Below are 70324 nucleotides of genomic sequence, written 5' to 3' on the forward strand. Positions count from 1 at the left end.
GTCTATGTAGAGCGAGCACAAGCACGAGCAACAGGAAGCTGTCTATCGTTGACTTAACGGCCACAGGTGTCTCCAAAGTGCTCTTTGAAGTGACAAGTTCCCTTGTCAGCTCGAGGGAACGAGTTACCTAACTCGAGGGAACGGGTTACTAACTCGAGGGAATGAGTTACTTAACTCGAGGGAACGGGTTACTAACTCGAGGGAATGAGTTACTTAACTCGAGGGAACGGGTTACTAACTCGAGGGAATGAGTTACTTAACTCGAGGGAACGGGTTACTAACTCGAGGGCACGACTTAATAAAAATGTTCTCCTAGGGGTCTAGGGGGGCTCTGTAGGAAATACGTTTTTGCCCAAAAAAAAAGAAGAAAAAGTGCAAGAAAATGTGTGAAATCTCTCATCTTGGCTGCTGCTCATTATAAGCTCATTGCTCTGTGAAAACTGAGGGCAACTCAGATGATTGTATAAATACTTGTATCAACTCAGATCCTCTCTAATGTACCATGAGGCAGAGCGTGTCTCCTGAGAAAAAAAGGAAACAGCACCTGTCTTATCTGATAACGGCCTGTTCCAATCATGCAGCAGTTGTCCACCGTGCTGCCGATATGTTGGAACATCACGGCTCTGCAAAAATGGTGCAGAGGTTGAAGGATAACTCCAGGCTTCAGATCTGCTCCATTGAAAACCAATGGGAGACGTCATCACCTTGAAACATCCATCTTTATATCAGTCTGTGATTTAACCTGTTCAGCTGTCCTCTGGTTGAATCCCATCTGATGCATGATTCCTCCAGCGTTTACGTCCACTCATGTTATTATTCAAAATATAAATCACACAGTCATCAGCAGGCTTTAGACGGGCCAATGTCGTCAAGTGTCTTCAAACCAGACTTACTGTACGTTCTCTCTGATGTCATCTGTATCCGTTGTGCTGCTGATCCAGTTTGTCCACTTGTGACTGGACGTCATACTTCGTACACTGGAGAGACAATTAACAGAACTTTATTATTATAATAATAATAATAATAATAATAATAATAACAATAATATGATGGTATGATTTACACAACAAGAAGCAACAAAACGTTGCGTTTCCTTCTGACTTACATTTTGTTTTTGACACTTGTGTCTGAGTAAATATCCAGCGACTCCTCCGCCCAGGATCAGGATCAGAACCAGAACCGGGACCAGAACGATCAGATGGTGTCGACCACCTGATGTGAAAAAAAGCAGACGGAGACAAAAGCTTCAGTAACTAGAATACAACCGAGACACATGAATATCAGCACCAATCAGAGTCTTCTTAAATGCAGAGCATGCTGAAACTTCATAAAGGTCCGTTATCACATTTTGGTCAAAGCATGTTTTAGCGTCAAAATGCTGTTTTCCCTTCAAGTCCTCCCAACATGGTGACCTGACGTAGGTTCCTGCATGATGACGCTGCTACATGAACAGTATATATACATCCTTATAGTCAGTGCATTCACATTACATACAGTAACTTAGATGGCGGTCGGCGTGCTCCCAGTTTGGAGAAGCAGACAGGAGGACAGTCACACAATAACCATCCAAGAAAATGGAAAAAGAATGCAGATGGACCCGCCCTTTAATTTGAAAACTTTTTCTCTCCTCCTCACAGAGTTGGACCGTCTCCTCACCTTTAACATCCGTTCCATCACTTTTAACATCCGTTCCATCATTTGGATCTGGAGTTTGGTGATTTATTGTTGGAGCTAGCGGCGTCTCTGTTGTCCAGGATGTAACTGAAATAAAACAAAAGATTTGTAATGACTTACAACACAATATTAAAATGAAACAATTATAGGACAACTTAACAGATTTTATGAATCAAAAAACTTACCAATAACAAGCATAATAAGTGAAGCACACGCCAACTGTGGGATTTCACATCTGTATCTTCCTTGGTCAGAGAGCCTCACGTTCATGATCTTGAGGGAAATGTTTCCGTGTTTCAGGCCGTCTTTGTTCAGCGCCGTCCTCCCTTTGTACAAAGACATCTTCATGTCCTCTTCATCGTGGTTTTCATGGTATGAATGAACATACCTGTAGTTGCTTTGTGGGTCTTCAGGATCAAGCGGGATGTCAGGTTTCCACCACTGCACAGTCAGGTTCTCCACGTTGAGCTGAGGCTCCAAATGACACGGCAGGATGACGTCATCACCCAGAACGCTGACGATCCGTTGAGATGAACCAATCATCCGAGACCGACCTGGAAAATGGAAGGAAATTTGTTTTGTGTAAATTCATACCAAATTTCTAGGACCAATAACTGTCGCGGACTTTTGGAGTAATCCTGCTAACAGACAAACAAACCAACACCGGTGAAAACATAACCTCCTTCCTTCAGGTTATGAACAGTAAACAATCAATGAACAAATAATCAACATTAATAACTATTACAAACATGTTACCAACATCCGTCGCATCATAATAACGGAGCCTAGTGAAAGAGCAGTCGGATTCTCTGAACACCGCAGTTATCTTTTCCTGAGGAAAAGTGGTCAGGAAAAGACGTTAGGACGGAATTTTTTGACTTTTTGCCCGCAGCCCTGGTATGATCAGGAGCAGCTCTCTTCCGCCGGGAAACGGCACTTGGTATAGCTCAAGCCCCCAGGAAGAGCGCCAGTCGTTGTTCCCAGCTTCCGTAGTGGCCAAACGGCGGTACTACATCTTCAGTGTCCGTCACGTGATGCCATCGGGCCCAAAAAGACTTTTTCCCATAGACTTACATTGGGAAAGAGACGTCTGTAACTCAGAGGATAATTTCTTTTTGAGGTGAATCAACTCCACAGTACGAACACTCTAATAGTCCTTATTTAAAAAATTAAGTTTTTAAAGTTGTAAAACGCACTAACAGCTGAATTGAGAGTTATTTCCCTTCCTCCGTTCATGTGAGTGAGACCCAGACCGAGGCTGGAGCAACAAGCCGTGACGACGGCTTGACGTTGGGACACCGTGACCGAGTCATGTGACAGAGCGGACGCTACTCCACCAAGATCCTGGTACTTTTCCAAGTACCAGGATCGAGCCGTGAGGCTCGTTGAAGATGAGCCAGGCCGGCGCAGAATCGATCACCGGCGATCGCCGCGTAATGCATGCCGGTTAGATTTGTGTCCGAATTGATGCCGACTTGCTCTGACGTCATGCACACGTGGGCAACGATAACCTCACGAGATCGAGGCGGCCGCAGTTTTTAGAGCCAGACGCCACAGCTGCTCTCCACCGACTGCAAGACCCAGTGCATGATGGGAAACGCCTGGCTGTCGCCTGATCAAAGAGCTGATTGGCTCTTAGTTTTGACAAGAAACACCACGTGTTGTAGAAAGTCACAACTTTCTGTGTAACTGTAATATTTAACACTAGATTGTAGGATATTAGTCTCATGTTGTGCAATGAAGGTTTCATCTGTTAAACACATCTTGTGTGTTTGTTAATAATTATTATAATAATGAAGGTTATTTATAGATAACACTTATCAAAATGAGTTCTCATTACAAAGTGCTTTACAAGGTGGACATACAAATAATAAAGGATAGAATCCAATGCCACACACACGAACATTTACACATAGATTTACAAACAAATATAAATAAATCCCAACGTGGTCTGAAAACTACAAGTAGCCTACAGATCAGATCTAACAGGAAGTAACTGTTTCTGTGACTTCCTTTAAATTATGTAAAAGCTGCTGAAACAGCTGGCAACTGCCCAACTTGACAGCAGCTTTTAGTCTCCACCCCCCTGTGGGGGGTTGTACTTTCCAGGCGAGGCGAGTCCTGTTTACGCTGGGGCCACACAGCGCGCATCATGCTGGCGTGACGGCAGCGTCACGTCGTGGCCGCGTCATGCCCACCTAGGGTGTTCACACTAGACGCGAGTTACCCACGTCTCGGGAGCGTCCCGGAGCTACCTGTCAGCTGTGTTTTTGCTGTTGCTGACAGCCCTTTCTTTCTACATAGAGTTTGCCTTTTAATGGCCATTTAACTTCATAATAAATGTGATTTATATTTATTTAAGACAAAAAAGGGTAAGAACTGTGTGGTAATTTGTAAATATTATTAAAAACAAGCAAATAAATTCATACATAAATATTAATATATAGCCCATATAAATCCCTCTTTTCTGTCAGTGAAGAGGGATTTATATATATACAATGAGGAGGGATTTCTATGGGCTATATATATATATATATAAATCCCTCTTCATTGACAGTGAAGAGGGATTTCTGTGGGCTATATATTAATACAAAAAAATAAATAAATACATTAGTAGTAAGAGAGAGCCTACAGCAATCCCTCTTCACTTTGACTGGCACAGTTTTAAACAACATTTCCAGGGGGTTTCGGGTTCCTGTTCTACAGCATTCCAGGTTGCGGCTTTTATCGAAAACGACTTAATTTACATCTGGGGCGGGACAGCAATTTACATTATAAATGCTGATGTTCCGACATCTCAGGCAACTTGGAGCTTTTCACCACCTTGTTGCTGAACTGCGCCTTGATGGAGAAAAACACCTGAAGTATTTCAGAATGATAAATATAAGTAAAGTGGGTTTTTTTTATTATTATAAAACAAAGCAAAATAAACAGTTTCGTTATTTGTTAACCTTTAGAAAACGAAAATTATTATTAAATATCTTTAAAAAAATTAAATAACACCTCTAGAAGAAAGAACAATAAAGTTACGTGGTGTTTGTTGAGAGAGAGAGAGAGAGAGAGAGAGAGAGAGAGAGAGAGAGAGAGAGAGAGAGAGAGCGCATCGGAAAAATACTGCCAACTATCACCTGATGTTCTTATAACCTATTAACCCAGTCTATTATATGTATAGCATATGTAGGGTTTCTGCTATGACTACTACAGTGTTTACATAATTAAAAGCCTGTACTATATTAACTTGATGGAAACCTGCAAGCAGACAACTGCTTTATTTAGAGTATTTCAGAATAAAAGCATTGTGTTAATGAATGAATGATTCTGTGCACTAAAAACGCTAGAGGACTTTTATTTTGAAATCTAGATAGGAAGTGTAAAATATTGATGGTCAGTGACATATTCTACAGATGTCTAGACATGGAAACTGTAGTAATCTTGCTCATATACTGTCAATAGATCACCTTCACTGTCTGTTGCTGCTGGGAGACGCAGCCGAGAGGTAAGCGGCAAGCGTGAAAAATAGGCGAGCCTTCTATTCTATAAAATAGACGCACGTCTGACGTGCGTCTGACGCGCGTCTGACGTGCGTCTGACGCGCGTCTGACATGCGTCTCATGCGGGCAGTGTGTCCACTCTAACCTGTTAACATGGACGCCGAAATAAAAAACAACACGCGACGTTGCCGTCACGCGAGCATGATGCGCGCTGTGTGGCCCCGGCTTAAAGGCGCTGCCCTGGTCATTCGTTCAAGAGTTGTTCAGTGTGCGCATGAAGCCTACGCCGGGGCCACACAGTGCGCATCATGCTCGCGTGATGGCAACGTCGTGTGTTGTTTTTTATTTCGGCGTCCATGTTAACAGGTTAGAGTGGACACACTGCCCGCATGAGACGCACGTCAGACGCGCGACAGACGCACGTCAGACGTGCGTCTATTTTATAGAATAGAAGGCTCGCCTATTTTAACACTTTACTTCTATTTATCATTCTGAAATACTTCAGGTGTTTTTCTCCATCAAGGCGCAGTTCAGCAACAAGGTGGTGAAAAGCTCCAAGTTGCCTGAGATGTCGGAACATCAGCATTTATAATGTAAATTGCTGTCCCGCCCCAGATGTAAATTAAGTCGTTTTCGATAAAAGCCGCAACCTGGAATGCTGTAGAACAGGAACCCGAAACCCCCTGGAAATGTTGTTTAAAACTGTGCCAGTCAAAGTGAAGAGGGATTGCTGTAGGCTCTCTCTTACTACTAATGTATTTATTTATTTTTTTGTATTAATATATAGCCCACAGAAATCCCTCTTCACTGTCAATGAAGAGGGATTTATATATATATATATATATATATATAGCCCATAGAAATCCCTCCTCATTGTCAGTGAAGAGGGATTTATATATATATAAATCCCTCTTCACTGACAGAAAAGAGGGATTTATATGGGCTATATATTAATATTTATGTATGAATTTATTTGCTTGTTTTTAATAATATTTACAAATTACCACACAGTTCTTACCCTTTTTTGTCTTAAATAAATATAAATCACATTTATTATGAAGTTAAATGGCCATTAAAAGGCAAACTCTATGTAGAAAGAAAGGGCTGTCAGCAACAGCAAAAACACAGCTGACAGGTAGCTCCGGAACGCTCCCGAGACGTGGGTAACTCGCGTCTAGTGTGAACACCCTAGGTGGGCATGACGCGGCCACGACGTGACGCTGCCGTCACGCGAGCATGATGCGCGCTGTGTGGCCCCAGCGTAACGCTGTATCCAGTTCTTCTAATACACCCATGGTCACAGCTCTATTGCCGTCTGAGTGGAAACATCAGGGCTTCTATAGAGCCTGGTTTCTAGTCTTTACAGTGAGTTTCAGTGTGTTTCCTAGAGAGACCTGTTAGTGTGAAGCTCAGCTCAACCAACTACAGTAAAATCCTACTTTTACATTAATGCATCAGTAATAATAATGTAATGATAGAATATATAACAGTACAACAGTCACAGTTTTACTGATTATACTTTCACAGTGTGGTAGTATTAGTACTTGTACTGCAGTAAAGGATCTAAATACTTCCTCCACCACCGAGTCAGCTTATCTTTAATACGACAACAAGTTCATTATAGTGACACACATGATCTTACCTTCAACCTCCGTGCAGACCACCATACAAGAGTACAACAAGAGTCCAAAGAGAAGAAGTGGAACCAACCACCAAGTCCCCGTGAGACATGAAAATACCGGATAGAAAAACAGAGACATGTTGTCGGTGTGCTCAGCTCACATGCTGCTGGACAGCATGACATCTGCTTTTAATACTCGGGAGCCGGTCCTTCTATCCATAGGTCACTGAGAGGAGAGAGGCGTGGTCCCTATTCATGGAGAGCCAATGACTTCTCCTTTCTCTGTAACATCCTTTCAACGTTAGAACAATACAAAGACTGTGGTGTGTGTGTGTGTGTGTGTGTGTGTGTGTGTGTGTGTGTGTGTCTGCTGAACCACTCCCTGTTCCTGTGCGGACTATTTGCACGTGTTACTGGCACCAGACCAAAGAGGGGAAATCTGGACCGGCAGCATGGGTTACACAGGCCAGGAGGCACTGTGTAGCCAATATATACAAATATCGTTTCTGTGGATTTTAGAGAGGACCAAAGTTAGCATCTTGCTCAAGCCACAGCTTGTTTATTTCTGAATACAATTGCATACAATTCACAGTCACATTATCTTGCTGTCTGACTTAAAAGTGCATATGAGCTCAAATGATTTAACATACTATATTCCCCATAAACAGAAATTAGCTCAACTCAAAATACTAATATATACCAGCATAATATACTGTAACTCAAAACACACATTCACTTTACCCTAATACCTACAGACACTCACATATTAACATATACAGTTCACCTAACACTCATTCAGCATTATCACATTAGACACAAAACCTTCCTACAGCATTCTTACACATTATACTCTCACACACACTTGCACTTCACAGCAGCGTTTGCCAATATGGTACGACCACAACATGTTAGCAAGTGACCGGAGATGTGGAAATAGATTGAATATGGTATCTTGCTCAGCACTGTGTTTACTCACAGCTGGCTGGCTAATACCCTTTCAACAATTGGATTACATTTCTTACACTTACAAAACTACTGTGTAACCTGGAGTTCACGGACAGAACTAGCGTTACTCAACATGGCGAGCTATGTCGGAACAATTAGCTACGAAGTGGAGCTTGCTACGCTTCCCAAACATGTCAAAATCATGTTACAACATTACCAAACGATTCATATTACATTCACATTTGATGCTGATGCAAACTAAAGATCTAAAGATGAGTTTTGCCGTACCTGTGGATTGATAGAGAGAGGACCAAAGTTAGCGTCTTAGCTCATAGCACCTAGCACATACACATCACACATACTATCACACACACCATGGCAGGTATTGCACCCAGGTAGTGCACTGCACCGTCTACCGTCTTGCCCATATTACACAGACAATAGTCCAATATTACACATATGCAACATATTGCACTGTCCCCATTTACCATATTGCACTGTCATTGTGATAGCTTTATGTTACGAGTTGTTGAGGAGTTTAATAGACATCGGCAGGAATGAATGTTTGTAACGGTTCAATCTGCACCGTGGGACTCTATATCTCCTGCCGGAAGGTAAAAGTTGGTACTCCTGCTGTAAGATGTGAGTTGGGTCTGTGCCTGTCTGATGACAGACTGCTCATAAAGCATCTGGAGGGTAGGGTGGTTTTTGACCCCCATAATCTTCATGGCAGTCTGCACCAGGCGAGAAATCTGTGACCTCAACTGCACAGTCAGGTTACCGTACCAGGCCGAGATGCCATATCTTACAATACTTTCCAAGACAGCCCGGTAGAAAAGTAACATGATCTTCTGCTCCACTGCATAGAACCTGAGTCTGCGTAGAAAGTACATCCGCTACTGAAGTTTGGAGCAGAGGTTTCCAACATTTACCTTCCAACTGAGAGTGTTGTCGATATGGACCCCTAAATACCTGTATGAACACACCTGTGTGATAGGTGTATTTTTGATAACCACAGGCCAGGTCTATAGACTCGTGAAATGTCTCTCTGTCTTTCTGTCTCCCTCTGTCTCTGAGACAGAGACATGCTGTCAGTGTGCTCAGCTCACATGCTGCTGAAAAGCATAGTATCTGCTTTTAGACTCATTTGCAGTCTCTCTCTCTCTCTCTCTCTCAATGAGGGTGTGGAGAGTGTATATATGGTCTGTAGTTCGATGTTGTGGTGTTAATCCAATCTGACTCTTGCTCAAGACAATAGGTTTCATTGAGGAAGGAAGTCTTGCGGTCGGCTGTTGAGGATGTTGCAGAGTCTAATCATTTCCCAAGGTTGCTGACACCTGGTGCTGTGCATGTTGTTCCTCTCAGTTCTGAGTGTTCTTCTTTGTAATTTCAGTGTTTCCCGATATTGGAATTTGCAACATTGTCGAATATGTTATTAACATCCCGTACAGCCTGATTCAGGCCTCCATTACTGTGGTGGTACGAGGTGGAAAGAGGTGGAAAGAAAGTGGTCTAATTGAGATTGAATTGTTTGATGTGTGATTGCTTTCTGGTAGTCGTCGTTGCTTTTGTTTGTCCATCTATAAGGTTGTTTTGTAGAGTTCAGTTTACTGAGGGTCTGTTACTGTCTTTCTAATGTAGAGTGTAGTTTGACTATGATCAGATAAGGGTGTTAGGGGACTGACTGTGAATGCTCTCAGACAGAAGGGGTCTAGGTCTGTAATGCTATAATCTACTGTGCTATTGCCAAGAGGAGAGCTGTGTGTGTAGTGACCAAAGGAGTCTCCTCCAAGTCCACCATTGACGATGTACAGACCCAGTGTTCGACATAGCTGCAGGAGTCGCTGCCCACTTGTGTTGACAGTTTTGTCAAAGTTGTTCCTGTGGGGATGTGAAGGGAGGGGAATGCTGATTTGGTCAGGTATATGTTTGTCTCCCTGTGGGTTAATACAATCTGGTTCTATACCTGTCCTGTCATTAAGGTCACCACAGATCAGTACACTTCCCTGGGCCTGGTAGTGATTGATCTCGTCTTCTATAATGGAGAAACAGTGTTCATTATAATAAGGGGATTCTGATGGGGGGATATATGCTGCACACATGAATATGTCTTTATCTGTGGCAACAACCTAAAAACCGCATTCAGACTGCAGTAAAACCGACTTTATTATAAATAAACTCGGACTGTGACTATTGCAGGTTTCAGTTGTGAAACAGTTGTTAAGTTGTTGTGAAATCTGCAGACAGATCCTCTTCTAACTCTCAGTCTGTGTAAACAGAAGAGGAAGATAACAGGTTTTTGGGGGATTGACAAATCCAACAGTGTAACGTTGCATAACGTCGTGAGGAGATGGAGGAGGAGCCTAGCTGGTGGTGAGGCAGTTGAGCAGTTTTTTTTTTTTTTTCTTATAACAAAATAAAATAAAATGAAATATGGATAAAACAAATGAAAAATAAAAAAGGGATAAAATAAATAAATAAATGAAAAATAAATAAATAGATATAAAAAATAAAGAAATAAAAATAAAGAAAACTTTAAAAAAGCCAACCTAATAGAATAGAATGGAATAGAAAGTTTTATTGTCATTGTATTTAATACAACGAGATTCACAGTTGCCACTTCTGGTCAGTGCTTTAAAACAAATACTTGACTAAAGACTAAACGAGGGATAAAACATATAAGAGGTAAAACACACACAGTTATAAAGCAAATAAAACAGGTAAAGTAGATGTAATAAATAAATATAAACAGAAGTGTTACACTAGAAGTATAAAATATAGAAATAGATGTAATGTAAACAGAGGGAATTGCACTTGTAAAATAGGTAGGGTTGAGGTGTATATTGCATCAACTATATTGCACAGACAAAAACTGGGCAAGGATCAATATATCATGTGACTGTACAGTGTGGTGGGGGGTGGCTGGCTGTCAGTCAAATCAAATTAAGGCAAGATTAAAAAAGAATAAGATAAAATAAAGTAAAATAAATCGATAGATAGAAGTAAAAAGAATGATAAATAAAAGGATGATGTTTTAAAAGAGAATGATGGATAAAAGATGATGTGGTTGTGTGTGGTGTGTGGACTGTAACTGGAGTTAAATGTAATCATGGGTTAGTATTGGTGGTGGTGGAGGGGTTTGATAGTTATGGTGGTTTGTTTTGGAGTATTATGTAGAGGTGTGTTCTGGTGGCCCGTTGTCCTTCATGTATTAACTGTGTCATGGCAGGTTATGGATGGCTCTCTGTATAGATCTCTGGGTGAGGATGATGTTTCTTTCTTGGATGGTTTTGAGTCCGGACATGCTCTGGATGTAGTGTGTGCTGATGTATTGAGGGAGTCTGTATGCCAGTTTTATTTGAACTCGACTTTAACTCGACTAGTGTCAATCTGCAGCCTGCAAGGCGGCTTCAAGTCACGCCCCTTCTTTAAATTACACCCCTTCTTTAAGTTACACCTCCTTCTTTCTTAAAGGTGTATGACCCTGTTTGGACTATTAACTTAGGGCTGTCAGTCGATGGAAACAAATTTAATTGTGATTAATCGCATGATTGTTCATAGTTCATCACAAATTAATTGCACATTTATCTGTTCAAAATGAACCTTAAAGGGAGATTTGTCAATTATTTAATACTCTATTTAATACTCTTATCAACATATGGGAGTGCACAAATATGCTGCTTTATGCAAATATATGTATATATTTATTTATGGAAATTAGGGATGTCAATAATTAACCGTTTAACCGTTTAACAGACATTAAGCATTTTAACTGATGAACGCTACTGGTTAAAACGGTTAAAATACTGAGTATTATTTTATTATTAATATTATCACAATATGTAAAATTATTATTATTATTGTAAAGAAACAGTACAAAAAAGAAAAAAAAATAGTATTATTATTATTATTAATATTATTATTGTTATTAGACATATTGGGATTATATTAATAATATAATAAATTAAGCTCACAAATAAAAATATATATAAAAAACAATAGTACAATAGTTCTATACAAGTTTAGTTATTTAAATTTAAATTAATATGTTAATGTTTAAATTAAGATAATAGTAATAGTAAACAAAATATAGTCAAAAAAGAAAATTATTATTATTAATAATAATATTTTTTTTGACTACTTTTCTTTACAATAAAGTCTTAATTTAATTAAACTTGTATAAAACTATTGTACATTTCAGTTTGTTTTATTCTTTACCAGTTATATTTTATTTGTATATACTTTTATATGCTATAACGATGACATGTTATTTATTGTAGTTAATTGTGTAATTGTTAATAATTACTGAATCTGCTAAATTCATCAATAATAGGAAATGTGTGTTATTTAAAGAGATTTAAGTAAAATATATTATTTTTCTATTGTTTATTTCATATATATCTTTTTGTTTATTTGTCGGCTTAATTTTATTTTATTATTAATATAATCACAATATGTATTATTATTATCATTATTATTATTAATAATAATAATGATAATAATAATAATAATAATAATAATAATAATATAATTTTTTCTTTTTGTACTACTTTATTTCTTTTACTATTTCATGTTTTGATTTAACTAAACTTGAATTAAACTATTGTACATTTCAGTGTTTTTTGATACTTTAACAGTGTACACTTTGTTTTTATGTTCTATGCCGATGATATGAAATAATCTCACACATGTTCTTAATTGTCTGAATTATTCACACATAATAATAATAATAATAATAATAATAATAATAATAATAATAATAATAATATTGTGTTAAATATCTCTTACCCCCCGCAGGTCGTACGTTCCTGGGTCGTCCCAACAAGATGTACTTTGGTTTGGTAGCTCGACCCGAACACACCGAGCACACCTGCCTCCTCACCGCGTCCCCCCCGGACACCGCCGCCGTGGCAGCCACATCGATGCCGTCCTCCCCGTCCTCCAGCGGGCGGTACCAAGGCCTCGGCCACACCCTCACCCCGCACTCTATCTCCGCCCCGGCGGGGTTCACCTCCTCGTCCTGGGACGACGACAGCGACGACTCCCCTCCTCGGGCGGGTGACATCACTGCGAGCACATAGCCGGCGGCGGGAACTCCTCTCTTTCTCTCTACGTCCTTCGCCATCTTGTTTCGATGCTTTAAAGCCAAAAAAACACTCAGATAAAAGTCAGAATAAAAACATAAACTCGTCTGAACTCTCCACATGTGTGAAAAAGAAACTGGATTTCATGGAAGGACAGAAGAGAAAGAGTCTCTGTGAAGTCAAAGCCATGTTTGTTGAGTATTTTTAAAATAATAATTACCCTGTTTTAAATGTTTGAACTCTGTATTTTGATGTCTAATGATGTCATTTTGATAAATGTATCTCCGGCTGTTAGAAGGAAAACATACTGGATGTTTTCATCAGAAGGGGTAAGCAGTTTGTGTCTTTCCAAGAAGTGTCTTTGAGCTCAGTTTGACTGTTTGTTCTATGATAATAAATGAAAACGCCATATCTAATCACCACAACCTGCTGTCGTTGCTATCATTAGTGTGGTTCAAGTCCTCCAATAACAGCAAGTCTTCAACAACAGCCCTCTGAGGACGAGGCGACAGTACAAACCCAAATGTCAACCTCATGGTGGCGCTAGAGGAAGAGTCATGAGGATTCATCCTCTGGAGAACATGAATGCACGAAATTTCATGTCAATCCATCCTGAGATATTCCAGTCTGGACATAATATATTACTACTTTATTCTCGTAATATTACGACTTTTTTCCCGTAAAGTTATGACTTTATTCTGTAAATCTCAGATGTGTTTTCCCTCAATGTGGCCCTAATACTCCGTAGTACATTGTCTCTTTGGTCCTCACTGCATTAGACTTATGTACTATATACTTAGACTATAAACTGTGTTACCTTCATCACAATGATCACATGTTTTGCAGCTCCAGACAGATTTTCTTTTCTTTTGCTAGTAAAGGTTGCTGACTCCTGGTCTAGAAGGAAAACGTTGAGTCAGAGGGGGAAATAAGACAATTAAAGATGGTTGAATTCCATTTAGCTGCTTCAGTTTCAGGGTGCTGGTAGTACTGCTGCTGCTTGTTATTAGTATTTTTCTCCACTAGATGACACTAACAGTCCTTTAAAACACATCAGCATCTCCAGTTTGAACTGGACTCAATAACACAAACTTCTTTCTTCAGACCTCACGTAGAGAGAGGACTCAGATAAAGACGATTACGATACGATAATACGATAATACTTTATTGTTAAAATAGCAGCACTTATTTTTATTAGCATGCATTAGATTGTATTTAAATTCAGGTTCAATCAATCAACATGTATTTGTATAGCCCTTTACAACAGCCAAAAGGTACCCAAAGTGCTTCACGTTGACATCATGAAATAACAGGAATAAAAACGTAAAATATCATAAAAAGGTACATAAAAAGCATAAGGAAAATGACACAGCGCTACTAGGTATTACTACTAGGTACCAATCTAAATAAAAGTACTGCTGGCCACGGAGCAACTCCACTGGAGCGGTTGGGGTTAAGTGCCTTGCTCAAGGGCACCTCAGTGGTGGTAATGAGGGGCAAGCGTTTAACTTTCCCCACCCAGAATTATCCTGCCGGGGATAGAACCGGCGACTTTCCGGTCTGAAACGTGGTCTGAAAACTACAAGTGGCCTACAGATAAAGTCTAACAGGATGTCACTTTTTCTGTGACTTCCTGTAAATTCAGTGAAGGCTGCTGGAAACTGTCCGACTTGACCGCAGCTTTTAGTCTTCGCCCCTCTGCTCCTGCTGCCGCCTCATCTTGAGTCATTTTTTTGCGGCGGAGTTCAGCTGCAACGAGCCTGATTAGGCTTCATGCACACACTGACCAGGGCAGCGCCTTTAACGTGTTCCAAATAAGAGATCAGCTCGTATAAAAGCAGGAGGTTTCAGTTGAACCGTCCTCTCTGTTCTAACACCACGCCCCTCTGAAACACCACAAAGAAACGACGGACTGACTAATAAAACACGGAACAAGGAAGGGAGTTATTTTGACAAAGATGTAAGTAGTCGCTTATGATTTCAGTTAAGTTGATTTTAAACTAAACACATTGTTGTATATGTATTTACTACATGTATGTAATGAATTTAACTCCAACTCACATTAAATCTCTCTTAAACAAACTAACAGAAGCTAAACACAGATATCAAGATAAAGAAGTAAAGATATAACATAAAGAGGTAAAGAGCTGGTGCAGATTATGCAGGAATAAATGGATAATAAGTAATTAACAGAAGTGATTATTGTGCATAAATGAACCCACTTGGTTGTGACAATGAGAGGATATTATGTACATATTATTGCATTATGGTATACTCTTATAATCCAGTTAACACCTCCTCTAATGGAGTCTTCTGTTTATTTCCAAAAAGAAGTTTATTGTGTGTTAAGTGTGCTATTAGTATACTTCTTTTATGTTCTTATCAGAGATATACTTAACAAAAGTATACTTACTTGTCTTCTACTGAGAAGTATACAGAACAGTCTAAGTATATTTGGCTTGTGCTTACTTTGTGATAGAGTAGCCTGTTAGAGGGAGTGAGAGTTACGTAAACGATGGATATTAATTTACTTAAAGGGACTGTTTGTAAGAATCAGAAATGTCTTGTTAACAGCAACACCTGTGGCCGTTAAGTCAACAAAAGTCAGCCTCGGGCTCGCGCTTGTGCTCGCTCTACATAGACGTGAACGAGTATAGGTCAACACAGTGAGGAGACACACGTCAGCTAAAAGCACAATATCACTCTATATTTCAGCTGCTTGGCCTTGCTTATTACCAACAGAGCCAAATGCAATGAGGTTGCTTCAGCCTGGGCATCTGCAGTGTGGGAGGGTCAGTCTAGGTCAGGGCTCAGCAACCTTTACCATCAAAAGAGACGTTTTAGGATATAAATAAATAAAGGAACCTGTCTGGAGCCTCAAAACATGTGATCATTGTGATGAAGGTAACACAGTTTATAGTCTAAGTGTATAGTATATAAGTCTAATGCAGTGAGGGCCAAAGAGACAATGTACTACGGAGTATTAGAGCCACACTGAGGGGAAAACATCTGAGATTTACAGAATAAAGTCATAACTTTATGATAAAAAAGTTGTCAATGTATATAGTCTCCGGCGTGGCATGGAGGCGGGCAGATGTGAGGTATTTATTCAGTGAGTGTCAGGTAGTTTATAATGATTGTAGTTCAGTTTTAAAGTCAAACTGTTGAACTCCTCCTGTGATCCTGCTGCGTTTTAATGGATCTTTACCACCACCTAGTGGAGCAACCTGTTAATAACAACAACAAGTCCAGTGACTCCTACATGATGAACACACACACACACACACACACACACTATATATATATATGTATGTACACTCACCGGCCACTTTATTAGGTACACCTTGCTAGTACCGGGTGGTCTTCATCTGCTTCAAGGTTGGACGTGTTGTGCGTTCAGAGATGGTATTCTGCATACCTTGGTTGTAACGAGTGGTTATTTGAGTTACTGTTGCCTTTCTATCATCTCCAACCACTCTGCCCATTCTCCTCTGACCTCTGACATCAACAAGGCATTTCCGTCCACACAACCCCCGCTCACTGGATATGTTCTCTTGTTCAGACCATTCTCTGTAAACCCTAGAGATGGTTGTGCGTGAAAATCCCAGTAGATCAGCAGTTTAATACTCAGACCAGCCCGTCTGGCACCAACAACCATGCCACGTTCAAAGTCACTTAAATCCCCTTTCTTCCCCATTCTGATGCTCGGTTTGAACTTCAGCAAGTCGTCTTCACCACGTCTAGATGATGTAATGCATTGAGTTGCTGCCATGTGATTGGCTGATTAGCTATTTGTGTTAACAAGCAATTGAACAGGTGTGCCTAATAAAGTGGCCGGTGAGTATATATACATATATGTATATATGTATATATACATATATATATGTATATGTATATATGGTAAAGATCCATTAAAACGCAGCTGGATCACAGGAGGAGTTCAACAGTTTGACCAGTTTTAAACTGAACTACATTCATTATATAAACTACCTGACACTCACTGAATAAATACATCACATCTGCTGTTACTCATCAGGCTGTGATGATGATGATGTTGATGTGTTGGTACTTTATTTTGAAGGGGAGGGGAGTGGTGCGTCGAAATCGAAAGTAGAGTGCTGAAGTGACTTTGCTACATTTCTTTGCTGCGCAGCAACAATGTAACATGTAACGTTCTAAACGCATCAAGGAGACGCTCGATTCTATTCTGTAAAGTGAGTATCAGAGTGTGTGTGTGTTTCCTAGAGAGAGAGAGAGAGAGAGAGGGTCAGACCAGCTGTTAGTGTTGTTAGTGTGTAGTTTTTAGTCTTTAGTGCTCAGACGACATGTTGTTTCCTGTAATGGCGCAGCAGCAGAGTGAAGTTAAAACCACATTCACCTCAGAGATGAACTTCTGCAGACTGCAGCAAAAACGACTTTATTATCAATAAACTCGGACTGTGACTATATTGCAGGTTTCAGTGAGTTGTTGTGAACTCTGCAGACAGATAGTTCCTCTTCTAACTCTCGGTCTGTGTTTGTAAACATTGAGGGTTTTTTCCCCTCATGCGCAAACAGCAGATGTATAAAGGAATATAAAAGCAGGTTTTTGGGGGATTTCCAGCTTCAACAGTGAAACGTTGCATAACGTCGTGAGGAGGGAGGAGAGAGGAGGGAGGAGGAGGAGATGGAGGAGGAGCCTAGCTGGTGGTGAGGCAGTTGAGCAGGTTTTTTTTTTTTTTTCTTATAACAAAATAAAATAAAATGGATAAAACAAATGAAAAATAAAAAACTGATAAAATAAATAAATAAATGAATAAATAAATGAAAAATAAATAAAAAGATAAAAAAATAAAATAAAGAACGCTTTTGTCCATCAGTCCATCTTGTTGCTAAATAATAATTCATGTGCTGCTAAAGACATGTGAACCCAGAGGACAGACGGTCATGTTGTAATGGGTTATGTATGAATAATTGATGTGTTTTGTGTTTTTTATCTGATGGGTCTTACTTGTCTGTCTGTTTATTGTAACAGCAGTGTCTATTGGATGTGTACTTTTTCTCAAACTGAGCTGCCTATGGATGCAAAATGAATTTCAGTGCAAACTGACAATAAAGTTGTATCGTATAAAGAAAACTTTAAGAAAGCCAACATAACTGGGCAAAGATCAATATATCATGTGACTGTACAGTGTGGTGGGGGTGGCTGGCTGTCAGTCAAATCAAATTAAGGCAAGATTAAAAAAGAACAAGATAAAATAAAGTAAAATAAATATAAATATATAGATGGATAGAAGTAAAAAGAATGATGGATAAAAGATGATGTGGTTGTGTGTGGTGTGTGGACTGTAACTGGAGTTAAATGTAATCATGGGTTAATATTGGTGGTGGTGGAGGGGTTTGATAGTTATGGTGGTTTGTTTTGGAGGATTATGTAGAGGTGTGTTCTGGTGGCCCGTTGTCCTTCATGGATTAACTGTGTCATGGCAGGTTATGGATGGCTCTCTGTATAGATCTCTGGGTGAGGACGGTGTTTCTTTCTTGGATGGTTTTGAGTCCGGACATGCTGTGGATGTAGTGTGTGCTGATGTATTGCGGGAGTCTGTATGCCAGTTTTATTAAAACTTGATTAGTGTCAATCTGCAGCCTGCAAGACGGCTTCAAGTCACGCCCCTTCTTTAAATTACACCTCCTTCTTTCTTAAAGGTGTATGACCCTGTTTGGACTATTAACTTAGGGCTGTCAGTTGATGGAAACTAATTTAATTGTGATTAATCGTATGATTGTTCATAGTTCATCACAAATTAATTGCACATTTATCTGTTCAAAATGAACCTTAAAGGGAGATTTGTCAAGTATTTAATCCTCTTATCAACATATAGGAGTGGGCAAATATGCTGCTTTATGCAAATGTATGCATATACTTATTATTGTAAATCAATTAACAACACAAAACAATGACAGATATTGTCCAGAAACCCTCACAGGTACTGCATTTAGCATAAAACAATATGATCAAATCATAACATGTCATTTTGGGTTTCCTGTAGTTGTGTTTCAGGAACGACAGCAGAAATGGCTGAGAAGAGGAACTTGAGAAAGCGATCCATCTCTTTGAGCTCCTCAGTGTTGCCTGAACAGCCAATCAGCTCCAGCAGTGAGCTGATGAGGTAATGTACTAGCCTATCATTAATATATTTATTTATTTATTAATTTATTTATTTGAGTAGTGGCTCTTGTCTTATTAGTCCACAGATGAGTGAAGCTGAGTCCTCGGGTCCCGCCGGTGACTCTATGAAGAGTGACAGATCCATGTATGAACCGCTCTGGTTTAAAAGAAAACGGTAATCCTAAATTTTGTGCACTATTAATAGATAAATTGTAGGTTATAGATGTGTTCCATGCAAAAGTTACACATGAGTAAAAATATTTCTGTTTTTAGTTCACTTTCGAGTGGAAATGAGTCCTCGGGTCCCGCAGGTGACTCCATGAAGAGTGATAGATCCATGTACGAGCCACTCTGGTTTGGTCCTGAAAAGACACAAAGGTAATTTAATTAAATGTATTCTGTAAAGAAAATGTCTTTCTTGCATTTTAAGGTTAAATTAAATTCATTCTGTTAAGCACTTAGAGGGTCATAAATTACAACAACACAACATTTTTTTACACATAAGCTGCAGTCACCCAGGAATGATCTACTACCCTCGATCCATCCTGCCTCAACCACTACCGGCCATTCTCCAATCTTCCCTTCCTCTCAAAAACCCTCTAACGCCTCGTTGCCTCACAACTCCGAACCCACCAGCACTCCATTAACCTATTTAAACCACAAGGTGTTCCCCAAGGTTCCGTACTCGACCCACTCCTCTTCATCCTCCCTCTTGGTCAGATTATCCGCCATTTCAACCTAGACTTCCACTGCTATACCGATGACACCCAGATATACCTCAACGCCAAAAAAAACTCACAACCCACCCCTCTTCCACATTGACTCCTGTCTGTCTGCAATAAAAGCCTGGACGCAACTACATTTTCTCAACCAACCAGTGACAAAACTGAACAACTCCTCATCGGCTCAAGTCCACCCTCAGCAAAGTGAAAGACTCCATACTCACCATTGATGACAGCACTTTTTCGACTTCCTCCCAGTCACGCAGCCTTGGTATCATCCTCAACCCCATACTGTATTTGCCAAATTGTCAAATCCTGCTTTTATCTTCACAATATTACTAAGATCCGGCCCTCTCTTGCACGCCCTGCTGCTTCCTGTCTCCCACCAGATCAACTAAAAATAGTAGAATTATCTACTACCCTGTATAAATGAACACAAGCTCTAGTCGTCCAGGAACTGTGGCCTCAAAACCGACAACTGACAACTGATCTGGCAGGACTAATGTAGTCATTTGTTGATCACCCTACAGCCAGCCGATTGGGGAGCCATCCAGCTGTTCAGTGTGTATGGAAGGTTTGAGGGATCCAGTCAGTTTAGGCTGTGGACACTGGTCATGCAAACTCTGCGTCAGCTCAGACGACCGCTGCACCCAGTGTGGAAAGAAACCCAGAAAAGATCCAGAACACCAGAGGGATACGGAGGACGACACTGGTAAGTTTAAATACTTGACATGTACTACTATTACTGCTACTACAGCTAATGCTAGTAAGACATTAATGTGGCCTCATCAGTATTTGAATTTGGAATTTGCAAGCATGCATTTGATTGTTTCAGGGGGCAGCCATCTTTTGAAAGCAACAAAGAATCTTAAAAAAGCAATGAAGAAGAAATTTACTTCGACGTCTGAAGGTGATGATGACCAAGAGAACTCCCTGAACAGCATCTACACAACACTCTTCATCACCGTTGGAGAGAGTGAAGTGCCACATGAAGAACAATTGTTCAGACACATCAAACAACAACAATCTTCTGAACATTCAGTCGACCTCAGTGGCATCTTCAAACCTTCGCCCGGCCAAGAGAAACCCCCCAGAACAGTCCTGACGAAGGGCGTTGCAGGAATTGGAAAATCATTTTCTGTGCAGAAATTCATTCTTGATTGGGCTGAGGACAAAGCAAACAAGGACATTGATTTCGTTTTCATTCTTCCATTCAAAGAGCTGAATTTGTGTACAGATAACAAAAGCTTGCACAAGCTCCTGATTGAATTTCAGCCTGCACTTCAAAGTTTGAATGATTCAGAAGATTTCCTCAAAGCCAAGATTATTGTGATCCTGGACGGTCTGGATGAAAGCAGACTTCAACTGGACTTCAAGAACAAGCCGGTAAAATCTGTCAGTGAATTTACATCTCTGGGTAATCTCATAGCAAACCTCATCCAGGGTAACCTTCTTCCTGATGCTAACCTGTGGATAACATCCCGTCCAGCAGCAGCCAATCAGATCCCTGCGAAGTTTGTCAACATGGTGACGGAGATAAGAGGGTTCAGTGACCCACAAAAAGAAGAATACTTCAAGATGAGATTCAGTCAGGACTTGAATCTTGCTAACAGGATCATTTCGCACATTCGCTCCTCACAGAGTCTCGACATCATGTGCCAGATCCCGATCTTCTGCTGGATAGCTGCCGTCTTATTTAAGGAGATCTTTGGGGGAGATGAGAAAGCTGAAACTCCTCAAACTCTAACAGAGATGATGGCGCATTTCCTTTTTACCCAGACAAAACGCAGAAGCAGAAAATTCGACGAGAAGACTGAGGAAAACCAAAAGAGACTTCTGAAGAAACACAAGGAATTTCTTGTGAAACTCGGTAAGCTTGCATTTGTTCAGCTGCAGAAGAACAACCTCATCTTCTACGATGAAGACCTGGAAGACTGTGGCATTGACAAACAAGAGGCAGCCATCTACTCTGGATTTTGCACCACAGTTCTTAGGGAAGAAGAAGTCTTTTCCCAGAAAAAGGTCTTCTTCTTTGTGCACCTGACCATACAGGAGTTCTTTGCAGCTCTTTTTGTCTATGACTGTTTCACAAACAAGAATACAAAAGAGCTCGGCAACTTCCTCGATCTGAAGGACGAAGAACATACTTTACTCGATCTTCTCAAGATGACAGTTGACAAAGGGTTGGAGAAGAAGAATGGCCACCTGGACTTCTTCTTGCGATTCCTCCTTGGCCTCATGGTAGAACCCAACCGGAGAGTCCTTCAGGGTCTGCTGACATCGCCGGACCCAAGCCAAGATACCGACAAGAAAATCTTGACTCACCTCAAAGCCATCCGAAGAAAGGCCCTCTCTCCGGACAGTTGCATCAACCTCTTCCAGAATATGGTCGAGATGAGAGATCACAAAGTCAAAGATGAGATTCAAGAATATCTGGCAAAGTCAGATCGTTCAAGAGCAGAGCTGACTCCCCTGCACTGCTCTGCGCTGGCCTACATGCTGCAGGTATCAAAGAATGAACTGGATGTGTTGGACTTGAAGAGTTACAACACATCAGAGGAAGGCAGAAGGAGGCTGATACCAGCTGTGAGGAGCAGCAGAAAGGCCATGTAAGTTTGCCTTCCCTATAACATGTCACATAATGTGGTAGCAGTTGTTCTTTCACTCTCAAGTGATGCAGTTGCGCCTTTTTGTTTATCACATTATAACCCAATCATCCACCCCTAGACTGGCAGACTGCAAAGTGACCGAAGAGTGGGTTAAACATCTGGCCTTTGGTCTCAAGTTCCCCAACTTACCTCTGAGAGATCTGAATCTGAGCAACAATGACCTGAAAGATTCAGGAGTAAAGCTGCTCTGTGATGGGCTGTCAAGTCAATGCTGCAGACTCGAAACGCTGAGGTAGTTATTTGACGTTTACATTCAGATTCTACTTCTGTACTACCACCATCAAACTCTCATGTAATGCAAACCTCATTTTCTCATTCACTCCTGTAATATTGAAGCTGCCACAACAGCACCCCCATATATGCATTCATCCCTGCTGAAGGGTTGCTCGTCATCTACCTTCTTTACATTCATTCAGGGATGCAAGAAACTCCCTACTGATGCAGGCGCTCTATATAAATACATCACAAACCTGCATGCTTATAAACAAAACACTGTTTTCTCAGGTTGTCAGGTTGTCAGGTCACAGAGGACGGCTGTGCTTTTCTGGACTCGGCTCTCCAGTCCAACCCGTCCCATCTGATAGAGCTGGACCTGAGCTACAACCATCCAGGAGACGCAGGAAAGAAGATGCTCTCTGAGCTGAAGACCAATCCACAAAACAAGCTCAAGAAACTCAAGTAAGTATAATGCTAGAGTAGTAGATTTTTTTACTTTTTAACTGAACTGAGAGAGAAGTACTGGTAGAGTATTTCACAAATCCACTATGGTGAGATGGAGTGTACTGCCAATTGTAAAACTACTCAAGGCTGTACGCAAGGGTACTCTATGATCGGACCGAATTCTGGTAAAATGCAGTTATGTACAGTAGCACTATAGGTTGGATAGCAATAACAATAGATGCTATAGATTCATAATGGACACATATGATACTCTGATAGCAAAGGTTCTGAAAGCAACACAGTGTTAGTCAAATGGTTGTTCTTTGTCTGATCGGTTCTATCCTCATTTTTCTTCACAGTTTTGACCATGGCGGAAGTCACCGGATGATACCGGGATTCAAGAAATGTAAGTATCATGGAGCTCCTGGACATTAGCTGAATGTTGTGAACACAGTGATAATAATTGCAAATAGTAATTTCAATGAAGGTTTACGGCCAAACCACCCTGAACAGGCCCAATCGCGTCTGATCTCGGAAGCTAAGCAGGGTCGGGCCTGGTTAGTACTTTGATTGGAGACCGCCTGGGAATACCAGGTGCTGTAAGCTTTCTCACTTCTCTTTGGGGCGACACGGTGGTTAGCATTGTCGCCTCATAGCAAGAGGGTCGCAGGTTCAAACCTGGCAACCTGGCCCTTCTGTGTGGAGTTTGTCGAGTACTCCGGTTTCCTTCCACAGTCCAAAGACATGCAGGTTAGGTTCATTGTTGACTCTAAATTGCCCCCTAGGTATGAATGTGAGGTGTGTCCAGGGTGTGTTCTACTGCACTTATTGTCATTTACACCAGAAGAACAAGCATATTGACAATTCTTCCTGGAGGTAAGGCACTTTTTCTTTGTCACTTGCTCATTTGAGTGCTGCTCCTAAAACAAAGTGTTTTCTTACCTCCAGATGCCCGTGAGCTCACTTGGGACCCCAAAACAGCCCACAAGAACCTCCTCCTCTCTGAAGGGAACAGAAAGGTGACCTCGGTGGAAGACGAGCAGCAACATTCCCTTCACCTGGACAGGGTCGATCACTGCCGACAGGTGCTGGGTGAACAGGGTCTAGATAAGCGCTGTTACTGGGAGTTCGAGGTTGAGGAGCCCTTCAGGATTGGGTTGACGTACAGATCCATCGGCAGGAAAGGGGATGCGAATGATTGCAAGCTGGGATGCAACAACAAGTCTTGGTGTCTGATTTGCTCTGATGATGGTTGTTTTGTTGAGCATGACAACGACAAGGTCAGTGTAGCCTCCCTCTGCTCGCGCTCCAGTCGGGTGGGGGTGTATCTGGATCCGCCGGCTGGCACTCTGTCCTTCTACAGAGTTTCCTCCGACAGTCAGACCCGCCTCTATACCTACAAAACAAAGTTCAATGAGCTCCTCTATCCTGCTGTTGAACTTCACACTCATTCGTCTGCGTTATTTTATCAGTAAACGTAACCGAACTTTCACTGCATGCACACATGCAACCATGTGGCGCAGCATGTAGATGGTTAGGAAATGTCCAATAGAGGCTTCGCCTTTTCTTTTTTCCGTGTGCAAAAGATGACGGGCCGACAACAGCAGTAGTGCGTAGCAAACAGACAGTTGTAGTAGAGGATATCATCAAATTTAAATGAGAACTTTGCTAACATGGCAAGAGCCACACAGCTTAGCTAACAACTACTATTATGTGTAACATAAGGCAATCTACCCGCAAGCAGTGTTGTGCAGATTTACGGTGACCCTGAGAGAACTGCAACTTAAGAAACCACATGCAAATACACAACCATAGCCTGTATAAAAGAAGTGGACGTAGTCTCCGTGATGTCACCCATTGGTTTGTGGACTGCCGTTTTGAAACCTCGAGTACCGCAGTTTGGCCATCACCATCTTGTTTTTTTGCAACTAGAAGTGACGTGACTTCAATTTGGTCACGCGAACAGTAGCGACCCTCGGGGATGCGGCAGGCATAAATCAGGCTTTATACTGTCTGCGACCGGCTCTAGGTCAGCTTGGAGAGGCTCGGGGCGAAGGTGGCTCGCGGCCGCAGCTTTACAGTGCTCCCCGCCCGGACCTCGCTGCACCGTGGACAAAGAGCTCGCTGCGTCCTCCCGGGGAGGGACGGGGCCCCCTGCTCCCGGTGCGACTGTCGACCGAGCGGACTGTCCTCAGTGCACCCCAACCGCGTTGCGGGGCTCGGCCCACGTAAAAGGTGCCAGGTGTCGCACGCGCGAGTCAGAGGGGTGCAAACAAAACCCCGTGGCGCAATGAAAGTGAAGGCTGGCGCGCGCCGGCTGAGGTGGGATCACGGCCCAGTGGGGTTGGGCGCACCACCGGCCTGTTTCGCCTGCAGCGTCGGGGAGGTGGAGCGTGAGGACCCGAAAGATGGTGACGAGAGGTTAACGTCGCGCTGCCGTAAATTGGTATCGGTGACGTTGTATCGGAGCCATTTTGCGAGTACAAGTACGAGTACATAAGCACAGTATCAGACCCGATGTCCGATACTGGTATCGGTATTGGTGCATCCCTAGTTTAGACTCTACATCAACAATCAATGATCTTGTAGTACCCTTTATGTTTTGAAAAGCAAATAATACAGTAAGAACTCCAGCTGCTCTTTTTCCTTCATCTGTTCTTTCAAAGTTTTCTACAATATCAATTTTCAGTAACGTAGCTAAAATGTATTCACATGAATAAACATGTACCGTGTATCAAAGCTTTTTATCATACGATGAATATTCAGAGTACAACTGAGTTATTGATGTGTTAACAAAACACGTGACTTTGACTTTTTGTTTCACGTTTCCTACCAAGAGTCAATGTTTCTTTTAAACCTGAGCACAATTGTTCTCTAACTTTATCTACGTAGTTATTCTTTTAAAGTTGTTAATTTTTTAAGGAGTTGTCACATCTGCATACATCTGTAGAGTATAAATAGCTGATTGTCCTGTATAATCTCCTTAAAGGCAGTAATCTTCTTTGAATTAAAAAGCATTAAAATGTGTGTATGAAATAGAAAACAGAAAAACAAGATAATGTCTAAAAACGTTTTATTTGCGCGTCCTAAAGCTAACAAGATTCTGAGCTCATTTCAAAGATCAATATCAGCTCTAATCATCAGTTATCTGCCGTTAACATTAAATGAAACATATTGGTATCCGTGTCTGTCGAGCTGTATTAGCTTTGACTTTGTTCAGCAGCATCATGTATTGATGAGCATTTGTCTGATTATTATAGGTTTGTGTCGGAAGTTGTTTAAACTTCGGTATGCATGACACGTAGAACACAGCTTTGACTTTGTATTATATTTAACTTGAGTGTCCTTAATTCTGCAGGTTTGTGTTGTTTCTAAAAGTTGTTAAAAGTTGTTTTGTAGGGGATTGTGTTAGTACAAAACAAACAACATTTAGTTTTACATTTTTTGTTTTAACGCTTTAACACTTGAAGCATAGCCTATAAATTTATAAATGGTATTAAAAATAGAGTTTAATCATGTTAAGCACTTTGACAAATAAGTACTGAATCAGGTTTGAACAGCTGAGTTTGTATTATATCTAATTCGTTTGCCCTAAATTCTGCTGGTTTGTGTTGTTTGCAAAAATTGTTATAGGCTTTGTTGGGGGTTTGTGTTAGTGCCAAAAATTTCATTTATTTTTCATTTTTTTTTGTTTTACCTGTTTTTAATTGTTTCTATATATTGTTGTATTATATTTAAATTGTTTGCCATTTATTCTGCAGGTTTGTGTTGTTTGCAAAAGTTGTTATAAGCTTTTACGGGATAGTTAGTACAAAAAAAGAAAATCATTTCATTTTAATTTTTTGTTTTACCTGTTTTTAATTGTTTAACTGCATCACTTTTTAACATTTGAAGTGTATACTTTATAGATGGTATTGAAATCAGAGTTTAATCATGTTAAGCACCTTGTCAAATAAGTACTGAATCAGGTTTCAACAGTTGAGTTTGTATTATATTTAAATTGTTTGCCCTAAATTCTGCAGGTTTGTGTTGTTTGTAAAATTGTTATAAGCTTTGTAGGGGTTTATGTTAGGGCAAAAAAAATTTCATTTCTTTTTAATTTTTTTTGTTTTACCTGTTTTAAATTGTTTCTATATATTGTTGTATTAATTTTTAATCGTTTGCCATTTATTCCGCAGGTTTGTTAAAGTTGTTATAAGGGGTTTGTGTTAGTACAAAAACATTTTCATTTCATTTAATTGTTTTGTTTTACCTGTAAGTTTATGCTTTATAGATGGTATTAAAATTAGAGTTTAATCATGTTAAGCACTCTGTAAGTACTAAATAGTACTAATTTAGTACTAATAAGTACTAAATCAGGTTTCAACAGTTGAGTTTGTATTATATTTAAATTGTGTTGTTTGCAAAAGTTGTTATAAGCTTTGTAGGGGTTTGTGTTAGTACAACAAAAAACAACATTTCATTATAATCTATTGTTTTACCTGTTTTTAATTGCAACTGCATCACTTTTTAACATTTGAAAATATATACGTTATAGATGGCATCAAAATCAGAGTTTAATCATCACTTTGTCAGTTATGATGACTAAATATTTTGGGGCTGTGAAATCAAGCTAAATACACTCTAGATTTGAGTATTGTTAAAAATGATAAATAAACATGTCAAAATGCCATTTTTTTAACCAAAACTACAATTTGTTTGATATTTTCTTGGAAGCGCACAATTAAAAAGAACATGATTTAAGAAAATGTATATAAATTGAGATGTCTGTATGTATTTTTGTGATTGTTTCTCAGTGTTGTCATGCAACCCATCAATGAGAATGTAAATGTTTTCTGAATGTTGCAGTGAAAGACGTCTCATTTGCCCAAATCTCAATAAACAGATGATGTAAACTTTTCACTGACTGCACTTTTTTTTATCCTCTTTCAACACTCGACTAAAACACTGAGCTGTAGGCCATCTTTGTTTCCAGCTCACAGCTGTGATTGTCTGAATATATTTAAGGTGAGAGATAAATGATGCCGTTTAACAATCGTGATTTGTTTTAGATCCGCAGTACAAAAAGGTTACATTTTAAAAGCACCATGTGAGTGTCGATCGTATAGAACGAGCTGCCTTATTTTTAAACCCTTTTTTACTACTGGTCGTCTGTCCTGATAGATAACTCATACCTCTACTTTACCTTCAGTAAAGGCACTTTTTTTTTAACCACCCTGATTGCAAATTTTATTTTCATTGTAGTTAAACACACACAAATGTATGGTTCCATGGTCTTACTACTGATTGAAGATACAAATGCAAAGAAAACTGATGTACTCACAGGTCTGTTGTGGTCTGGATGAATCACAGGAAGCTGTGATAAAAAAACAACAATGAGAATTTAACTGAAGTAACAAATTAAGCAAAATAATCACATTGCAACTGTTATATGAGCATCTAATTTCAAATGATTGCAGTTCAGTTATGTCGTCACTTTGTGTTTTGTAACATGTTGTCTATATCTGTGTGCTTGTTTCCACTAGATGTCACCACATCATCATCTACATTTTTCTGCAAAGAAGTCAATGTTCTGTGGTTTAACTCAGTTTTGACTCTTATATCTTCTGTTTTGTGAGCTCATCACTGGTACAGAGGAAGTATTCAGATGCTTTACTAAAGTAAAACTAGCAATAACATGATATAAAAATATTTAAAAGTCAAAAGTTCAGAAATATTAACAGCAAAAATATACTTCAAAAGTACATCATCAAAAGTAAAACTTATAGCCAACTAACTTTGCAGAATAGCCCGAATCAGCTTATTTTGATATATTATACTACTGGATTATTATTGCTGGTGACCTTGAAGCAGTATTTGTCAGTACTAGTAGTAGTGGTGTTACTAGTACACTAGTCACAACAAAAGTGAAAGTAATTTGGCATATCCTCGTCATCCATTTTGTCCATGCTGCTGCCAGACGACCAGAGATAATTTTGTCCATGCTGCTGCCAGACGACCAGAGATAATTGTGTCCATGCTGCTGCCAGACGACCAGAGATCATTTTGTCCAAACAACCAGAGGAGTGTGTGGTTTTATTTTTTCCACAATTTAAAGTAAGTCGCCATTTATGATTTCCTTCAGATATTTTCAGGTTTCCTGGTTTGTGTTGTTTGTGGTTAGTAGTATAGTTTGGTTCTGCCTGCCTCCTTATATGGCTGCTGAAATGGCAGCACTAAAACCACATTTACTGTCAGTGCTTCTTCAGGCCTACTACCGAAACAAGATATCAACATATTCGGGTGAACTTTTGGAGTAGTACATTTATTTTAGTGTTAGTCTTTGGACAAAGAACATCTTTATTACATTTTTCTTTTTTTATTTGTCATTAAGAAGGCACAAAAGTTATACAATAAACAGATGGAAGAAGGTATATGGAGTGAAAAACAACTCATAATGTGCTGTAATTTGTCCAACTCTTAAAAAACATTTGTGTCCTTTACAAAGCTATTGATGTTTTTTTTTTTTGCGATAGGAATGGTTGAGAAGAAGAGGAAAGGACCTGATCCTTCCTCTTCTACTTCTGATGAATCACACCAACAGCCAGTCAGCTCCTGCACTGAGCCTTCAGGCAGGTAAAACAATGTTTTGTTAATCATTAAAAACTCTGACACTAGCAAAAACCCCAACAAACCAAACTTCAACTAATGCATACAAGCAGGGTCTGAAATTAACTTTTTTCACTTCCTGCCATAGTAGCAGGCAAGTATTTTCTTTTGTCTGCCACTCAGAAATTTTATCTGCCACTTTTGAAATCCATGTGCTAAGTGAAAGAATAACATTTTAGATCTGATGTCATTCAATGTTCGATATATTTTACACAAAAAACATTATATACACAGTAAATTACAGTGTTCGAATTACACCGTGGAGGGAAGATACCGTACACAGTACTGTACTGTACTTTGTTGTAGTCATCTATAGGGGTTATTTGCATAAAAACACACAATTCAAATGATTATGATTATTTAAATGTTTGCTTTGATTAAAAAAAATCTTGATAACGAAGTTAACCAGGTCATAATTCTCTCTCTAATATCTATTTTATATTGATGTGAAAAAATCTCCTTCAAACAACTGGATTCATTCAAGTTTCTCGCCAAAAGCTAAATTTTACGAGATTACATTTAAAAACACATCAAGATGATGAGTTTAATATCTTCACCCTCTTGAGCAGACTTTGAACGCCTGATAATAATAACTGAATGGCACCTCCGTTAACGTTCGTATCTCCGGTATTTAGTCAGGACTGTGCTGCCCACCACAGCCAACGTTACTAACTCTCCTCCTGCTGATTTCAACACAGGTTTGTTGTTCACAGTGTCGCTTTATCAGGGAAAAATAGGGTGCGTCCCCTCAGGTGTAATAGCGCCGTGCTTTTGAGCGTTTCTTTTTCTCTCCGCCGTGTCTCCAGTCCAAAACAAACTGAAACATGATACAACGTGCGTACGCGTCATTGTGCAGTGTAACTGTCGGAAAGCATCAATAAGAGGAATCGATAGTCACGGAGGCATGAGATGCCAAGAAAGCGGACAACTACGGTTCTCTATTCCCATCACTAGCATTTTCCCTGCCTGTCAAAGTGGCGCATGTCCTGGTGATTTCACCTAATTGCTAATTTCAGACCCTGCATACAAGTATCAGTCAGTTTTGGGAAAAGGTCATTGTTGTGTTTTTTAGTAGATAATACGATCTCTTTTCTCAGTTCACAGATGAATGTAGCTGAGTCCATAGATCCCAGTTGTATCTCTATGAACAGATCCATGTACGAACCACTCAGGTTTAATGATGAAAAGATGCAAAGGTAATGTTCATGCATACTGTAAATTCATTCATTGTATTGTAAAACACGTTAAGGTAATTTTATTAAAGATTCATAATGAGACTGAAAGTGATGAAGCCATTTGTAACTGCAATAGGATAAGCATGAATATTTTTGCTCATTTGTTCTTATAGACAGCCGAGTGAGGAGCGTATGGAGGATTTTAGGGGTCAAGTCCAAATCACCAATGGACATCTGAGAGATACTGACGAAGACACGTGTAAGTTCAACGATCTTTACAAATATCTGTAGTGCTGCTTATACTGCTACTGTTACTAGGAACTACTACCAGTAACTTCTAGTAATACTTCGTTGATATTGGGTGTAACAATTAAGATCATTGGTAGGTAATAGGATTAATTTCTTGCGTGTTTTGTGGTGGCTCTCTTGACATTAAAAGGGATTTGAATTTTTGGTTCGGTCGGGTAAACAAACTGGTGAGGACATAGACATAGAAAAGGAACAGAAAGGACATTCCCATTCCAATCAGCGTAGCAGGATGGTCAGAGCAGCAGACATTTTTATGTGTACTGTTGCCATTGCGACCGTTGCCGCGGGCTAACCTCCGTATAAACTAAACCGAATTACGGAAAGTCACGGACTCACTGAGGTGAGGTTTGGCCGTAACGACTTAAACAAGCAGTGGAGTAGTAACGTTACGAAGCATAGACCCCCTTCTCTGTTAGTAACCATGATGAGGTGTTTGGTGGGCGGAGCGTTAATTGGAGGCAAAAGTTATTCTCTGAACACGTTAGTTAACGCGGGCTAGCAAGTATTTTTGGCTTGTTTTTTAAACAATCAATATGTGCTGTCACTCACTCTCCAGGATCACCAGTGTTAGTTGAGAATGTTAACATGAACCAACGGGACCAGATTAGTCGACCCCTACGCCGCAGGAGGAGGAGACGGCTGGCTAACTTTAGCTAGCTAGATTGTGAGTGTGTTCCAATACACGTACTTCCTGAAGTACACTTCAGTGTAGTGCACTCTGTACTTACTTGAGTAGTGCCTGAATTTCAGCGATGTAGGGTCGTCTCAAATCAAATACTCTGCGGCACACTGACTGCAACATTTCACCGCGGCTCGCTACCCGCCAAAATATCTTCTTCTTCTTCTTCTTCTTCTTCTTCTTCTTCTTCTTCTTCTTCTTCTTCTTCTGGGTTTTACGGCAGCTGGCATCCTTTGTGTTGCACGGCTGCCTCCTTCAGGTTTTACCCGTCAACTACCCACCAAAATCTGCTTGCTTTGTTGAAGAAAAAAATGAAAGCAGAGTGGAAATTACGTTTCCAACGTCGTCGCCTACGATGTGTCCTCCTGTTGGCTGAAAATGCAGCGGTATGTTTATGTAGCAGTTGCGTACTCTCTCTTGCGTTGTGTTATTAATGATGTACACACACCGTCACTTTTGGCTCCAACTCGCCGTTTATTCACGGAGACGGCATATGCAGACTGTTTACAAGATTTTAAAATACAAGCTAACATTAATAAAATATAAAAATATACAACATGTACCTGGTAATACAGAAATGATGTTAGATCTTCCACACATGACATCTGTCAAGTCTGCAGGGGCTCAGTAGAGGGCGCTCATGCTACGTACACACAACGGTCTCCATGGCAACCTCCATTATAATCAGACAACAGAGTAAATAATATATAAAATTAATAATAATAATAAAATAATGAAGTAAATAACATGAAATTGAAACAGATGACAAATAATAAATTAAATTCAGTGTACATACATTTAAACATATTAAGACACAGTTAGTAATGGCAAGTGGAATCATTAACTCCGCTACATTTACGTATTGTTTTATTCTGTTATCTACGTCTGTTTGAATAGTGGTCGCGGTCCTGCCCCTTCCGCTACGTAGCCACGATGGCGACAATTGAGTGTGAAAGTGTCCAGCGTTCCACACTCAACGATCTGAACGTTTTGAGTACAACATCCGGGTCCTTTGAGTGCACTACATTTTGCCGTACTTCCCAGTGTGAACGCACTTATGCACTCAAAGTAGTAAGTGTAAGTACAGAAATACGCGGATTGGAACACACTCTGTCTGTCTCTGGAACTGGCTAGTTAGCTAGCTAACGCCTGCACTGTGTTCCAATCCGCGTACTTCTGTACTTACACTTACTACTTTGAGTGTGTTCACACTGGGAAGTACGGCAAAATGCAGTGCACTCAAAGTACCTGGATGTTGTACTCAAAACGGTCAGATCGTTGAGTGTGGAACGCTGGACACTTTCCACACTCAACTGTCGCCATCTTGGCTACGTAGCGGAAGGGGCGGAGCCACGACCACTATTCAAACATATGTAGATAACAGAATAAAACAATACAATACGTAAACATACCGGTGTATTTTCAGCCAACAGGAGGACACATCGTAGGCGTAGGCGACGACGTTGGAAACGTAATTTCCACTCTGCTTTCATTTCTTTTCAGAAGATATTTTGGCGGGTAGCGAGCCGCGGTCAAATGTTGCGATCGTCATTTCCGGTCAGTGCGCCGCAGAGTATTCGATTTGAGACGACCCTACCCCCGCTGAAATTTACGCACTACTCAAGTGAGTACAGAGTGCACACAGTGCACTACATTGAAGTGTACTTCTGGAAGAACGTGGATTGGAACACACTCCACCCGGTGAAGTAGTCTCCTAGCGGCGAGGAGTGAGTCAGAGGGACCGTGACCCAGCGCTGTCCGCTGTTGGGCTCATTTTCTGTAGCACGGTGGAATTAGCAAGGTAGCTAGCTAACTAACCAGTCGCTAAATGAGTAACAACTTAATGCTTCATCCACACACTCTGGTCACAGCGTAGGAAAGCACAGTGCTATCACCAGAGGAGAGACAACTTTGTTCGGCTCATTTTCTGTGTTTCATGACAGCATGGTGGAATTAGCGAGCTAAGCTAGCTAAGTAGCCAGCCGTCCGACCAGCGGGCGGGGTGGCCAACGGCAGCGCTGTAAAGATAAACTGAGGGCGTATAAATCTCTGGATGCCTGTTGTTAACTATCCTTCAGTAAAAAAAAAGAGAGTCGTACAATATCAGAGAACTGTTTCAGAGATGGAGAGAAAATAATAGCAACATTAACTCTCCATCTCTGAAACGTATTGTCGATATTGAAGCTTGCTAGAGCCTCGAATCACAGTTCATGTCATCTCAAATGTACAGTATGTGATATCTGGATTCTGGCACCCAATAACACAGCAAGATGATTTTTTCGGTGTGTAACTTTAGCCCACTGTTAGCGTTAGCGTCAAGTCTTTCCTTCGTTTTGCCAGAGTAGAATTTAACAACTTAATGCTTGCACACACTCTTGTCACAGCGTAGGAAAGCACAGTGCTATCGCCAGATGAGTAACAACTTTGTTCGGCTAATTTTTTGTAACCACTAGCAAGCTAGCTAGCTAACTAGCAGACATTTGGCTTGTTAGCTACTTTGCTAATTCCGCCATGATTTCATGCTACATTGAGTACAGAAAATGAGCCGGGGCTGGTGGCCAGCGACACTGGGTAACATGTTTTTCGGCCACAACGCAAGAATTCAGATGCTAATTATGACAATTTTACCCAAATATCTAACAGGATAAAATGATGTAGTGATGACATTTTGGACAGACATGGATGTAAACTGCAACTTGACTTTTTTTTTTTATCTGAATGAAAACTTGTGCATTCAGTTGTTATAGGAGACAGCCATCTTTTCAAAGCAAAGAATCTTAAAGAAGCAATGCAAAAGCAATTCATCATGACGTACGAAGGCGATGGTGACCAACAGACTTCTCTGAAAAAAATCTACACAACACTCTACATCACCACTGGAGAGAGCGGAAATCCACATGCAGAGCATGAGTTCAGGCACCTTAAATCTAAATTGGAACGACGATCTTCTGAATATACAGTCGACCTCAGTGACATCTTCAAACCTTCGCCTGGCCGAGAGAAACCCCCCAGAACAGTCCTGACGAAGGGCGTTGCAGGAATTGGAAAATCCTTTTCTGTGCAGAAATTCATTCTTGATTGGGCCGAGGACAGAGCAAACAAGGACATTGATTTCGTTTTCATTCTTCCTTTCCGAGAGCTGAATTTGAGTGCAGAAAACAAAAGCTTGCACAAGCTCCTGACTGAATTCCACCCTGCGTTCCACAATCTGAAAGATTCAGAAGATCTCGTCAAAGCCAAGGTTATTGTGATCCTGGACGGTCTGGATGAAAGCAGAATTCAACTGGACTTTGAGAACAAGCCGGTAAAATCTGTCAGTGAAGTCACATCTGTGGGTAATCTCATAGCAAACCTCATCCAGGGTAACCTTCTTCCTGATTCTAACCTGTGGATAACATCCCGTCCAGCAGCAGCCAATCAGATCCCTGCGGAGTTTGTCGACACGGTGACGGAGATAAGAGGGTTCAGTGACCCACAAAAAGAAGAATACTTCAGGAGGAGATTCAGTCAGGACTTGAATCTTGCTGACAGGATCATTTCGCACATTCGCTCTTCACAGAGTCTCGACATCATGTGCCAGATCCCGATCTTCTGCTGGATTGCTGCCGTCTTATTTAAGGAGATCTTTGGGGGAAACGAGAAAGCTGAAACTCCTCAAACTCTAACAGAGATGATGGCGCATTTCCTGTCTTCCCAGACAAAACGCAGAAGCAGAAAATTCGACGAGAAGACTGAGGAAAACCAAAAGAGACTTCTGAAGAAACACAAGGAATTTCTTGTGAAACTCGGTAAGCTTGCATTTGTTCAGCTGCAGAAGAACAACCTCATCTTCTACGATGAAGACCTGGAAGACTGTGGCATTGACATACAAGAGGCAACCATCTACTCTGGATTTTGCACCTCAGTTCTTAGGGAAGAAGAAGTTTTTTCCCAGAAAAAGGTCTTCTTCTTTGTGCACCTGACCATACAGGAGTTCTTTGCAGCTCTTTTTGTCTATGACTGTTTCACAAACAAGAATACAAAAGAGCTCGGCGACTTCCTCGATCTGAAGGACGAAGAACATGCTTTACTCGATCTTCTCAAGATGACAGTTGACAAAGTGTTGGAGAAGAAGAACGGCCACCTGGACTTCTTCTTGCGATTCCTCCTTGGCCTCATGGTAGAACCCAACCGGAGAGTCCTTCAGGGTCTGCTGACATCGCCGGACCCAAGCCAAGATACCGACAAGAAAATCTTGACTCACCTTAAAGCCATCCGAAGAAAGGCCCTCTCTCCAGACAGTTGCATTAACCTCTTCCAGAATATGGTCGAGATGAGAGATCACAAAGTCAAAGATGAGATTCAAGAATATCTGGCAAGGTCAGATCGTTCAAGAGCACAGCTGACTCCCCTACACTGCTCTGCGCTGGCCTACATGCTGCAGGTATCAAAGAATGATCTGGATGTGTTGGACTTGAAGAGTTACAACACATCAGAGGAAGGCAGAAGGAGGCTGATACCAGCTGTGAAGAGCAGCAGAAAGGCCATGTAAGTTTGCCTTCCCTATAATATGAAACATAATGTGGTAGCAGTTGTTCTGTCACTCTCGATTGATGCAGTTGCGCCTTTTTGTTGATCATATTATAACCCAATCATCCACCCCTAGACTGGCAGACTGCAAAGTGACTGCAGAGTTGGTTGAACACCTGGCCTTTGCTCTGAAGCACCCCTACTCAGCTCTAAAAGATCTGGACCTCAGCAACAATGACCTGAAAGATTCAGGAGTGGAGCTGCTCTGTGATGGACTATCAAGTCAGTGCTGCAGACTGGAGACACTGAGGTACTGACACTGATATAAAGTACAGGAACAGAAAATGGTAATGGGTGGACAAGTTATTTTCCTACTTTCATACAAACATTCATACATCAGACCGGCAATACGTCATCCAGAGTAGGCTCTCGTGACCACGCCTCCTTTTAGGGGAAAACAATCCCGTGTCCCTCGTAGACGGTAACAGAATAAACAGAAGAAGTTGAAACAAACTTTTACTTTTAACAAACCGGTAATAGTAATAACCGGTAGTAACGCTATGCTGAAGAGTTGCTGTGTAGTTGGTTGCAACTTTGTTCCCCTGCCGTGTCCTAAAAAACATATAGTAGAGGAGCTTTATGGCTTCAAGCTATAGACCAGACCATTAGATGATTGTTATAGCGAGTGATAACGCCTATTTATGGCCTGATAACAGTCGAATCAGGCAGCTTTTTGGTCATTCAGACATCTGTGCAAGTCGCACCACTCTCTGCTGGTGATAACACTTTTTATAAACACATCCCGAATGTGTGTTCCCTGGTGTTTTTCTTCTCAGGTTGTCAGGTTGTCAGGTCACGGAGGACGGCTGTGTTTTTCTGGCCTCGGCTTTCCAGTCCAACCCCTCCCATCTGATAGAGCTGGACCTGAGCTACAACCATCCAGGAGACTCAGGAGAGAAGCTGCTCTCTGAGCTGAGGAACGATCCACAATACAAGCTCAACATACTCAAGTAAGAATAGGATACTACATTATTAGGCGTTTTGGACTAGAGGAACTTTTTTGTAGTTCTAAGAACCCCCCTTTTTATTGTGTCCACACCGCAAGAACAATACTAGGAACCATTGTAGTTCTTAGAACGCTGTTTCGAAGGATGTTTGAAGCTCTTATTTCTGAGTTTGTAATCTTCCAGCACAAGAGTGAAAGAGAAGTGTTGGATTACTGCTACAAATCCACTATGGTTAGTGTAGTTGTGTGATAGTTCTAATACTCTAGAACTGACCTGAGAACTCTAGAACTGACTCTAGAACTCTAGAACTCAAGAACTATTGAACTCTAGAATTCTAGAACTTGAGAACTCTAGAATTCTAGAACTCTAGAACTCTAGAACTTTTTTCGTCATTTCTCTCAACTCATTTAGCCTCATATTGCAGATTTACCTCTAATCCAAAGTCATGGGTACCTTATTATCTGATTAAACTCTAAAAACGTCACCCTTAGTATTGGATCGATGGATGGATAGTATTTACTCAGTATTTTTCTCCACAGTGTTGAACATGGTGGAAGTCCCAGGTTGAAACCAGGCTTTAAGAAATGTAAGTATCTGTATATTTGCTGGTTGGGAATGATGAAAAAAAATCTAGGAACATGTTCAGAAATGGTTTGAATTCTCCCCTGAAATAAAGTGTTTTCTTACCTCCAGATGCCTGTGAGCTCACTTGGGACCCCAACACAGCCCACAAGGACCTCCTTCTCTCTGAAGGGAACAGAAAGGTGACCTGGGTGGAAGACGAGCAGCCACATCCCCATCACCTGGACAGGTTCGATCACTGCCAACAGGTGCTGGGTGAACAGGGTTTAGATGAGCGCTGCTACTGGGAGGTCGAGGTGTTCGGATCCTTAAGCGTCGGGGCCACATACAGAGGAGCTGACAACAAAGGGAAGAACTTCAAGATGGGATACAATGACGAGTCTTGGTGTCTGGTTTGCTCTAATGATGGTAATTACGTTGTGCACAGCAGCAAGAAAGTAGATGTGTCCTCACTTGGATGGCGCTCCAGTCGGGTGGGGGTGTATCTGGATCAACCGGCTGGCACTCTGTCCTTCTACAGAGTTTCCTCCGACAGTCGGACCCGCCTTCATACCTACAAAACAACGTTCAATGAGCTCCTCTATCCTGCTGTTGAACTTGAACACACTCAGTCTTCTGCGTTATTTTATCAGCTAATATAAACGACCTTTCAATGCATTCACACTAGCGCCAACTCCTGTCTGTCACTGTGGGTTATTCCCATAAACAATTGCTGTGTGGAGAGGCGAAGTCCTGCCCCTTTCCGGTGGACCACCATGGGACCATATATTGGAAAAAATATGAACGGTAGTCAATGGAGAGAGACAAATATTTAGTTTGATACTGTTTGATGAATCACACATATGATGTTTGTCAATTAAAAAGATGATTTTGCAAGTCCAGAAAGTCTTAGTTTGTCATAGTATCATTTAGTTTAGTGTGAAACTGCTCAGTGAACTACATCCCTCGTCTCGCACGACATACGTCACCAACACTAGCTAGCTAGCTAACTTAGCTACGACCATGCACAGATGAACCGTTATCTGACCTGATATGTTTTATCAGAGACTCCTGGTCTTTTTATCAGCCGGGAAGAGAAAGAAGTATCAGACCCGTTGTTGGTGTGAGTTCATCCCAGTAGGAAACACAGACATCGTCGCTTCAGAGAGAAAGACGTCACTACGCGACTTTTGGGTTCTTTCTAATTACGTATTTTCTGATACTTCAACAGTTTTACGACAAACTGAGATTTTCTCAACTTGCTAAATTAACTTTTTATTGACAAACATCATAATGTGTGATTCATGACGCAATTCAAATGGGATCAAAAAAAATATTTGTCTCTCTCCGTTGACTACCGTTAATTTTTTTTTCCGAAATAAAGTCCCATGGACTTTGCCTCTTTTTTTGGAGTGTAACAATGTCCTCGTGCCTGATAGACTGAAGCTGTAGACTCTCAGGTTTCACTAATTAACTAAATTTGCATCCTAGAGGTTTGAACTGGTGTTACTGTGTGTAATGTGTAAAGTGCATTTATCTAAAAGTGCAGATAGATAATCAATTTATTGATTGGCAGAAAATTGATCTCGAACTATTTTGATAATCCATTTATTGTTTTAGTCATCATTTCAAGCCCAAAAATACCAAACATTTCTTTTCTTAGATATTTCAGGTATTCTTATATTGTGAATGAACTAATTTCTAATAAATGTTTTTGAGAATAAACATTCAGAGAACATAAACAAGTTTGGGTGTTCTTTTTGGATATAGCTATAGTGAGATTTTTGTTATCATGCTGAAGGACTGACTAAAAGACTCTGGTATATTGCACTGGATAAGTTTTGTTATGTCAACTAAACAATTTTTCAGTTATCTTTTGTGTTTTCTCCTTTCTCTTTATTCAAAAAAGATGAAGAAAAAAGAAAAAGGAAACACCTCTGAACTATTTAACCTGAACTGAAAACACTTCTTTCTTTTCATTATTATCTGTACTGGCTCATGTGTACAGGAACATAATGGGTTGCCCACCTTGTCATATTGGGATGAATGGTTGACTGGTTTTGTTGACAGTAAAGGGCGGGGCGGTCTGGCTGCTTCGGGTCCAAGCTGTCGACCCCCCCCCCCCCCCAAAGACACACTAAGGGAGGGTCGGGCCTCTTCATCCATGTGTCACAATAAAAGCCCCGACTTCTACAAAACAAGACAGAGAAGAGGATGCAGCTGAAACATGAATCGCTGAGAAAAGTTAAAGTTTCACAGGTGGAATATAGAACAGAAAGTTTACCATGAGACAGTACGACGTGCCAGGTGTCGATGATTGTCAACTAAACTTAGCTTAGCACAGTGCCTGAATTGGGCCAAAAAAAGGTGTCAGTACCGTATTTCAGCAGTTGCATGACATTACCATTTAATGGCTTGGATATATTTTATATTTATATCTTTGTGATATATCCCACTTTTTGTATGTATTTCATTAAGAGCACTCAGTCGATTCAAATTGTTAATCGCTAATTTTTTATCTGTTCAAAATGTACCTTAAAGGGAGATTTGTCAAGTATTTAAAACTCTTATCAACATGGGAGTGGACAAATATGCTTTCTTTATGCAAATGTATGTATATATTTATTATTGTAAATCAATTAACAACACAAAACAATGACAGATATTGTTCAGAAACCCTCACAGGTACTGCATTTAGCATAAAACAATATGCTCAAATCATAACATGGCAAATACTGGTGAGTACTGGCCCATTTCAGGCACCAGCTTAGCACTAACTAACATGTTATATCTCGTTTGTTTAATCTGTACAAAAACCAAGTTTAAAAACAACAGATTGTGTTTTTTAAAGGGAGTTTATGTGACTAATTCTTGCCCTACTCTAAGATAATTGTCTCCTGATTTAAGCTTAATATTTAACGCATAATCATCAGTCGACAAGAGACTGAATAAGTATATTTACCTTTTTACTTATTTTTACCTTTTTTTCTATTAACTTATTTGTTTATTTAATTTATTATTATTACTTTCTTTTCTTTGTATTAATATTATTAATTTTTCTTTTTTTTTAAATTTTCTTTTATTATTCTACTCTTTCTTTTTATTATTATTTTTTTTTTCTTCTTTCAATTTTTTTTAAAATTTTGAGTGCGGAAGTTGTTTTCTCTAGTGTACTTATTGTGTTCGTCTCTAAGTCAGCTACTTAAAAAAAATTGGTTTACAAACTATTGTAAATACGAACTGTAAATTGCATATATGATAACAACCTTGAAAAAAGGGGAAAAAAAAGTATGAAAAAAAAGAATAAGTATATTTACCAAAATAAATTACTGCTTTAATGTAAAGCACATTGAAATGACATGTAATGAATTTACCAATCTATCCCTTGTTTTCACCTTTTGTTATTGTTTATTTTTAAAATGTATTATTAAGTAATATTTTATTTTGCTTCATTGCGATTTAACCCGAATGATACTGCATTTATGAGGCCAATGCTGATAAAAAAAATCAGAATGTCATTTAAAAAAAACCAAAAAACAATCTTGATACCGATAAAACTGAATTATCTCAAACCTAATTTGGCATTTCTGTATCACACAATTTCAAACGACACATAAACACATAACAATATTGTATATCTACAATAAGCTAATATTTAAAAGTTAGAAATTGACAATAGTAACATGAGCAGTGACAGCAGCAGCCACGCCCTTAACAATCATTTAATCACGCCCACCGAAGCCTCATCAAATATTCAGCTCACTAATGGAGGAGAATTATTTATTACTTCAGCCATTATAGTAATTTATATCATTTATTTATTAGTTTTGTCTCTTAATCGCTTTGTTTTGTAACCTTTTGTACAATTATTAGCCTATTATTATTAGTACTAGTGTAGTAATAGCACTAAAAGCCATACAGCCTTAGTAGTACTAACAGAAGTAGAAGTAGTAGTACTAGTGCTTTTACAGTTGACTAGGATAGTTGCAGTAATAATAGCAATAGTAGTAATACTTTTAATTAAAAAAAAGTTCACAATCATAGAAAAGGAAAGGCTAAAGAGTGTAGGGAATCAGAAATTAATTTAAAAATAATAATAATTTTAGTAAGAAATGCAGTTCCATAGTTTACCCCTAATAGTCTATATCTTATTAAAAATTTGATGCCGACGATGTTTGGGACAATTAACAAAAGAAAGCGAATGATCATATTTTAAATGAAAAGCAGTTCCTTCAAGCTACATTTCATTTCTACCAATTTTCAATTATTTAAGTACTGTAATTGTCTTTCAGTTAATTCATTATTAATCAGCATCTCTCATTTGTATGTGTTATTTTATGTTTGTCTGTCCAAAGGTAACAAAAGCACCTCTAAAGCTCAATTAACACGTTAGCGTTTTCCTCCTGGTTTCAGTCTTTATGCTAAGCTACGGTGACCAGACGTCCCGGTTTCAAGCTGACGTGTCCCGAGTCCCGACACATATCTGTAAAACACTCAAATGTCCCGGCTTTCAACAGTCACTAAAAAAATGTTAATAACGTACGTAGGCCCAGACAACAATACGTTTCCTCTGAGGGAAACTCTCTACGGGACTCCCAAACTGTCAGTGCGTCATGGCGGGCATAGCTCTGTCACGTGCACGCGCGCTCACTCCACACTGCAGGAGAGTTAGTTTAGCTCTGAGAATATCTAGTGAATGTTCAGTGGACGTTTGTGCAGAAATAACTGCTGCAGCTCCTCCAGACCAACAGAGGTTTCCCGTGTCTTGTGAAGTGACGGGGCTCCGCAGAGAGAAACGTTATCGACTCTAACCAAAACTCCGGCGTCTCCCCCGTTCCCTCCGGCCGCGGTCGGGAGGCTGAGGAGGGAAAAGCCAACACTAGGATCAGCATTGATTCATGGAGAGACCTTCATCTGGTCAGCTAACATTACTGCCAAGCAGCTGAAATATAGAGTGATATTGTGCTTTTAGCTGACGTGTGTCTCCTCACTGTGTTGAGCGATGCTCCTTCATGTCTATGTAGAGCGAGCACAAGCGCCAGCAACAGGACGCTGACTTTCGTTGACTTAACGGACACAGGTGTCGCTGTTAACAAGACATTTCTGATTCTTACAAACAGTCCCTTTAATGTAATTAATCAATTAATAATTAATGAATTGTATGTTTAAGGTTGTGGGCTATAATGAGTGATTTGAGTAGCTGCAGCAGTCATGGCAAGATATAACTAAGTGAATTTGAATTTCAGAGAGAGAGTCAGACAAAAGGGAGGGAGAGGGAACGATAGTGAGAGAGGGATAGTGAGAGAGGGATAGTGAGAGAGGGAGAGGAAGGGAGGGATAGTGAGAGAGGGATAGTGAGAGACGGATAGTGAGAGAGGGATAGTGAGAGAGGGATAGTGAGAGAGGGAGAGGGAGGGATAGTGAGAGAGGGATAGTGAGAGAGGGAGAGGGAGGGAGGGAGAGGGAGAGGGAGAGAGGGAGAGGAAGGGAGGGATAGTGAGAGAGGGATAGTGAGAGAGGGATAGTGAGAGAGGGATAGTGAGAGAGGGATAGTGAGAGAGGGAGAGGGAGGGAGGGATAGTGAGAGAGGGATAGTGAGAGAGGGAGAGGGAGGGAGGGATAGTGAGAGAGGGAGAGGGAGGGAGGGATAGTGAGAGAGGGAGAGGGAGGGAGGGATAGTGAGAGAGGGATAGTGAGAGAGGGAGAGGGAGGGAGGGATAGTGAGAGAGGGAGAGGGAGGGAGGGATAGTGAGAGAGGGATAGTGAGAGAGGGATAGTGAGAGAGGGAGAGGGAGGGAGGGATAGTGAGAGAGGGATAGTGAGAGAGGGAGAGGGAGGGAGGGATAGTGAGAGAGGGATAGTGAGAGAGGGATAGTGAGAGAGGGATAGTGAGAGAGGGAGAGGGAGAGAGGGAGAGGGAGGGAGGGATAGTGAGAGAGGGATAGTGAGAGAGGGAGAGGGAGGGAGGGATAGTGAGAGAGGGATAGTGAGAGAGGGAGAGGGAGGGAGGGATAGTGAGAGAGGGATAGTGAGAGAGGGAGAGGAAGGGAGGGATAGTGAGAGAGGGATAGTGAGAGACGGATAGTGAGAGAGGGATAGTGAGAGAGGGATAGTGAGAGAGGGATAGTGAGAGAGGGAGAGGGAGGGATAGTGAGGGAGGGATAGGGAGGGAGGGAGAGGGAGAGGGAGGGATAGTGAGAGAGGGAGGGAGGGAGGGATAGTGAGAGAGGGATAGTGAGAGAGGGAGAGGGAGGGATAGTGAGAGAGGGAGAGGGAGGGAGGGATAGTGAGAGAGGGATAGTGAGAGAGGGATAGTGAGAGAGGGATAGTGAGAGAGGGAGAGGGAGGGAGGGATAGTGAGAGAGGGATAGTGAGAGAGGGAGAGGGAGGGAGGGATAGTGAGAGAGGGAGAGGGAGGGAGGGATAGTGAGAGAGGGATAGTGAGAGAGGGAGAGGGAGGGAGGGATAGTGAGAGAGGGAGAGGGAGGGAGGGATAGTGAGAGAGGGATAGTGAGAGAGGGATAGTGAGAGAGGGAGAGGGAGGGAGGGATAGTGAGAGAGGGATAGTGAGAGAGGGAGAGGGAGGGAGGGATAGTGAGAGAGGGATAGTGAGAGAGGGATAGTGAGAGAGGGATAGTGAGAGAGGGAGAGGGAGAGAGGGAGAGGGAGGGAGGGATAGTGAGAGAGGGATAGTGAGAGAGGGAGAGGGAGGGAGGGATAGTGAGAGAGGGATAGTGAGAGAGGGAGAGGGAGGGAGGGATAGTGAGAGAGGGAGCGGGAGGGAGGGATAGTGAGAGAGGGATAGTGAGAGAGGGAGAGGGAGGGAGGGATAGTGAGAGAGGGATAGTGAGAGAGGGAGAGGGAGGGAGGGATAGTGAGAGAGGGAGAGGGAGGGAGGGATAGTGAGAGAGGGAGAGGGAGGGAGGGATAGTGAGAGAGGGATAGTGAGAGAGGGAGAGGGAGGGAGGGATAGTGAGAGAGGGAGAGGGAGGGAGGGATAGTGAGAGAGGGAGAGGGAGGGAGGGATAGTGAGAGAGGGATAGTGAGAGAGGGAGAGGGAGGGAGGGATAGTGAGAGAGGGAGAGGGAGGGAGGGATAGTGAGAGAGGGATAGTGAGAGAGGGATAGTGAGAGAGGGATAGTGAGAGAGGGAGAGGGAGGGAGGGACGCTGCCCTCACGTAGAGCCGCGGATGAGGGGAGTGGAGGGGATAGATAGAGGGAGGGGTGTTCAGCCGGTTTCTCCTCCCTCTCTGCTGCAGCGGCCATGCTTCTGTCCTCCGCTCGTCTCGGTGCATCCCGGTCCTCCTCCGGTGTAGCCTTCCTGCCCCCCCCGCTGCTGCATCCCTGATATCCCGGGTTAGAGGACCGGCTGGCTCGGCTCGCTTCATTACACGGCTGGATTCACCGGAACGGAACGTACCAGAACAATGCACCGGGGGGGAAGAGGAGAAAGCCTCCATAGCAACACAACCGGTTTCACGGCATTATTGGTCGGTGCCTCCCTCTCCGTGTATGTGTGTGTGTGTGTGTGTGTGCGTGCGTGTGAATGGCTGCTGTCAGCACAGCTTATAGCAGTGTTAGTGTTAGTGGTGGATAGATGGATATAAAGTCAAATCTGATAAAGAGAGAAAGAGAGACACTTCTGCTTTTATAACCATTCAATGCACGAGCTCCTATCAGGTACATTTGACTGCAAATCAATGGACATGTCTGTCTCTGGCCTTGCAGGAAATGTAATTTCACTAACATATGGTGGGTGTGTATTTCAACCTCTTTTGCATTAATAATAATATGCATGTAAAAAAAGCTAATGGAAGCAGAGATATGATGTCCAAAGGAGTTGCTCCAAATTAAACATTAACTAAAAGCAAGCCTGTGTTAAGTGTCTTGAAATGACCGAATGCAATATATTGCTCTTTTGCTGCACCATTTGAAGGCTGAATGTGTCTTAATTCATATCTATCTTCATCTCTTTTGTTGTCAGGGATGGAGAGGTGTTGAGGATGCTGGAAGTGTGAACCCCAGAAACCAAGCAGATTACCAGGACTGCAATCCATCGTAAATTGGGTAAAGCTTGCACCAGGTCTGCACGACAATGTACTGGGTTTAGAGCCAGATAGCTGAGGTTACTGTGAGTTCAAATCATCGAGTAGAGAGTACGTCTGGATTATTTTAGTTCCACTAACATGGATAGTGTCCATCTACAGCCATGAAATCGTCAAAGCAGCCTTTAACAAGAACCTCCACCTGATGGATTAAAGCGTTGGTGAAATACCAAAATGTTATAATTCTTCTAGCGGAGAAAGGGCTATTGTAGTATTAAACAAAGTTAAAGTAGGATGCTGGTTTCCTGGTTTCATTCTTAATGCTAAGCTAAACTAATGGTCTAAATCTTGCTCTCTTTCTGCACCAGGAGAGATATTTTGAACGCTGAATGTGCTGGTTGTTGTATATCTATCAAGATTTGTCAGTAAATTATGTGATTGTCATCTCTGTTTTTTTGTCAGGGATGGAGGGGTGTTAAGGATGCTGGAAGACAAAGTGTGAACCCCAATGGTTTAAAACGGTTTTGGTTCTTCTAGTGGAGAAAGGACTGTTTGCAGTATTAAACAAGGTTTGATACCACTGGATTTACAACAGGGTTACCTGATCTCCAGACGGATACTGGGACTACATCTGCTACCTTTTTACTCGTATTACACCTGGATCTAAAACCACATTTTGAGGACGACAACCAGATGCTACTGGTTCTATAGTAGACTTAATGGGATTATAAAACCATCCGGGTACTAGAGGAGTTACGCTACTAGGTCTACTGGTTCTTGGAAGATGAATCTTATGTAGCAGGGACTTTGTTGAACGCTACTGGACCAGTATTCACCATGTCTTTGAGTAAGACGCTCGAGCTGGAGCACTTCGACGAACGCGACAAGGTTCGCCGGGGGCGCTCCACCCGCACCAAGAGAGATGACTCCACCCACAGCGCTGGCGGCGGCGGCGGAGGAGGCGGGTCTGGCCCCAGTTCCCGGGGCAGCAGCCTGGTCCCCAGCCCTGCCCACAGCGCCAACTGCAGCTACTACCGGACCCGGACCCTGCAGGCGCTCACATCGGAGAAACGGGCCAAAAAGGTCCGGTTCTATCGCAACGGAGACCGGTACTTCAAGGGTCTGACGTACGCCGTTTCCAGTGACCGGTTCCGCTCCTACGATGCGCTGCTAATGGAGCTGACGCGCTCACTGGCGGATAACTTGCATCTGCCTCAAGGGGTTCGCACGATCTACACTATGGACGGCAGCAAGAAGATCACCAGCATGGACGAGCTGGGGGAAGGTAGGACTCGCTACTTTGACAATGAATGACACGATAATGCGCAGGGCAAAAGTGTGCAGAAAGAACGCCATTCGTGCTTTAGGCATGTCATTTTCACGCCATGTAGTCTGGACAGATTGTAATGTAATGATGTAGAATAAAAGGGGAGAAAGACCGCTAATGGCGTGCCAGTGGGGAGGTGGATAGGTCCAATAAACACAGGACCTGTGGTGTTATAGACTGGTTTTCTTTTGTAAGTTATGTCAGTGAGGTCTGTCACATGTTTTGTACTGACGTTTTTTGACGTGTTTTCCGTAGTTATGTTACGATGTTTCCGTACTTATTTTAAGGCTATCCAACAAACACAGGACATTCAACCAGGATGCCGGTGTTCAAGACAGGTGTTTTGTAAATTACGTCAGTGACTTTGGTCACGTGTTTTGTAGTGACGTTTGTGACGTTGTTTTCCGTAGTGTGTTGCGTTGTTTCTGTACGTATTTTGCTTAGTTTACGTACTTATTTTAAAGCGATCCAATAAACACAGGACTTTCAATCAGGAGGCCGGTGTTCGAGACCGGTGTTTTGTTTTGTAAGTTACGTCAGTGACGTTTGTGACGTTGTTTTCCGTAGTTGTGTTGCGTTGTTTCTGTACGTATTTTGCTTAGTTTACGTTCTTATTTTAAGGACAACCATGACGTTTTAAAAATACATATTGTGGTGGGAGGTTATGTAATACTTGTTAAAGTAAAACTATTGCAATAGAAGTTGCCCACCATCTTTATTTATGACTGGAGAAAACACCAAAGTCTTCTGTCTTTGCTGCCTACCAGACATCTGCGTTGTCACTCTGCCAAAATTGTCTCTCATGGGAATAAATGGACTTAACAGTCAACTACCGCTAAATCGTAATTGTCCGGACTACCTGTCACTCTCCATCGATCAGTCGATTGATCCGTCCTCACTGTCTCCTTCCTCTGTCTGTCTTTGTTAAGGCGAACATACTGGAAATAAATTAAACTTCAATCAGAACAATCACAAGTCCTAATGTCTGAAAGTGAATCTGAATCTCAGATATAAAAGTACTTGCACATAATGACATTTCTTTTTAATATAACCACTCTAAAGTCCGTCTGCTCTTCCTCTCTGTCTCAAGTCGTTTAGACAGAAACAGACCAGCGGCTGAGTAACATCACTTACCATCAATATTGATGTGTGACTGGTTGTAAATGTCCTCTAATGAGTGTTAGAGCCAGGAAGCTGTTCGGCCAGAGACGTACTAAGAGACGGATGCATCACTCTTTAAGCTCTTTGTGGAATTAATAAACTACAAACAGAGCGGAACAATGGCCGCTGACAAGTCGAAAGTGGGGAAACAACTTCGGGGACTTTGGGACACTCTTGGTTCTACCCCCCCGAGCTACGTTTAGAGTTTAGAGAATATTATAGATCCAAGACGAAACAGAAGGGCGGTACTCAGAGAAAAGGTCGCAATTACAAATCCGTCAACTACTCAGCATCTCGGACAGCACCATGGATTTATCAATACACGGCGCAGTTAGGCTACAGAGTCGTGGTCGGGGCCTTAGATTCTACTGATATTTCAGAGCCATGGTCGGGGCCATAGATTCTACTGATATTTCAGAGCCGTGGTCGGGGCCATAGATTCTACTGATATTTCAGAGCCGTGGTCGGGGCCATAGAGTCTACTGATATTTCAGAGCCATGGTCAGGGCCATAGATTCTACTGATATTTCAGAGTTGTGGTCGGGGCCATAGATGCTAACTTACTGATATTTCAGAGCCGTGGTCGGGGCCATAGAGTCTACTGATATTTCAGAGTTGTGGTCGGGGCCATAGATCCTAACTTACTGATATTTCAGAGCCGTGGTCGGGGCCATAGATTCTACTGATATTTCAGAGCCGTTGTCGGGGCTGTAGATTCTACTGATATATCAGAGCCGTGGTCAGGGCTGTAGATTCTAACTTACTGATATTTCAGAGCCGTTGTCAGGGCTGTAGATTCTACTGATATATCAGAGCCGTGGTCAGGGCTGTAGATTCTAACTTACTGATATTTCAGAGTCGTGGTCGGGGCTGTAGATTCTAACTTACTGATATTTCAGAGCCGCGGTCGGGGCCATAGATTCTAATATACTGATATTTCAAAGTCGTGGTCGGGGCCATAGATTCTAACTTACTGATATTTCAGAGTCGTGGTCGGGGCTGTAGATTCTAACTTACTGATATTTCAGAGCCGTGGTCGGGGCCATAGATTCTAACTTACTGATATTTCAGAGTCGTGGTCGGGGCTGTAGATTCTAACTTACTGATATTTCAGAGCCGTGGTCGGGGCCATAGATTCTAACTTACTGGTATTTCAGAGTCGTGGTCGGGGCTGTAGATTCTAACTTACTAATATATCAGGGCCGTGGTCGGGGCTGTAGATTCTAACTTACTGGTATTTCAGAGTTGTGGTCGGGGCTGTAGATTCTAACTTACTGATATTTCAGAGTCGTGGTCGGGGCTGTAGATTCTAACTACCTTGCTCTGCTGGTTTCACAGAAGGTGTTTTAGTCAGTCAGGTATTTGAATAAATACCCAGAGTCCTTTGCAGCTGCTTTGAATAGCAAAGTGAAAGTCAGCACCTGGAGAGAGACAAGGTCACACACACACACACACACACACACACACACGTTACCTGGCAGAGAGAGAGTGTGAACATGTAATAGGGATAAAGAGAGAGAGAGAGGGATGGTGAGCTTTTGATGGTTACAGAAGCTGACGAGTTAGTGAGAGAAAAAAACAGGAAACATAGCGAGCTCTGCCGCCGGATATACTGTATATATATATATATATAGAGAGAGAGAGAGAGAGAGAGAAGGACTATGAGAGAGAGAGGTGAGCCGTTTGTAACCATATAAGGTAAAAGAGGAGAGTGACTGCGGGTACTGTACATGTGATTGGCTGCAACCTGCTGGAGAGATTTAATGATTTATAATTTTAACTTTTTATTTATTAAAGATACATCACTCAAAGAAGATTAAAAATAATGAGCATTTATGTGCATTCAAAATGTTTTTTTAAATCAGGCTCAATTAATCCTCTGGTGTAGTTTTGACTGAAGATTCCTCCTCATGACGACGTGGTGTGTAATGTGACTAGCAGGAGAAATACGGTGCATTTAGAGAGTTTAGAGGGTGATGTTTTAGCCTTTATGAAACCAAAAACACAAGTCTAAAGTACCGATTAAACTGTGTGTATATCTATGACAGCATGAAAGGGATAAATATATAAATAAATAAATATATAAATAAATAAATAATGGAGCTGGGGGATGGGGGTAATATTTTGAGAAAAATATTCTGAGAAAAAAATCTAAATTTCCGAGATTAAAGTGGTCGATTTACAAGAAAAACTCACAAATTCACGAGAGAAAAACTTGAATAATCTCTGAGATTAAAAAGACATAAATTTGTAAGAAAAAACTCAGAAATTCTCTGAGATTAAAGTGACAAATAAAATTACGAGAAAAAAGTTTAAAATTTACAAGAAATAAACTGAAATATTCTCTGAGATAATTAGGTCATATATTTATGAGAAAAACTAGAATTTCTGAGATTAAAGTGGTAAATTTACAAAAAAAAAAATTATATTCTCTGAGATTAACGCGAAGAAAAAACCTCACAAATTTGCGAGAAAGAAACAGACAAATTCTCTGAGATTAAAGTGGCTAATTAACGAGAAAAAAACGTTAAATTACGAAGTCATAAATTTATGATAAAATTCAGAATATCCGAGATTAAAGTTGTAAATTTACAGCAAAACTGCAATAACTACAGTTGCTCTTTAACAGCCTCTGACCCTGAACTCACCTCTAACTAAAGAATGGAGCAGCAACATCTCTCACATCTTTAGATCATTTAACAGCATTTTACGACAGTAATCAAAAGCTGCAAATTTCCATATTGTGTAGTAGACTAAGTGTTCGAGGCAATGAGTTGCCTTCATGTTTGTGTCAATGTTTTGTTTTATGTTCCTGCAATTACAAGTAGGAACTAAAAAGACTAATTTAGTGGTGTGTTTAATGACACTACAATGTCTAATTTAAAAAAAATGTAATGGCCAAAAATGGCATTTTTAACTTTACTTGTTAAAAAAATAATGTGAATTCCTTGAACGCACCATCTCTGGATGCTTCACTATGAAACTAAATTAGTTTTTGGTCGCTTATGTTGCAATATTTCACTTAAATGTTTACTTTTTTCTGTACTTTGCGTTGAGTATTGTGTCAGATATGCAGTAGTATAACCAAAGAACGTATATCGCCAATAAGTGAAAGTCAATACTTTGTTCCATGGCATCATCAGCGCCCAGCAGCAGAGCTACGCTTCCGCCATTTCGGACTGAAAGCAACTACCGGACGCCAGTAAAACGTCCGTTTAAAAAGTGCCGAACAAACGTAGAACCAAATTATTTCTCTTCTATTATCATATTCTACCAAATTGCCTGTTTTGAACAATAAAAAGTTTTCAGTCCAAACGGGCGTCTCTTTGCTTCCATCCTCTTTGTTGTAACGTGTTCTCCTCTCTGCTCAGGCGAATGCTACATCTGTGCCTCCAACGAGCCGTACCGAAAGGTCGACTACGCCAAGATCTCCATCCCGAGCTGGAAGCCAGGCGCCGGCGCCGGGGCGGGAGCTGCCGGCTCGGGTCGGCCCTCCACGGCGTCCACGGGGGTGTCGGCGATCACCGTCGCTGCCGCCATCACCGCCGCCGCCTCCGCCACTGGCAGCTCCTCCAAAGAGCGCCCGGAAGGCCGCGAGTTTAGGGAGAGCAAAGACTACATCAAGCCCAAGCTGGTGACGGTGATCCGCAGCGGCGTGAAGCCTCGCAAGGCGGTGAGGATCCTGCTGAACAAGAAGACGGCTCACTCCTTCGACCAGGTGCTCGCCGACATCACGGAGGCCATCAAGCTGGACTCTGGAGCCGTGAAGAGGCTGTACACGCTGGACGGGAAACAGGTGAGGCGATGGTTTTAACTCTTCGATTGATACGAGGACAAACGTAGATGATTTGACGTCATGAATCAAAGAGTGACGGCGTCTTTCTACAGACATTCATCAACCATAATCATTCTTTATCTCTTAAGGGAGATTCGTCAAGTGAAAGAATGCTTTTATTTTGAAGGCAGCACATGCAAACTTTTACTTTGTCGAGGCCAATGCTGCAGCAGCAACATCTGAGCTGGGTTCACTGCAACAACTTTAAATCAGTCACACCGACGCCCCAACGAGCTGTCTGCTTTTCTTCAGCTCTCCGCCGCCATTGTGTCGCAGACACTCTTATCTGTAACTTCAATGTGTGTATGTGTGTGTGTGTGTGTGGTAAAAAATAGCCTCGCCAGTAAACGTGTGTTACGTTTAAACCCACAATCCTTCACTCAGGAAACACATTCAGCGAGGATCAGAGCACATTCAGTCATACCACTGTGCTTTAGCTGACTGTCGCAGCTCCACGGCTTTAAACCGACACGTCTCACTGCCAGATATTAAGATTCACAAGAGGCTGAACTCACACTTCTACGACTATAATGTATATAAGGGCCACATTAAGGGAACAAATATCTGAGATTTACAGAATAAAGTCAGAAGTTTAAGAGAAAAAAGTGGTAATTTAATGAGAATAAAGTCATAACTTTCCGAGAAAAAGTCTATTTCACCTCTAAAATAACCCTTAAAATTACTACTTTATAATATTATGACTTTATTCTCATAATAATACGACTTTCAATCTGAGAGCTATGAAACTATTTAATATTGAGTTAATTTAATTCCATTTTAAAGAACCAAACTGTGTAAATACTGATTAGTTTACTCTAAATAAAGGCTTTTATTTTGAAGGCAGCGTGTCATAACGAAGGCTTTTATTCTCTCGTCTGCCTCAGACGGCTTTCAGACTCAGACTGAATGAAACAATGTGAGTGTGTGTGCGAGAGTGTGTGTTCGTCCTTTCAGTTTGTGCAGCCACACTTCAAGCAGCGGGATAGAAACCCCATCACACACACACACGCACACACACACACACACATTGACACTGCAGTGTGGTCACCATGGTAACCAGCCATCCAGTAACAACCTCGTCCTCGCTTCTCACACAAACACACACACACACACACACACACACACACACACACACACACACACACACAAACACACAGAGTGCATTTCCGGAGGCGTTAAAGTAAAAAGTAAAACGGGGGGAGTGATGGGACGGAGGAGGTGAAATCAAGGAGGAAAGGAGGGATGGAGGAGGAAAGGAGGGATGGAGGAGGAAAGAAGGGAGGTGTAGAGGGGGAGAAGGACTGAGGAAGAGGATGAAGAGGAAGAAGGTGTTAAGTCATTTTGTAAAACCCACATAGAAACTCTCTTCTGAGTGTATTTTGCAGCCGGTTTCTCTCATAGCGACTCATTAAAATCCCTCCACAGCACCACCAGAGAGTACAGAAGCAAAGAGACGAAACTCTGGCGCTTTTTTGACGACAACCGCTGCCGCCATTTTGGACTGAAAACTCTTATTATAATTATAATATTTTATTGTTCAACAGGACATTTAGTAGGTAGAGACAATAAATATGACAGTAGAACAGAAATAACTTAGTTTTACTTCTGTATGCAGACGTTTTACTGCCGTCCGCTAGTCGCCTTCAGTCCAAAATGGCGGAAGCGTAGCTCTCCTGCTGGGCGCTGACGTTGCAACGGAACGAACAATTGACTTTCACTTCTTAGCGATATACATTCTGTGGTACTACCATCTCTTTTGGGAAATAAACTTCCATCCGTCCGTTAAATATGAAGCTGCAGCCAGTTAGCTTAGCTTAGCTTAGCACCAAGACTGTACTCAAGGGTAATCACAAAATAAAAAAACAGCTAAAAAGTCGTAATTTGATTTATGAGAAAAAAAGTCGTAAAACTACGAAAACTTCACGAGAAAAAAAATTGTAATATTACGAGAAAAAAATCATAACTTTACGAGAAAAAAAAGTTGTAACTTTACGAGAAAAAAAAGTCGTAATATTACGAGAAAAAAAGTCATAACTTTACGAGAAAAAAAGTTGTAATATTACGAGAATAAAGTCATAACTTTACGAGGAAAAAATCGTAATATATCGAAAAAAAAGTCATAACCTTTCGAGGAAAAAAGTCGCAACTTTACGAGAAAAAATAGTCGCAATATTACGAAAAAAAGTCGTAACTTTACGAGAAAAAAAGTCCTAATATTCCGAAAAAAAGTCGTAACTTTACGAGAAAAAAAGTCGGAATATTACGAAGAAAAGTCAGAACTTTACGAGAAAAAAAGTTGTAATATTACGAAAAAAAGTCAGAACTTTACGAGAAAAAAAGTCGTAATATTACGAAAAAAAGTCATACTATTTAAAAAAAGGGATGCACTGACTTATCGGCCGAACATCGGTATTGCATCTCCTGCTTTATGGTCTATTTGACTCTAAATGGGACCGTAATGTATCCATTAATGTAAGATATATTAAAACAGAGGACATTTTACTGCAGAACGAGCACTTTTAATACAATTTAGCTGATAATACTTCTGTAGTTTTACCGGTAGAATGTTAAATGCCGGACTTTTACTTATAGTAGAGTATTTCTACATCGTTGTATTGGTACTTTTAATGAAGTAAATCATCTAAATACTTCCTCCAGTACTGACATTTTTCTGTCCGGGCCTCAACTGTTTAATCCGTCCTTCCTCTCCTCCGTTGATCCCTCTCTTCTTCACCTGTTCATCTCCCTCTTCGTCTCTCTGTCCGTCTAAATCCGGGACATTTCCATGTACAATTTGTATTTAATCCTGAAGGCCGTTCTTAGACAGCACGGTGTGTGTCTGTTTCTGTCATCACAATATCCAGCTGTCGTCTGCTCGTGTGTGTGTGTACGTTACTGCAGTGTTAATCAGTGTGTGTGTGTGTGTGTGTGTGTGTGTGTGTGTGTGTGTGTGTGTGTAGCTGACCTGTCTGCAGGATTTCTTCGGGGATGACGACGTGTTCATGGCGTGCGGGCCGGAGAAGTTTCGCTACGCTCAGGACGACTTGCTCACACACTGCAGCAAAACAGCAGCTTTTGTTAACGGTGAGACACAAAAACACATTTTAATACCGTTCTTTATGTTTTCTTTTAGGATGAGGAATGAAAAAAAAATTAGCTATTAAAAATAAAAACAAACATAAAAGAGAACATGTTATAAATATCATCCGAAGCTCGGATCCAAATCAACGTAAAAGACAGAAGAAACTGATGACGGTTATTAAATACACATTTGGTGAAGATAACTCCTCCTGTAGTTGTATTTATATTCTGTATAAGAATAAATAACAATCACATCCGTCTCTCTCTCCAGAATGCAGAGTCAAGGTTCCTCGCCCTGCCGCCCCCCCCAAAACTCCCAAGACCCCCAGCGGCTCCAGCTTCTCGTCCTCTAAGACTCCTTCTAAAGGCCTCCCCAGAACCAAGTCTCCAGGTCCAGGTGTGAACCGCTCCGATGGGACACCGCTGATCTAAACCACCTTAAGATGCTCCTATTAGGTTTACTGGTATTAATTATTACCAGATTATTATCGACCAATCAGATGACTCCTTTCTCTCTCATGTGTGTGTGTAGCCAATGAGGCGTCAGCATCGCAGTCAGCTGGGAAGTCGTCCAGATCCAGCCCGTCCACCAGCCCCGGGACACGACGCAGCCTCAAGGTCTGATCGATCGATCGATTGATTGATTTATTGTTTGATTTGGGTTGTGACCAGTTGGTGTTCGCAGTAACTTTTTACTACTTTTTTTAAGAGTTTTTTTTAATTAATTTGTTTAACTTAAAGCTTAATTTAATCATCTATTAAGGAAACAGCTTAACTTAAAAAAATATTCTATTTATTATATTTTGTGCTTTTTAACTGCTCTTAATGGAAACTATCTTTGGATTCACAAGAAATACTGATGTAAACAACAATTGTTTTTATGTAAAAAATAAACACAAAAATAGACAATTTTTTAACAATTTAAACAATAAAAATATATTTTTTTAACAATAAAAAATAAACATTTTTTAAAACAATTTAAATAATATAAAGAAACACTTTAAAAAAAATGTTAAACAATAAAAATAAACATAATTTAAATATAGTTGTTGAGTAATCTGTAGGGCTGAAACAATTCCTTGAGTAATTTGATTACCATTCTTTTTTTTTTTTTGCATTTCAGAAAATGTTTTATTTAAAACCGAGAATGTAATATGGCACCTAATAATATATATGCACTAGTTTTGACAAATTATATTAAAATAAAATATAAAAAATGAAAAGGAAAACAATTTTTCATTTAAAGAGACCCGTTTTATTTTATTTTTCGTATATTCACTATTGCTCCTTAATAAAGCAAAAGTATTTTTATCCGATACTTGATTAATCGATGGAATAATTGGTAGAATACTGGATTAGCTGCAGCTCTAGTAATCTGTCATATTATAGTATTATAACTTTAGTTTGATTTATTTAATCCTTTACTTTAAATCTTGAAACAGGAACTCACTTCTGTCTCCTCTCGTTTTAATCAGAAATCACACATTTCTTTCAAAATATGAAATTATTTATGTTATAATCTATGATATTTATATTTGTCTCTAGGTGTCTCCTCGTCGTTCTTCCTCCACAGATGTAAACGGAGAAGCTGAGCAGCCGGATGAAACCACGGTGGAAGGTTTGTTTGTCTAAAAATCTAAATACTAAAATGATCCTAGAGGTCACCACAAGGTCATTTTATACAGTGAGGTCAATGAAATGTCTCCTATGAGGACTAACGTCATCACACATGAACACAGATGGGCTCATTGAATTGAAATATAAAAGTCAACACTATAAATATCCTCCTCTTCTTCTTCTTCTTCTCCTCACAGTGAACGGTAATCGGTCCGTCTCTTCCTCCATTATCAACGAGAAGTACCGAGTCGGTAAAGTGATCGGAGACGGAAACTTTGCCGTGGTGAAAGAGTGCGTGGAGAGGTAAGGAGCATCAGGAGGTACAAGTTCAGTTATTATTATGTATTTATTTATACTTAAACTAAACAGTAAACGGAGGATTCTTCTATCTGTTTTGTATCATCGTAAACGGAGTATTTTAAATTATAAAGAGTGTTTTCTGTTGTGTTTTGATTGACAGGTCGACGGGTCAGGAGTACGCTCTGAAGATCATTGATAAAGCTCGCTGCTGTGGGAAGGTAACGCTGAGTTAAAGCACCGTAATAATAACAGACTGCGCCTTTAAATTCTTAAAGGATTTATCTAGGAGTTATTTTAGGTTTCTATTCAATGTGTGTTTTTACGTGTGTGAACAGGAACACCTGATAGAAAACGAAGTGGCGGTGCTGCGGAGGGTTCGACATCCCAGCATCATCGAGTTAATCGAGGTGGATGAAACGCCCAGTCAGCTGTTCCTCGTCATGGAGCTCGTCAAGGTGCTTCTTCTTCTCCTCCTCCTCCTCCTCCTTCTCCTTCTCCTTCTTCTCCTCCTTCTTCTCCTTCTTCTCCTCCTTCTTCTCCTTCTTCTTCTTCTTCTTCTTCTTCTTCTTCTTCTTCTTCTTCTCCTTCTTCTCCTTCGTCTTCTTCTTCTTTTTCTTCTTCTCCTTCTTCTACATCTTCTTCTTCTTCTTCTCCTCCTCCTTCTCCTTCTCCTTCTCCTTCTTCTTCTCCTTTGCCACAAAGAACGTATATATTGATAAGAAGTGAAAGTAAATTGTTCGTTCAATGTAACGTCAGCGTCCAGCAGCAGAGCTACGCTTCCGCCATTTTGGACTGAAAGCGACTACGGGACGCCGGTAAAACGTCCGCCTACAAAGTGACGTACAAAAGTAAAACAATTCTATTCTATTGTCATATTCTGCGTTGAACGTTAAAATAAAAGCGTTTTCAGTCCAAAATGGCGGAGTTTCATCTCTCTGCTAAGAATATGAAGAAATATTAAAAAAATAAAAGGACTACTTACACGCCTCCGCCTCCTTCAGGGCGGCGACCTCTTCGACGCCATCACCTCCTCCACGAAGTACAGCGAGCGGGACTCCAGCGCCATGGTGTTCAACCTGGCCGGAGCCATCAAGTACCTGCACCGGATGAACATCGTCCACCGGGACATCAAACCGGAGAACCTGCTGGTACCAACACACACCAAACAGCAGTATTACTGACGATCGATAAGTAGAGGGGTAGTTGTTTTACTTATTCCTTGTCTTAGGTGTGCGAGTACCCGGACGGCACCAAGTCTCTGAAGCTGGGTGACTTCGGCTTGGCGACGGTGGTGGAGGGACCGCTGTACACCGTCTGTGGCACGCCGACGTATGTCGCCCCGGAGATCATCGCTGAGACTGGGTGAGAACATCTGGGCGTTAGTTGAGATTAAAAGGTTAACAGACACGTTAATATTAAATGATTGTGTGTTTGTAGTTATGGTCTGAAGGTGGATATCTGGGCGGCGGGCGTGATCACCTACATCCTGCTGTGTGGATTCCCTCCGTTCAGAAGGTCGGTGTTTACAAAGCTCTGGTGTTATATTAAATGTGTAGTCGTTTCAGTCCTAATGTTTCCCTCCTCTTCCTCTTCCTCTTCCTCAGTGAGAATAACGTCCAGGAGGAGTTGTTTGATCAGATCCTCAGAGGGAAGCTGGAGTTTCCGTCTCCGGACTGGGACGCCATCAGCCTCCCGGCAAAGGTACCGCTCACTCGTACTGGGTGGAGCGTTCACATGTTGGGAATAAACCCCATGTACTCCAACATCCACTCCTTTATTACCGTTTACATACTGGTTTTTGTTAGGGGTCATAACTCCCTCTCTGTTATCTATTCTATATTGCTGTGAAAACATCTCCTTCAAACAACCGGGTTTATCAAAGTTTCTCGCCAAAAACTACATTTTGCAAGATTACATTTGGAACTAGGGTTGTCAACGTTAACGCAGATTTGTTTTAAAGCCACTAATTTCTTTATCGCATTAATGCAACTTGTAATTTTTCAGGTTGTAGCAGGCTCAGTTTTAGAGCTACAGTGAAGATACTGGATATTCTGCTTCACAACCATATATTTGTTGCCGTTTAGCCTTTTTCAAAAACAACATTTTTCACTGCGGTCAAAAACCACAAAGCGAGGCCTGCACCTGTATCAACAGGGCGGTCTAGCAGCAATCTAACAACACCATAAATAACATTTAGACTAGGGCTGTCGAAGTTAACGCGATACTAACGCGTTAACACAAATTTGTTTTCACGCTGCTAATTTCTTTAACGCATTAGCGCAATCGATCTTCCGGAGGTTGTAGCGGGCTCAGTTTTAAAGTTAGAGTGAAGATACTGGTATCATATGAAACTAGAAAACCTTAGTACCAATCATGTCATACTAGCTTGTCATGAAGGAGGTTAAATAACGCTCCAGACTTGCGCTAAATGTTGTTGAGGAAAAACTGGCATGGCCATTTCCAAAGGGGTCCTGTGACCTCTGACCTCCAGATATGTGAATGTAAATGGGTCCTATGGGTACCCACGAGTCTCCCCTTTACAGACATGCCCACTTTATGATAATCACATGCAGTTTGGGGCAAGTCATAGTCAAGTCAGCACACTGACACAGTGACAGCTGTTGAGTTTGCTCTCATCCTGCCGATTTCAACACGGATATGTTGTTCGCAATATGGCATTATCGGGGGAAAAAATAGGGTGCGTCCCCTGGATAGCGAGTTTACTATGTCCCAAATACATTTTCTATCGTCCTTGGGATTACGGGACAACGTTAGTTTCGAGCCTTGACGGTGATTATGATACCTGCGGCACTGTTGAAAAGCTAGTACCGTCACATTTTTAGAATTTTGGCATCGACTTGGTACCAGAGTATTGGTTCTCATGACACTCAATTTCAGGTTGCAAAACTTTCTGTGGTTATACAATTTCAATATTGGACCCATTTATGTGAAATTCCCACCAGGGGTAGAACACAAACATGAATTCAGACCGTTTACTGCAGCCTGCTAACAGTCACATGACCTGTTCCTCAGATGCTGATTAGTCAGATGCTGCAGGTGAACGTGGACACTCGTTTCACCGCCGAGGAGATCCTGTCACACCCCTGGGTGACGGTAAGAGCACAAATACAGACTACAAGAGGGGAACTTAACTTTACCTGCCTTAAAGCAGACGTAACTATGTTCTATTGTTACTTTATGAAAACATTGAGTTCCTCAACAACAAGCACATTATATTACAAGTTAACGGCACTCTTCTGTCAACTTTGGTACTAAAAGTTGTTTTTTCTCTATAGGATGAGGCTCCTGTCGCTCCTGACACAAACACTGTGATCAGCACTGAAGAACAGACCGGTGGAGACACAAAGGAACCAGAGCAGGAATCCCCAAAACTGGAAACCAAACAAGTTCCCTCACCTCTGGTCTAAAACACGTCCCCCCTTTCATCGACTGGAAACCAAACACAACACTGCTTGTTTGATCTACCGGAAACCCCGAAAGGTTTCCACATCCTCTGGTCTAGACTCGTCCAGGAAACCCGACAAGTTCCCCTTAAATCTGGTCCAGACCTTGTCCTGTTTAGTCACCAATAAAAACTGAATGAGTTTCATCACCTCCAGTGTAGAACACGTCCTGTTTGATCCTTTGGAAACCAAACAAGTCCACCACTATCCGGTCTAGGACAGGAACTGTTTACACCTACTGGAAAAAAATTTGTTCTCTTAAATCGGAACCAGAACAACAACTAATATGGGCCAGAACACGTCCCTGTTTCTTCTACTGGAAACTGAGCAAGTTCCCTCAAATCTGGTCTGGTATATATCGTGTTTAATCTACTGGAAATCAAATGAGTTCTGTTAAATCTGAACCAGAACAACTTCCCGTTTTTCGATTATCATATACTGGAAACCAAACAAGTTCCCTCAAAAATGGTCCAGAATACGCCTCCTTTCATATACTGGAAACCAAACAAGTTCCCTCAAATATGGTCCAGAACACGCCCCCTTATCCACTGGAAACCAAACAAGTTCCCCCAAATATGGACCAGAACACGCCCCCTTCCATGTACGGCGAACCAAACAAGTTCCCTCAAATATGGTCCAGAACACGCCCCCTTATTCACTGGAAACCAAACAAGTTCCCCCAAATATGGACCAGAACACGCCCCCTTTCATATACTGGAAACCAAACAAGTTCCCCCAAATATGATCTAGAACATGCCCCCTTCCATGTACGGCGAACCAAACAAGTTCCCTCAAATATGGTCCAGAACACGCCCCCTTATCCACTGGAAACCAAACAAGTTCCCCCAAATATGGACCAGAACACGCCCCCTTTCATATACTGGAAACCAAACAAGTTCCCCCAAATATGATCTAGAACATGCCCCCTTCCATGTACAGCGAACCAAACAAGTTCCCTCAAATATGGTCCAGACCACGCCCCCTTTCATATACCGGAAACCAAACAAGTTCCCCAAAGTATGATCTAGAACATGTCCCCTTCCATGTACAGCGAACCAAACAAGTTCCCTCAAATATGGTCCAGAACACGCCTCCTTTCATCCACTGGAAACCAAACAAGTTCCCTCAAATATGGTCCAGAACACGCCCCCTTATCCACTGGAAACCAAACAAGTTCCCCCAAATATGGACCAGAACACGCCCCCTTTCATATACTGGAAACCAAACAAGTTCCCCCAAATATGATCTAGAACATGCCCCCTTCCATGTACGGCGAACCAAACAAGTTCCCTCAAATATGGTCCAGAATACGCCTCCTTTCATCCACTGGAAACCAAACATGTTCCCCCAAATATGATCTAGAACATGTCCCCTTCCATGTACAGCGAACCAAACAAGTTCCCTCAAATATGGACCAGAACACGCCCCCTTTCATATACCGGAAACCAAACAAGTTCCCCAAAGTATGATCTAGAACATGTCCCCTTCCATGTACAGCGAACCAAACAAGTTCCCTCAAATATGGTCCAGAACACGCCTCCTTTCATCCACTGGAAACCAAACAAGTTCCCTCAAATATGGTCCAGAACATGTCCCTTCTACTTGACTTCAAATGAGTTTCCTTCTCATTGGTTTTTAAAGATGTTCCACTTTATCTACTGGACACTGAACAGGATTCCTCGGACACATGCCGTTTGCTCCACTGGAAACAAAATGAAGTTCTCCCTTGTTATTTCCAGTTTATCTCCTGGAAACTGTCTTCGCCTCCGGCCTAGACCAGCATATAATCTATGAAGACTTTCACAAGTCCCGTCTCTGCTGCTGTACTGGAAAGTATTTACGTTGTTTTTGATGAGCTCTGTCGAGAGAGTTAGTTTTGGCTGAATGAAGTCGCCTCACTGCTACTTGAAGGACACGCACCGTATCAACACAGGGACACCACGAAGGTGCTATTGGACACGTCCTGTTTCATCACCCAGAGTCTCACGGGACTGGACACCTTTCCTGAAAATGTCCCTTAACTCAGAGGCTCTGGAGAAAGGGACCTCAAACCACTTTCATAAGGATATAAACAACTGATTCAAACGTTCCCTCTGGTTTAGGGATTATTTCCACTGCAGTCCGTGCAGCTTGGCGACCAGGATGTCTTCCATTTATTCTGGGAAAACGTCCCATTTATCCTGCCTTTACCCTTAAAGCTCTCCTTCCGCTGACGTGAAGGACGTTTCTCATTTCTTCTACTTGGCGCCCACCAACCCAAGGAGATATTTTGAGTACTGTGCCTGTTTACGCTGCTGATGAATTCCTCTTCCTATCCTAAATCTCAGCCCCTTTTCCTTCCATAGGTTCAGACCCCAGCACTCGTCATTGACCGTATAGACGGATGAGGCTCGTTGTTTTTGTTTTTTATACAGATTTTCGCTAAAATATACCTTTGGCTTTTGAAAAGGAGCAGATTGGTCTAAAAGAGTAGTTTGACATTTTGGGAATTTCCCAAAATCTCTCGTGTCCGTACATAAAGCGTGGAGCTGATTAGCCTAGTTTAGCCTAAAGACAGATAAAAAATCTGCCTACCAGAACTTCTAAAGCTTGTTATAGTTCCTCCTAAACTACATTTTTACCAGATTATGCACCCATAAAAAACCCTCAAAACAATGAGCCTCGTCTACGTAGACTCAGTGTACTCCACTGAAGGCCACTTCCTATCACCCGTCTCCCGTCCTTCACCTATTCCCCCAGCCTTCGTACTGTAACTCAAATTAACTGAGTGACTTCTAAACCTCACAGTTTAAAAAAACAAACAAAAAAACATCTCACCGACCTTTCAAAGGTTTCTACCTGCAGTATGACGGAGGTCCAAACCCCCGAGCTCGCTGCCTCTCCTCCCGCCCGCCCTGCAGTTAACGGAGGATAAAATATGTTGTAAATACTGTAAATATCATTCTTGTTTGTTGGTGTCTGTCTGTGTGAGTCAGTCGTGAAGTAGGGAAATAGTAGCAGTTATGAAAAAAAAAAAAATACTACAATGAAAAGAAATAATCTCATCATAGACATGATGCATCAGCACTGCAAACAAACCTTGTTTTTCCTAAAAGAGAGTTTTTTTAATTAAAAAAAACAAATGATCTACATTGATACTGAAATATTTTAAAATGTAGTGTTACAAAGTACATTTACTCAAGTACTGTACTTGAGAACCTACCTTCAAGACGCTTTATACTACATTTAAGAGAGCGATATCGTACTTTCTACTCCATTACATTTATCTGCCGGCTTTAGCTACTCTTCAGATTACGATTAAATCTGGCAAAAATGCCAAATAATTCAAGATTTCAGCTTTGATTAGGATCCAAAATGTGGCCAGTCAGTAGTTTTTCCATAATATTGCTGACAAACAAACCAAAAACATAAACTCCTTGGCGGACGTAATAATCAGTTGCAATTAATTGCAGCCCGAAATTCTTAACGCTTTAAACATTAATGCGCGTAAGTACTTTTACTTTTAATACTTTAAGTACATTTTCCTGATTATACTTTTGCTAAAGAAACATTTTCAATGCTTTTACTTGTAATGGAGTATTTTTACAACGTGGTATTAGTACTTTTACTTCAGTAAAGGATCTGAATAGAGTGCTCCAGGGATGATGTATTTTTTTAGGATAATCAGGAAGTTAGCATCGCCCTGGTTCCCTCCACAAAAAGTCAATGGGATTGTTCCATTGGTTTTGGATTATTGCAGAAAATAAGCTAATTTATGATACTTACACGTTTTGTTCAGCAAGATAATCTTCACAAATGTGAATGCAATCGGCAGAAGTAAAAAGTTAACGTTATATACAAACTACACAACAGTCGTATGAGCGGACGAGTCGGCGTGATGGCGTTTAGACAAATAAACGCCTCAAAATTCACGAGTCGGGTATTTATTGTTGTATTTTATGTCATAGAACAAAACGTTAAAATCTCTTCAACTTGTGTTAACCACAGATCTTATTTCTAACTAAATACCCATCGGCTTCCAGACAAGCGAACAGGAAGTGCTAAAATGCTAACTCATTTCTTGGTAGCACTCTATACTTCCTCCTCCTTACCATAGAAAATGTATTTTAGCTCCTTATTCCAATATAAAAAAAAAAAGAAGAAAAACAAGGTTTCTGAGGGATGTTGACGAACTGTAATGAAAGAGTTCTTTACCTTTAAAGTTCCCTTACAGATCTGGTAGCAAATGTTGCCTAGCAACAAAGAACTGGGCAGGGGTGGATCTCTTTCCTTATATGGTCACGTGTCTGTGAGATGTGACGTTAGTGGGTCATCTATCAATCATGTCGCTCCATCCGCACATCCGTCATGTTGTCTGTTGATGTTACTGGTTAAAAGAATCACTGAGGGTGTGTGTGTGTGTGTAAATAAGTGTGTGAGAGTATTTCCACAGTGTAATGTTTTAACTTAAAATCATGTGGGAAGTATGAAGTTCAGTATGTGTGTTTAGTGTATCTGCATCAAAGGAAAGGGGGGGTGGTCACTTTTTAAAAAAAACTTGAAAGTTATCTGGATAAATGCGTTGACCCTGATGCAGTGTTATGACCTTACCATGACCTTTGACCTTAGCACGACCTTTCCACGGCCTTGACCTTTTGGCCAGAGCCGCTGATTAAGAGTTTGGCGAGAATGTGCTGTTGAATAAACACAGGACTTCCACCCAGGAGACCATTATTGGTGCCCCGTGTGAGGCAAAAGTAAATGTTGACTTATTTTAACTTCGTACTTAAACGTACGTATTTTAACTCAAACCTGAGCTTTTCCTAACCCTAACCAAGTTTTGTCGGACTACCCTGCATGCATATATTTGCCCACTCCCATGTTGATAAGAGTATTAAAACTTGACAAATCTCCCTTTAAGGTACATTTTGAACAGATAAAAAAATGTGCGATTAACTATGGACAATCACTCGATTCAATATTTTAATTGACAGCCCTATTTTAAAGACACCAAAACACTGCACAGTGATTTGTAATACTCAGACAGGAACGTTATCACAACAAATTTGACTTTTTGTTCTTAATGAAAACAAATTATGTTTTATAAAGCAGAGGCATTAAATGGGTTTCTTATAGATTTTTAAAAAAGTCCCCAAAAGCCTCAGTTGTTGCAGAACTCACGTTAAAAATGTTATAATTATTTCACATTTTTGGTTACGAAGATCAGTGTCAACATCTTGAGGCAGCACTTGTTAGTGTTAAAAATTAAAACAAATACTTTTTAAAAGGCTGAATTTATCAAATTTTGTTGATATTGTCACGTATTTGCGTCGTGTAAATATTTACGACAGTGTTAAACGCCTACAGTATCAATGATAAAAACCAGCACTAATTATCATCACACTAATGATTCAGTTCCTCACAACTGAATTACCGTTAGCAACAAAAGTCAAACTCCTTTAATCAGTGGCTCGGCCTTCGACCTGCTTTGCCTGCTATGAACCCAGTAGTCTTAATTATTTTCTCTTTGCTTTATACCAAACCAAAAGGAGCCTTCTGTTGATGTTGTTAGCGGTGCAGCCACTCCTGGGTCAACTGGGTTTCTAAGACTTTTGTGTTACTTTCTCTGTCGTCTGACGCTAATGTAGTTTACTACAAGCAGTACAAACGTGTCTGAGAAGAAAGGCAGTAATGTTAAAGAATCATATTGTTGGTTTTGTATGTTTTAACTCATTGGGTTCCAAAAAGTTTCTGAACTGTTTGGACATTTGTTTCGGTTTATTTCTTGCAAAAACTTGGTTGAATCCATCACTAAAAGTCATAACATAACATTTTTGTGATTGCAAGAAACAGGTTTGTTCCTTTACTTGCATGCAGAGGTATTCTAATATCCCAAAAATTACAAAAATTGGCTGCCAAAATGCATTTTACAAACAGTAGAGTCAGAAAATCAATTGAACCCAGCAGTCCAACTACTGAATGTCACTGAATGCAACTGAACTTTAACAACTGAATTTTGTATCATACTTAAACGAACTGAAATCCACTGAGTCAATTGAAAGTTTAGAAATATTATTGCATAATTGTGATCACTGTAAACATTGTGCAATTTTCTGTCCTAATCAAGTCGATCTTTTCCTAAACCTAACTAAGTAGTTTTGTTGCCCTTTGGTTCGTAAACCTAAGAAAGTTGTTTCCTGTGAAGATGGAAGTTTATTTTGAAAATGTAACTGAAACAGAAATTGACATGTGTTTCTGGACATTCGTAGGAAAACGAACAAAAAGGGAAAAATAACTTTTTTGTGAGATATCATACGAACCCTTGTAAGAGGAAACATTGCTGTCATTTATATAAACTCACTATATTATAAAATTGAATGTGTGTTCATGAACGAACAAAAGTCTACTGAACAAGTCCATCAAAAATACTTGAAACTACGACTTCATTGGGTCTTGAATGCAGCTTTAATTCGCAGGCGGGTGGAGTTTAGTGATCATTTCAGAGACGATCTGTCTGGTTCCACTTTAAGCAAAGACTCAGAGTAATCAAGCGGGTTTCAGAGTGGTTTGACCCAGGGTGGCTGTAGTTTTTAGGCCTTTTGTGTGTGTGTTTATATCAAATGCAGAATGTCTATGTATGATCATTTCACATCATGCCTCATTTTAGACAGGAAGTGATTTTTTAAAGTAAAGTGCAGTAGAGAAATTAGGATTTTTGAAACAAACTGGGCTGGTTTTCCTAAAACGAATCTCTGAGTCTGAGCTTGATTTATGTTCAGTCCAATAAGACAATCCAACTTCTTGAATGACTGGACTGAACCTTGAACACGATGGCTAGAAAAAAAAGACTTGACATTTTCTGCTTAAAAACTTTCTCAAAGTTGTTCTTAGAAAGTTAAGCAAAGATGAGTATTTTAAAATCTAAATTAAAGCTCAGCTGTTTGACGTCCGTTTCTTACTGCGAGATGCTTTTAGGAAAACTAGTCCTGCGTTGAAGTGCAAGGAGACGTGAGAACTTTTGAGGACATGTTTTAATGCTAACAATGATCTGTAATGTGATGTGTGTTGATATGAAACATGGATGTTTGTTGGGATCAGGGTGCGGGCATTCGGAGAAAATAAAAACCCTGATTTGAATCGAGAAACGATGCGTTCAACTGTGAAAATAAAAAAACTGATGCAGTGGCATCATGTTAACCTGCAGTGTCTTTGTTAATGTTGTCTCATAAATTATATCTACGGTGTATGAGTTAGTTTGTATACTATTTACAGCAGAAGCAGAAGAGCTGTTATAACAAAGATAATATTTAAAGGTCGACTCGATGTGCGTTACCAAACTAAGCGAATCAATAAGGTTATGAATAGCTGAGCACTGGCACTAGCTGAGTCAACGTTAGCTGTGCTAAAAGGTGTTGTATGTATACTTGTCTGGTGGCTTTGAAGAGGACGTAGATAACATCTTCAGGTCCCTGTCAGAAAGGGCTGTCTGACGGCGAGGTAAAGCGGATTTTAGACACCTAAAAAAAAACAATACCAGTTTAAGTGTACGCTATATTTAGAATATTTTCACCGCTCTACCTCGCCGTCAGGCAGCCCTTTCTGACAGGGAACCGAAGCTGTTATCTACGCCCTCTTCAAAGCCACCAGACTCCATTGACAAAAACAGTCATTTTATCTCTCAGATCACGAGAGTTGCTGGTCTACCGCTGCATTGATCGGTTAGTTTGTCTGTGTTATTGAATGACTTTCTGGATTTGAATACATGAGGAACACCACTGGGAAGCTACAGAATGATATAAAAACTTCTATAAAAAAAACACAAATTAATGGACACGCCCTTTAAGGCTTTTCTTATGTGAATTACAGAAGCGGAAAGTAACTACACCGTTTTGAGGTATTTATTTGAGTATCTGGATCGGGCGCCACAGTTCAGGTGTAAATATTTCTACATTTATCTGTTTGTGCTGAAGATTCAGACTTTACATTTCACATGAGATACAGTTAGATGAAAATCATCTCATCGTTTTTTCCTTCTTCAGCTTATCTGAAAGCACGAAAAAAAAAAAAAATGAGAGATTCAAGGTTTCCTCCTGACATGCAACACAAAAACTAAATCTTCACTATGAGTACACAACACGGCTGAAAGTATGTGGACAACACCAACAAGTTTTGGTCCTGGGGTTGTTTTTATGGTTTAGGCTCCTTCGTTCCAACGAATGGAAATCTTAAAGCTACAATACACAATGATATTTAAACAACCCAGCCAACATTTGTATGTGGGTAGTAAAGGGGCTGAAAAATGGGCCGTATATGGGATTGTCCGCGGGTTCCATAATGGCCCCGTGCCAATTGCCCTTGTGGTTTTCATGCAGGATTACACTGGCTGTTATATGGGCCCAATCTTGGCAACATAAACCAAAACCCATCTTGGCCCCAGGTTTAAGTTCTATGTGGGAACTACATGGGGACTTAATGGCCTGAAATAAGGGTTGTAAGTGGGTTTGTCCACAGTTTCCATGTTGGCCCCATGCACTAATTTCCCAGTAGTGACCCAACTAAAACGCCTTTTTTCCCCAGTTTGGAGTGGAAGAACCTGACTGGTCTGCACAGAGCCCCGACCTCAATGCCATCCGACACAACCCAACAGTTTCTGAATTCTGAATCAACTGAACGCCGAGGGAGATGAACTATGATTCCGTAGAAGAAGTTGTTTTCCACCATCTTTCCCATGTCACCAAAGCTCAATCTTAGAGGTTTAAATGAGGGCAGAACACGCTGCCAAAGTTCAAACTGACTGTAAAAGTGAAAATATTAGCAATAAACGCTGCCAAGGTTCAAACCGCTCCCTTTCAGTCCAACTCTGACTGGTATTTCCTGGTACCTGCCCCCTTTCATAGATCTACCAGTTTGAGGATTGGTGTACTCTCCATGCTGCAAAGTGCAAGAGCTGACACGCCGAATGACTGCAAATCAGTGTGTGTAGGTTTGGCTTCCTGTGTGAGGCATTTATTTGCTGAGAGTAAGGTCCACTCTAGAGTCATTCAGTGTTGTTGAGAGGTGAAATGGCGCAGCAAGGATACCAAGCAGACGAGGTGAAATTCTCTTGTTCCATCTGTCTGGATCTACTGAAGGATCCGGTGACTATTCCCTGTGGACACAACTACTGCATGAGCTGTATTAAAACCCACTGGGATGGAGAAGATCAGAAGATAAACCACAGCTGTCCTCAGTGCAGACAGACTTTCACCCCGAGGCCTGCCCTGGGGAAAAACACCATGTTGGCAGAGTTAGTGGAGGAAGTGAAGAAGACTGGACTCCAAACTGCTCCAGCTGATCACCGCTATGCCGGACCTGGAGATGTGGCCTGTGATGTCTGCACTGGGAGGAAACTGAAAGCCTTCAAGTCCTGTCTGGTTTGTCTGGCCTCTTACTGTGAGCAGCACCTCCAGCCTCACTATGAATCACCTGCTTTTAAAAAACACAAACTTGTCGACGCCTCCGTTAAGCTCCGGGAGAACATCTGCTCCCGTCACGATGAGGTGATGAAGATTTTCTGCCGCACTGATCAGCAGTGTATCTGTTATCTCTGCTCTATGGATGAACATAAAGGCCA

General features: G+C 41.1%; 5 protein-coding genes and 1 pseudogene across 16 annotated transcripts in view; 5 read left to right on the forward strand and 1 right to left on the reverse strand.

Annotated features, from left to right (window-relative positions):
- Window positions 1–871: 871 nt before the first annotated feature.
- LOC141761110 (myelin-oligodendrocyte glycoprotein-like) lies at window positions 872–6973 on the reverse strand. 5 transcript variants are annotated; one of them, XM_074624356.1, is made up of 5 exons: window positions 6808–6973; window positions 1860–2228; window positions 1657–1761; window positions 1106–1212; window positions 872–977 (listed from the first exon to the last, which is right to left on the reverse strand). In XM_074624356.1, exons 1-5 carry the CDS (start codon window positions 6923–6925, stop codon window positions 912–914), a joined length of 765 nt encoding a protein of 254 aa, XP_074480457.1. In that variant the 5' UTR covers window positions 6926–6973; the 3' UTR covers window positions 872–911. The 5 variants fall into 5 exon arrangements, with proteins under 5 accessions (XP_074480457.1, XP_074480459.1, XP_074480460.1 ...); XM_074624358.1 differs by having other exon boundaries at window positions 1657–1743; window positions 6808–6972; XM_074624359.1 differs by having other exon boundaries at window positions 1678–1761; window positions 6808–6972.
- Window positions 6974–17466: 10493 nt separating this feature from the next.
- LOC141761091 (protein NLRC3-like) lies at window positions 17467–27914 on the forward strand. 5 transcript variants are annotated; one of them, XM_074624321.1, is made up of 11 exons: window positions 17467–17501; window positions 18845–18964; window positions 19043–19138; window positions 19237–19341; window positions 20216–20397; window positions 20521–22294; window positions 22413–22586; window positions 22859–23032; window positions 23374–23420; window positions 23963–26669; window positions 27227–27914. In XM_074624321.1, exons 1-10 carry the CDS (start codon window positions 17482–17484, stop codon window positions 24487–24489), a joined length of 3219 nt encoding a protein of 1072 aa, XP_074480422.1. In that variant the 5' UTR covers window positions 17467–17481; the 3' UTR covers window positions 24490–26669; window positions 27227–27914. The 5 variants fall into 5 exon arrangements, with proteins under 5 accessions (XP_074480422.1, XP_074480424.1, XP_074480421.1 ...); XM_074624323.1 differs by lacking the exons at window positions 17467–17501; window positions 27227–27914 and adding an exon at window positions 23800–23890 and having other exon boundaries at window positions 17555–18964; window positions 23963–24106; XM_074624320.1 differs by lacking the exon at window positions 17467–17501 and having other exon boundaries at window positions 17557–18964; window positions 23963–26982; window positions 27374–27914.
- LOC141761412 (5S ribosomal RNA) lies at window positions 23502–23620 on the forward strand (annotated as a pseudogene).
- A 1107-nt stretch (window positions 27915–29021) lies between the features above and the next one.
- Window positions 29022–39559, forward strand: LOC141761092 (protein NLRC3-like). The gene is made up of 9 exons (XM_074624324.1): window positions 29022–29110; window positions 29530–29629; window positions 30760–30858; window positions 31011–31096; window positions 34564–36352; window positions 36471–36644; window positions 37171–37344; window positions 37881–37927; window positions 38035–39559. The coding sequence occupies exons 2-9, from the start codon at window positions 29532–29534 to the stop codon at window positions 38562–38564; spliced, it is 2997 nt and encodes a 998-aa protein (XP_074480425.1). The 5' UTR covers window positions 29022–29110; window positions 29530–29531; the 3' UTR covers window positions 38565–39559.
- A 5516-nt stretch (window positions 39560–45075) lies between these two features.
- On the forward strand, window positions 45076–64065 carry LOC141761095 (serine/threonine-protein kinase DCLK2-like). 4 transcript variants are annotated; one of them, XM_074624334.1, is made up of 17 exons: window positions 45076–45392; window positions 45887–45985; window positions 46410–47232; window positions 51807–52231; window positions 55231–55354; window positions 55623–55748; window positions 55884–55969; window positions 56897–56969; window positions 57166–57271; window positions 57429–57486; window positions 57604–57723; window positions 58270–58416; window positions 58497–58630; window positions 58706–58783; window positions 58873–58969; window positions 60302–60382; window positions 60565–64065. In XM_074624334.1, the coding sequence occupies exons 3-17, from the start codon at window positions 46785–46787 to the stop codon at window positions 60694–60696; spliced, it is 2235 nt and encodes a 744-aa protein (XP_074480435.1). In that variant the 5' UTR covers window positions 45076–45392; window positions 45887–45985; window positions 46410–46784; the 3' UTR covers window positions 60697–64065. The 4 variants fall into 4 exon arrangements, with proteins under 4 accessions (XP_074480435.1, XP_074480434.1, XP_074480436.1 ...); XM_074624333.1 differs by having other exon boundaries at window positions 45887–45969; XM_074624335.1 differs by lacking the exon at window positions 45076–45392 and adding an exon at window positions 45417–45582 and having other exon boundaries at window positions 45887–45969.
- A 5656-nt stretch (window positions 64066–69721) lies between these two features.
- The window catches only part of LOC141761100 (E3 ubiquitin/ISG15 ligase TRIM25-like), a 6693-nt gene continuing 6090 nt past the window's right edge, over window positions 69722–70324 (forward strand). The window contains exon 1 of the mRNA XM_074624341.1: window positions 69722–70324. This exon is cut by the window's right edge and continues 2046 nt beyond it. Coding sequence (XP_074480442.1) covers window positions 69774–70324 — 551 coding nt within the window. The 5' untranslated portion in view covers window positions 69722–69773.

This window comes from Sebastes fasciatus, chromosome 22 (genome assembly GCF_043250625.1).
Source record: "Sebastes fasciatus isolate fSebFas1 chromosome 22, fSebFas1.pri, whole genome shotgun sequence".
Classification (NCBI taxonomy): domain Eukaryota; kingdom Metazoa; phylum Chordata; class Actinopteri; order Perciformes; family Sebastidae; genus Sebastes; species Sebastes fasciatus.

Bases quoted from the DNA above. Each gene is read 5' to 3' on its own strand.
- LOC141761110 (XM_074624356.1), bottom strand. From the start codon at position 6,925: ATGTCTCTGTTTTTCTATCCGGTATTTTCATGTCTCACGGGGACTTGG. The intron at 1,762-1,859 runs GTAAGTTTTTTG...GTTTTATTTCAG, and splicing joins ACTTATTATGCTTGTTATTG to TTACATCCTGGACAACAGAG. The intron at 1,213-1,656 runs GTGAGGAGACGG...TTTTCACATCAG, and splicing joins TGATGGAACGGATGTTAAAG to GTGGTCGACACCATCTGATC.
- LOC141761092 (XM_074624324.1), top strand. From the start codon at position 29,532: ATGGTTGAGAAGAAGAGGAAAGGACCTGATCCTTCCTCTTCTACTTCT. The intron at 29,630-30,759 runs GTAAAACAATGT...CTCTTTTCTCAG, and splicing joins TGCACTGAGCCTTCAGGCAG to TTCACAGATGAATGTAGCTG. The intron at 37,928-38,034 runs GTAAGTATCTGT...TCTTACCTCCAG, and splicing joins GAAACCAGGCTTTAAGAAAT to ATGCCTGTGAGCTCACTTGG.
- LOC141761095 (XM_074624334.1), top strand. From the start codon at position 46,785: ATGTCTTTGAGTAAGACGCTCGAGCTGGAGCACTTCGACGAACGCGAC. The intron at 55,749-55,883 runs GTGTGAACCGCT...GTGTGTGTGTAG, and splicing joins AACCAAGTCTCCAGGTCCAG to CCAATGAGGCGTCAGCATCG. The intron at 58,417-58,496 runs GTACCAACACAC...TCCTTGTCTTAG, and splicing joins TCAAACCGGAGAACCTGCTG to GTGTGCGAGTACCCGGACGG.
- LOC141761091 (XM_074624320.1), top strand. From the start codon at position 18,822: ATGTCATTTTGGGTTTCCTGTAGTTGTGTTTCAGGAACGACAGCAGAA. The intron at 18,965-19,042 runs GTAATGTACTAG...TTGTCTTATTAG, and splicing joins TCCAGCAGTGAGCTGATGAG to TCCACAGATGAGTGAAGCTG. The intron at 20,398-20,520 runs GTAAGTTTAAAT...TGATTGTTTCAG, and splicing joins GGATACGGAGGACGACACTG to GGGGCAGCCATCTTTTGAAA.